This window comes from Serinus canaria, chromosome 5 (genome assembly GCF_022539315.1).
Source record: "Serinus canaria isolate serCan28SL12 chromosome 5, serCan2020, whole genome shotgun sequence".
In the NCBI taxonomy this organism is placed as follows: Eukaryota; Metazoa; Chordata; class Aves; order Passeriformes; family Fringillidae; genus Serinus; species Serinus canaria.
The window spans coordinates 53168157-53240245 of record NC_066319.1 but is presented as its reverse complement, the minus strand read 5'-3'; positions in this window follow the sequence as shown (position 1 = coordinate 53240245).

Sequence of the window (72089 nt, the reverse complement as noted above, 5' to 3'; positions counted from 1 at the left end):
CTCTCTCTCTCTTTTTTTTTTTTTTAAAGACTGCTTCCTAAGTCCTTGAAAATCAGGATTTCATAACCACCTTGAAACAGAAACTTGCTGCTGGTCTAAGGCAGAAATCACCCCTGTTTCCCTTTTAGTGCAATGACTTTTTTGTCATCGTACTAAAATCTTTTACAAAGATTGAAAACTTGAAAAAGATGAGTGTAGCTTTATGTAGATGGGCAAACTTTTATAAATATTCACTCTTCTTTTTTTCCCCCAAGCAACTTTTCACAGATGATTTGAAGCACTTTGCCTTCATATGAATCAGGTTTCCATATTTTGTGTGCTTGTCAGCTCATTTCTCTTTTAGGGGAGGTATTTTCTCTGTGATGCTATCCATTGATCATACTGGATTGCAAAAATGTGTCTCAAAAGTCTTGTCTGATTGCTTGACTTTTGACTGGCTTCTGGTCATGTTTAGCAGAATTATTGGACTGGAGGAGGCTGCTGCCTGACCCTCCAAGGGTATTTGGTTACCTCTTCAATAATCCTTTCTTTCCATGACTTTTCAAATTAAAACACAAAATGGACTTGGATAAAGCGTTAATCTAGATTTTGTTTTTCCTGAGAAGTGCATAAACATAGAGAACACTTAATCAGGCATAACAGACAAAAAAGTTATTTATTTTTCTGAATGATTTATAATTAAGTTTCTTCCATGGTTACAGAGAAGAAGGAGGAATCAAAGAAAAGGTTCATTACTCAAAATGGCAACAGTCCCATTAGGGAGGGACAGCAGAAGGAAAGCACAGCCATAATTTTACTTATTTTATGAGAGATGAGCTCTTCCATTCTTCTCTGAGCAGACAATGGCAACTTAAATATAAAGAAATACACCACTAGTGAAATAAATATGAAAGAGAAGGATTACTGATATCGTCTCAGGAGCATCAGATAGAAATAAATTCACTTTCTGTTACATTCTGGTGTGCTACTCACATATGCCCAAGTAGCACATCTGAGAGGGCACAGGGTGAAGGCAGGGAAGATGGAAAGGAGGTTTCAGCAGCTCTCATTTGTGTAGCAAGATGTTTTTGGGGTTTATCCATGCTGGGAGGCAAAGGCAGGTTTGGGTACACTGAGTCCAAATTTTCCAGCTGTTGGCTTCAGCTCAACACAATGTTCCTGCAATATATAAAATACAAAATATATAATATATAATATATCATATATAATATATAATATATAATATATAATAAATATATATTATATATAATATATAATGTATAATATCCATCCCATAAGTCAAAGAACTGTGCTGTTTCCCATAGCTGCTCTCTGCCTCTCTGTGGTATTTTCACCCCAGCACAAGCTATAGATGGATGAATACTTGCACACATCCACATCTTTGCAAAATGGCTTTTCTAGCCAACAGCTCAAGTCTCACGGAAACTGCATCAGCAATGGGTTTGATATCCCAAAAATAAATATTCAAAGGATGCCGAGACTTTTGCAAATTCTGCTCAGATGGTGCACAAATGACCTATTAACTGCTTTCAGATCCTTCCTGAGCACTTGCAACATCTAGCCTGAGTGCCTTTTGAAAACTGGTCTCAACACAGAGGTGCCTAATACAGAGCCTCAGCTTTTCATGGGCTCCCTTTGTTTGTGGCTACTCCCCACTTCCCTGTGAGCTACAAGAGACAGAGACAGCCAGCTCTTTAACATATTTCCATAATTTCATTAAGCTCAAAGATAATTATGTAAAGTGTAAAAAAATACTTCATTTGGCTTGCCTGAAAGCTGCTGTAATGGAGGAAAGAAAGGCATAAATAATATGCTTTGTTTCCATTTTCAGTCTGTTCACTAATTGAAAAGAAGCAAAAGGGCCTAAACCCCCCTTATTTGATCCAGTCATTGTCTGACAGTAAGGGAAATGTCCTTGGGAGGAACAGTCAATCTGTGCAAAAAGACAAAGCAGAAAAAATCGCAACTCTGAAAAATCGTTGAAAAGAATTATGAAAATTGAAAAATGATCAAAAACCCCAACATGATTACGGTCTAACCAGAGAGCCAAGGTTTTCAGATTTTATCAGCAATGCAGGGAGTGTATAACAGGATATGGTCAGCTCTCAAACCTGCATGAAAGCAACTCTGCCTCACTCCTTGATGTAATTTGGAAGAAGCAGGAAAACCTGTGATTTACAAAACTCTAGTTAGCAAATCTGTTCAGGGGCTCCCAGCATACCAGCATGGTTATACCAGTGTGTGTCAGAGGCAGATTATCCTCTCACCCTGCTCTAAACTGTGAGGATTTGTGTGTGCACAGCTGTGGGTAAAAATTGCCTCTGCCCTCTCAGGTAATGCACGCGTGAAACCAACCCCAAACTGTCTGAACCTAACAGATATATAAATATATGGAGATAAATTACTAGTAGCACTTCTTCATTCCTAGAAACAGGCAGTATTAACAGTGCAGGGAAAACAACACTTCTAGTGCTGGATGCTGAAATACAACCAGGGTTGTTTAACATAAATTAATGGGTGGGTTTTTCCTTTGTATCTCATTCTGTTGATTGATTGATTGATTGATTAATTGATTCAGGAAGAGACCCCACCCAACTCAAACCAAAAAGTATTCAGACAAGCTACAGGGTTGGAATCAGGGAGAAAGAGCCAAGAACCAAACCTGTCTGTTGTTTAAACAAACCTCTACCATACCTGATTGCCTTTCCCTGGAAATGGTGGATTAACTAATAGCGAATGAAAATGAAATAACTGTTTATTTTATTTGTGTGGTTCTTAATCAGTGCTCTTGACACAGCTGATATCTCTTCAGGAATGCAGAGGTAAAGGAATTGTCACTTGTTTTTCAGTCTACAAGAAAGAATTTGTAAGGTCATGTATTCATTTCCATTGTGAAAAACTGATGTTGCTACTAAGAATTATAACTTTGTTATATGATCAAGCAACTAAGGATTCTTAAAGCAGGAACTAATGGACTAAATGGACTTTAGAAGTTTTGAACCATTCTGTGCTTCTAGGAAAAGTCTGACTGTACTTGGCTTTGGTGTCTCTAAGTTCTATAAAATCTGCTTAAGTAGAAATTTGTGCCTCTAAATTAACGACAGTCTGGACCCTTTTTATTGAGGGTTGCCCTGGTTCTTGTGAAACAGGTAACTGATATCTGGTAAGCTTTTATGCATGAATTACCTTGCTGAGCAAATTAATTACCAATCCATCATGTTAGTTGAAGGAGGCCTAATTTTTTGGTGACATGTTATAACAATGGTAAACAGCCACCCCCTCCTCTTAAAATACAGTAATAGGATGCTAGGGAGGGAAGGAAATGTTCCCTTGAGCTGTTCTTAAAGGATAAACTGTTGTGTCTGGCCCAAAGGGTAATAAAATATATTTACCCTTCAAGTGTCAGTGCCTGTTCTCCCAAACTGATTGCTCTAGGATAGTTATGTTAAATGATGGGATATCTTCTGCTTCTCTATTGCTTTCTCCTATTCATTTATATTAAAAGATATTAATGCTTCCCAGAACTTTTGCCATTCGCCCAGAAAAATGATGAGGATGTTACAGCTAGATAAAGTTTCTTTGCTGGAAACACAGAAGGGGAAAAGGAGGGATATGAAACAGCAACAGGGAGAATTAGGAAGCCTTTCTCATAGCCTCCTCCTGCTCTTGGCTGAGGAGCCTGACCACTGGCTTCTGGAGAAGCTTGAAAGCCCCGTGGGCACACACAAATTTTCACAGCACTCTTTCATGGGTTCCATATGAATTCCTGCAAGATAAACCAAGTTTTATTTTGATGGTTTATTGTCAGTGTGCCCTTAAAAACCTGGGAACCAAGTTTTATCTTTAAAAGCAATATCTATGCACATTTCATTTATTTCCCAGTGACTGGTTATTTTCAGTGAAAGTGTCATCTTCAATATTTATCTGAGCTTAAAGCTCCTTCCCTGCAAATACAATAAAAAGGAGCTGAGATGACATGGTGAGTTTGTGATGATTTATCTTCCACAATAGTAGTACTTAATCTGTTCAAATGCTGCCCAATAAAACACATAGGAACACGACTGAGTAATCTCTTTTATGGCATGGGAGCACTTTATTACCCAAGTGTCAAGTGGCCTTTTGACTTCAGTGGAACTTCTTGTTGGGTAAAATGCTGTTATTTAATACGAGCAAATCATTCTCATCACTATTAAATACCTTCTTGCATCCTATAACCACACAGATTCTTATCTGGCCAAGCCAATTTTAAAGGGGCAAAAAGTTCAGTTTTAGGGAGGATAAAAGAAAACAAATGCTGCAAGGATCAAATGCATCCAAACCCTGACCATGAACACCAGTGGGCCTGTAGACCACTATAAGATTCTGAACTTGGACCATTATACTCTTTGACACTTAGACTGAGAAGCAAGATAAATTTTGATACTTATTTAGCATTTATTTACTGCTTCATTTGCTTGTCCAGTGACTGAAAACACTAAATAGTACTTTTTTTCCTTTGGAAAATGCTGGTAATATTTAAGCATTTCACATGAATACAGCAATTTTAAAAAAGCTTAAAGGATCTTGTTGCCATTTTTTAAAAATTCTGGTTTCTGATACTTTAAAATGACTTGATATACAATAACCAAATTGGAGAAATTTTTAAACTTTGACCTCAGTTTGGGATAGTGTTTAATTTCAAAATCTCAGTATATTTTTAAATGATGGACATTTTACCTTTTTGACCATATCTAACACATAAAGCCCATATTTGTATTGAATGGTTTAACTTACTCCTCTAGTCAGTTCTTAAGAATTAACTGGGGTATTTCCATAAGGAAAAATTCCAGTTTGGATGTGGTCTTTAGGTCATGCATTAAGTTTCTTATGAAGGAAAGTGTGGCACACAGGGTGATATATAAACCTGTGGCTGATCTCTCTCACCAGCAAAACATCAAGTCTCCTCAAATATGCAGTGCAATTTACAGACACATAATTCCAAATATTCCTGAGCAATGACTAATGGCAGTTTCTGATACCATGTATGGAACAATTACTGATGTTCGTTTTATACTGGGAGGATTATCAGCTTTTTGGATTTAGAATAACAAAAACTAATTTCATGGAAACTGGGGAGGTGTAGAAATGTTATCTCCTTGTCTGTGTTTATTCAGTGATAGCATTGTTTAAAGCCCATGATCCTGTCTGCATCTGCCACTGCAGCTGGCCCAGCCAGCTCACCACTCTTTATTTAGCTGGATATTACAGCAGTAACATTTCATTACAGTTGTGCTTGGGAGAAGTCATAGTCCATTGGTTTTATTGAAGCTCACTTCTAGTTTACTTCCATTTCAGGGAAAAGGACAGCTGTTTTAATATGTACTTGGAGGAACACCTAAAGGGTTTTAGTGTTAATTAAGTTGGGAGGAACTGTTTTTAACAAGCACCTTTTTGTAAATGTCAAGCAGCTCAATCATGTTTCATTGTTATTATTTGAGTCAGAAATCAGGCAGTGCAAGCATTGGCAGCCTCAGAGCATGGTGCAGTATTTTGGTGTGAGGCTTCTTTGGACTCCAAAGAGCTGGTTAAAAGTGCCAGGCTCCATGGAGAAGAGGGTACATTTGACTCAGAGTACATTTCCATCTCCCTGCTCTCTCTGGTGGGGGGACTGGGAAAGTCCTTATGACCCTTGTGAGAACAGGCTGGATGTGAATAAATTATTTCACATATCAAAAAATTCTAATAGATAGAGCCAATCCAGCTTAATTTCATCATGAAACAGAACACAAGGGACTAATGTTGTTCAAGCATCAGCCATGAGCAGGCACACACCAGAGCACATCCTTGTCTTTTAGCATGCTCATATAAAAACCTTCAGTCTTCACCACTCCACACTAGGCTGAGCCAACTGCTGGTTTAAGCCTCAAATGGGGTCAAAAATGTAAACAGATCCAAAACTGCACAGAATGCCATCAAGCCCCAGCAGTGTGGTTTGTCTCAACAGAGATCTTCCTGCAAGCCTCCAGCTCATGGGTGTGACTGTCCCCATGCCCTCTAGACTCCTCTGCTGAATCCTCATGGGCTTGGGGGTGCAAAAAGGAATAGCCATGGTTTTTAGGCACTCAAATCACTGTCTGAATCTGGGTTTTTTCCTCCCCCTCTTAGCCACCTGATGATGTTATTTTAGGACATAAGGGGACAGGCTAAGAGATGGAAGAAGGCTCACTGCCCACATTCAATAAAAACTGGAGATGTCAACAGGAGTTTTGCTTAGGCAGTAACTGCAGTTTTGACCCTAGGATTTGGTGCATGACCACACATTTTTATTGCTTCTGCATAAATGCATAAGAATGGCCACCTTGTCTACTTAATCACATGAAGCACTTAAATCAGTCATCCCCTCCTTCAGGTTCAGGAGAAAAATATCACATTCACCCATGGCTGCATGAAATTACTCCACAAAGCAGCTGTATTGACTTCCTTTGGTGCTGCTCACGTCAGGATATTTTTATCACTTAAATTCCTGTTTTATGACTAAAACCTTCAAATCTGTTCTCGTTTTACTGGAGGAGATGAAATACACTCTGTGTGCTGCATCAAATCACCTGATCACAATTTTATTTGCCTCTAATTGCTGATTCCCACTGCATTTCCACAGCATTAAGTGGCCAGGCTTTGCTGTTGCAGAGTGATGTAGGCACAGAGCTACAGTTTTTCCAGCTGCTTAGGTTCTGGCTCTAGTGACAGTGTTGAAAGGGACAGCACACTTCTTGTTCCCTGTGCTTGTTACATTGCATCATCTGTTTGATAACTCAGTTATTCAGTGGGTGAAATAATGGTTGCTTTTAGTGTAGTCTCAATTTGGCATTAGCATAACAAGATAACTCAAGACCTCAAAAATTACAAAAAGCAAGTTGCCTTTTGGCAGAATTGGAGATAATTTCCTACTGTAGTTTCATAACTTCATCCCCTGTATATTTATAAGCTACATATTCACACTCAGCTAGGTACTCTGAGGAAACCACACACATCTGCAAACATCTGTTTATGTTCATGGTCCAAAGGCTTCTGCTCACTGGGTTAGGAAGCTCTGCTCTGGTCTCAGGATTGCAAGGTAGAATAAAGCAGATGGGTGACCAAGGTAAATGTAAGTGACTCTTTGTGCTTGGGCACTCCATGGGAAAGCAGGAATGGGGCTGGGGACACATTTAACAATCCTCTTTCATTGCCTTGGAGTTGCAGTTGGACACACTCCTCTTTAAGATCATTCCAGACAAGCTTATGTTACAGCTCTTCATGCACCAATAGCTGCAAGCTGCAAATATTGTGTTAAACACTTTACTGCTCTGAAATAAATAAATAAATACATAAATAATAAAAAAAGAAAACAAAGAAAAAGTGATGTATTCATTTCCAATGAGCAGAACAGCTTCTCAATATGATTACTCTTTCCCACTGATGGAGGATTTTGGAACATAACAAACCATGCCTTCACTTTTGCCTGCAGAATCTACTTTATTTCTGGATCTTCCAAGGCATTTCAAAGCATTGAACAAGACAGGCAAATAAGGATACAAATGATAGCATGTTCAAGTAACTGCATCATCTCTTTAGTTGAACACAGATCCAGGACATTCATGTAGGTGTAGGTCAGGCATTTCTTCAGTAGACTGGAACTAAACATGATCATTTATTCCTAAAATATTGTCTATTTTCAGTAGGAGCTGAACTGCAAATGCATGAGGAGTGGATATGAAGTGGAGGAAGGTTACAGTATGAGCCATAAAGCTGAACCAGCTTCCTCTGTCAGTGCATCATGAGCACTCTGGGCTATTGTTCATGTGTTGTGGTATGACCTTGGTCTTACACCATAATTTTTTATTACCATAAAGAGTGATATAAAGCTTACCCAGCTTTTTGAACACAGGCCATCAAATAACAGCCTCTGTCCTCTCCTCACATTAAAATCTACAGTGATTAATTTCACTTGTAATGAAGTTTTATAAGAAACTTTAAAGCAGGACTGGTTTATCACTTGGGTTATCAAACCTTTGTTAGTGCCACTGGAGGAGTTTGAGAATATAAATCTTTGAGAAGCAGATAAAACAAACAAATCATAATAATCTAAGATCAAGCAGGGATCCACAACCTAGGACAAATAAAGTCATGTTGAAGATAAATATACAAGACCATCATAAATATCACTTAGTTTGTTTGAAAAGCTAATACCAGGGATTGACAACTCCATTTTAGCTTGAAATAAGCAGTGATCTAAAACTTCAAGGACAGCAGTGCTAGTCTTCACTGATGGCCTAATCATCAAACCAAAACCAAGACAGGGGGTGTCCTGTCCTGTCCTGTCCTTCCAGCTTCTAAGAAAATAGATGGAAGATAAGATTCTAATGAAAGAATTAACCAGCATGTGAGGAAGTCTTAGGGATCTCAGTGAGAAATGATCCTTTTTTTTCTTCAGAACCCAATAATTTCACTTCTTGATCTAAAAAATCCTATCAGAATAGTTGAGATTTGGATCAAGTTGTTGCCTGAAGCAAAAAGACTCCATGATTTTGACAGAGACACAGGCCTCAGAATAGCTCAGGCTTAAATCAGAAATATTCAGTCTGATTTCAGAGTAGTTTCCTGTTGAACTGTGAATTTCTCTGTTTTTAGAGAAATTTTGGATAGTTATTATTTTTATATTATTTATATTAATTTATTTTTATGTTAATCGACAGAGAAGTCATTCCTTCTCTTTGAATAAGATTATCTTTTCTCTCATTTCTATCTAGTGAAGTAGCTGCACCATTATTAGTATTTATTTGTATCATTATTAGTCTGTTATTATTAGTCTGAATTCTGCAGGCTAAGATTGTGCATTTCCTCTTTTTGTAAGTTCTTATTTTTTTAGCAGTTTTCTACAACCCCCAGTTTCTAATTTCTATTATTTCTAGCCTATCCTCAACATTTTCATCTGTGGTAAAAATTATTTTCTTAGGAGATATATTTGTTTCACAACCAATAGACTGTTCTGATTTTTCAGTAGAGGGCCTGCACTGTGCTGTGTGTTACATAAACATATTGGAAAACAGTTTCCACTTAAAATAGTAGTTTTCTCAGGCTTTTTTACAGGTCCTCTGCACAAGGTACCTTCACTTGAACTGGGAAGCAGGAGAGTGGGACACCAGGGTCCTGCTGAGCTGACCTGCTAATCCCTCTGAGCCATAAGGCTGCAGTAGTTTCTCCATCACATTGTCCCCCCCAGCCAATTCCTTCTGGTCACATGCCTGCTCACTTCCCTGCAGCAAATGTCCCCCAGATGTCCTCAGACAGAACCACTTTTGATTCAGCATGCTGCACCATGTGAAAGGACAGAGGTTCTCCCAAGGTACTTCCTCTCCACTGGGAATCGTTCAGAGCCAATCACAGAGCTAAACACAGCTTAAATTCATGTGACTTGAGGCTTAAGGAAACATTAACACAAATCTCTGCTAAAGCCAGCCACCATGATTTGTAGGTGAGCTTTCCCAGCTGCTTGCAGGAGAAGAAGTTTTATGGCCAGCTCGGTTTTCCTTTGTGCAGGAGGAGTTTTCTCTCCCCTTCTCTTCCTCCAGATGCCTCAGCAGAGAGAGAGTGTGTGTGTGGGTCTCTGGGGAAGGAGAGACCTGTGGGCACAAGGGCAGCTGGAGTGCAGATATGATGTCAGATGTGTTTTAGCACAGCTGGCAGAATGCTATAAACCAGGATTTTTAGTGTTTGAGGGATTTGCATGAATTCCAGATGTTCAGTGTATGATCAATCTTGCCATGTGCACAAGAAGTGTGTCCCCATGCACGTGTAGAACAAAGCCTGCCTAACCCAGGGAGTGAGCTAGGGCACTCTTGCCTTCCTGGAAGTCTTTTGTTTGCTTTTCTGTTCAGATTTCATGTCAGGTCATCCACGGTTTCTGTCAGCCTCATGAGATTAATACAGGGCTTTATGGCTGCTATGATGATGTCATACCTTGATTTCACTGAAATTGAAGAATCTGTATGAAAGAAAATGGATTTTCAATTACAACTACTTAAAGTAAGTAACCTGTCTGAGCTTATAGAGATGGACACAGTGTTTGAAGGCACAAACCAGCCTGTGAACTGAAGAGCAGGAAGGAGTCTTCTCTACAGGCAGGTCCTGCTGTAATTGTTCCCAAAGCCTTTCTTGTCACATCCTCTAATGAGACTGCTGCTGGCCAGGGTCAGACACAGGGCTGCAAGAGCTCATCCCTGGCTTGAAATGTGCAGCAATGCCTGAGTTCTTGTCATTCACTATGAATTTACTCCATAATAAATTGAATTGGGTTCAGACCCTTCACACTTCACAGAGAGCAATGGTTCCACTCTTTCCAAAAGCACCAGCATTTTACTGTTTAAAAAAGCCTACTTCCCCCATGCAACCCCAAAAAAAGCTGTGCATGAGGACTGTTCTGTGCAGACTAAGCCTTATATTTTCATTCTCCACAAGAGATATTACAGCTTAAAGCCGCTTACAATAGAAAGGTGACTAAAAAATGAAAAAGAAACTGGGAGCTGGAAACTACTGGGATTAAAGTAATGCACAAACCCTAAATCTTAGGTGGAAGGTTTCAGGAAGCCAAAGGTGGCAGATTTGATTTGTTTTGTTTCACTGACTCTGAAGATGAAGCAGAGAAGAGGGAAGAGGGTATAGGGTTTGTTGCTCACCCCCTGGCAGTAATTGCACTTGAAACTGAAAGACTTTCAAGCCAAAATCTCCAATTGTTGAAGACTTAGCACTCCAAAGGATCTCCACTGGCTCCAGCCATGGTCATATATTGAAACCACACCTTTGTCTCAATGGATTACAGTAAATATTATCACCAAAGACTTGAAATGGGTGGGCCCTGTTTGGGACTGTGGTCCACTGAGGAGCCAAAAATGGGAAGCCAAAAGTGGACTGTGGTCCACTTCCCAAAAATGGGAAGTTTTCATCTACTTTTTAACCTTGGTGTGGAAACAGACACAGTGTGGGCAGAAGTTTTGGAAGCTGACAGCTCCTCTGCCACGAAGCCCACGGTGCTCACCAGATGTCTCCCAGGTGGCCAGGGCACTGCCAGCAGCAGTGTTGGCTTGGGAATGCAGTGTCCAGGCTGGAACAAGCCCCACAAGCCTTGCTTGAGTTCCCTGACTGCTCTGCAGCCCCACACCTGCACAGCCCAGCTGCTCCTGGTGCCCTGGGCTCAGAACGGTCTGGACACACCCCAGGTGTGCCATCCCCTACTGATTGCCAGGTGCTGGAGGTGTGACCCCAATTCCACTTCCCTGAGGGGCCAGAAAAAACAAAAAGCAACCAGCTGAACCCAAGAGCCAGGAATTAGGATTCTTGTACTTATTTATGATTTCATCATGGCTTGGGTTAACTCGCTGAACTAGCATGATTCAAATCACTCACCAATAAAATGCAAATAACTGTTCCTCATGGGAGTGTAATGAGATTCCACTCACCCTTTTCTACTGCTCTGCAATCCTCACATTAAGGCATTTATTTCTGTGCAGGTGCTTTCCGGGTGGTTATTGTCTGAACGAGATGGAAGCGAGATTTGTTTTGTTTAACATTCACTGTCACACCATTTGAAAATCTCAGCCTGGTTTTACCAACCAGCTATTTTTTCTCTTCACACAAGAAGAACATCCTGAATACCAAATAATCCGTGAAGTGTGTTTAAGCACAGTATTACTGGAACAAGATTGCTGCATCATTTGTGAACTTTCCCATGGGGAAACAAAAAGGAGAAGCTGCAATAAATCTCCAGGTAAATCTTGCTATAGTGGAGATCACTCAGAGACATCCTTCATTCAGAGGCAACTAATTTATTCCTAAACCAAATAGAAAATATTGCTATCAGAGTCAGGATTTTCCAGAGGTTGTGAAAATTGCTACAGAAAGGATAATTTTAGCACTCTAATGACAAAATTAAATTGCAATTGTGCTTTTCTTGGCTGCAAGGAAAACAGTAAGAAACTAAGAGACCTATGGTGTGTCTACAAGGGGAAAATATTCCTTATTTTAGGAGGATGTGTGTGATTCCATATAGTGACAAGGAGGAGAGTCCTATGGAGAAGAACTCATGGGGTGACACCTTGATGGTCTGTCCCCACTGTCAGTACTTGAATAGAGGGGTTAGGCAATGAGAAAAGGGCTGAGTATTACTGAATTATGCCCTGAAGGTGGAAGGTCTGTATTTAACGAGGTTTTGTGGATTTTTTACCAAAGTGGTCCTGAATGACTCCCTTTTTTGAGACTCATGAACCAAAAATAGAACACAAAATAGAGGACACTTCTGTTCTTTGGACTTCCATGAGGAGCTTGCTCTGCTACACTTTCTACCAGCTGTGGTTGCAAAGAGGGCAAGGTTCAGCTCATCTGTTTGTGGGTGTATTACAGATGGCTGCACCACAGCTGGTTCCCAGCTCAGCCAAGGAGGGCAGCAAGTGACTCAGCTCACCCCAAAAAAGGCATTGCTTTTCACTATAGGAACCATATCTAAACTCTCCTGAATATACCAGGAAAAAGTTCTTCCCTGTGAGGGTGCTGAGGCCCTGGAACAGGTTGTCCAGAGCAGCTGTGGCTGCCTCATCCATGGAAGTGCTCAAGGCCAGGCTGGATGGGGCTCTGAGCACTCGGGTCTGGTGGAAGGTGTCCCTGCCCATGGCAGGGGGTTGGAGCTGGATGAGCTTTAAGGCCCCTTCCCACCCAAACCAGTCTGATCTGGTGATATTGACCAAGATTTATTTGGCTGCAAGGAGAGCTCAGGATGATGCTCTGAGGTCAGACACCTTCATTGCAGTGACACAGATTTCAGCAAGATGGATTGCAGGAAACCCAAGCAAATGCAGAGTGTGCAAGGCCAGGTCTGCAATCCCCACCAGTGCCTCAGGTCAGGTCTCTGTGTGAGTCCCTACCCTGCTGATGCTTTGTGGCTCTGTGAGAACACTTCACCTGCTGTGCTACAACAAATTCCAGCAGCTGCTCAATGTAGGCAGCTCAGTGCCAGGGGAAGAAGCACCATCTACTCTGGGAAAACACCAAATCCAGCATGTTCTGAATATTGCCAGGGTGTGGGGAGAAGATGAAGTGTAAAAAAGTTAGATGGTGTTTTAAAAATTATTTATGATATTTTCATGCAAAGATCCACATTTTCTGTGGGGTTTTGCAGAGAAATCTTCTGGTTTGGATCCCTTTTAGCTGGGGGGAGTGTGGGGTGGGGAGGGCGTTAGGGGTGAGGAGGGAATTAAGATACAGAATTGCACCCGAATCAGAAAATCTCCATTGGCCCTCTTGTCTTCTCCTCCTTTAAGAAACAGGCATAATAAGCCTCAAATTGTCATAATTATGTTCTATCACATTGTCTTAAAATTTAATTATTATTAAAGAACCCATTTGGATATCAGTTACAACAGTCTGTATCCAGTATGGTTTCTCCAATGACATTGCAATGGTATAAGACTGCAGAGAGCTCAAAATGAGCCTTGAAGCTTTCATTATTCTCTGTGAAAAAAAAAAAAAAAAAGAAGTAATTTCTACTCATTTATCTCATTCTGAATTTCAATGAAGCCCTTAGTAATATCTCTCAATTCCAGTGTTAAGTATTGATAGTAACCTGCTGTGTGACACATGTAATATCCAGCATTGCCTATTGCACCACATGAATCTGTTTCCAGTAAATAGGAATGAGCCTGAGGTAATCTCTGGAAGTGTATATTCAGTTGTGCTAGAGGGCTCTTTGTGGTTAATGGCTGTAACTGTCGTAGTCTTGGATTCAAATCCAAATAAATTCTCCTCCATCCCAATTCCTTTGGTAATTTGCCTATATCATAAAGCATCAGTGCAATGCCTTCAGATGCACACCATGAGGAGAGTCCAGATTGCAGGTGATTTATAGAAATGGTGAAGTGGGCAACTGTCCAAACTTAATTCTCCTTCAGGGTTTGCTCTTGCGAAGGCACTGCTGTAACACAGAGGCACTTGGGCTGTTCCCCTGCTCTTCTGATTGTGCTTTCATGAGAGAGGCAGCTGTGTGGGAGGTTTGGATGCAAAGAGCATAGAGATCAAGCCTTGACTTGGTGTGGAGTTGTTAAAAATGCTTGGGGCCATATTCAGATCAGCTGTTGAGAGTTGCAACTCTATTAGTGTAATTTAGGGATGTATTCAAAAGTAGGAAAAAAATCTTTTCTTTGGATCAACTTTTTAACCCAATGTCTCGATTTTAAACAGTGTTTTTGAAGAACTGTGAGTGAATCCACATCCAGAATTACATTGCCAGTAGCAACTCTCAGAAATGTCAATAAAGATAACTTTGAATCTGACATATTGTTAAGTTTGGATCACTCCCTTGTCACTGAGACAACTTCTCTGCAAAGCATCATTAGCTCATGTCTCCTCTAGGCTGAAGCAGTGAGAATTTTATATTTAGAGGTAAAAAAAACCCAAACAGTAGTAATGACTAGGAACATCTGTAGAATGAAAGACCCTTCTGTGTTTATAGTCAGGTACACAAACTCCCATAGTAGCACAATCCTTTAGAGACATTTGCCCTCCTCAGACAAGGCCAGTACTGAAGACATCCAGCAGAAACTTGTGGATTTTCTGTGTTTTGGCATATCAGTTCTGATTCCCTTCTGCTGCATTGATCACATCTCTGCCTATCAAAGACAAGGTGGGAAAAAGTGCTGTGTAACCTCTGCAAAAATGCAAACAGCATCATTAGGCCAGGCTAGCAGATGCACAGAGCTGTCCACCCATCTCAAGGAAGGCAAGGTAAAGGCAAGGGAGAGGGAGGGCGGAGGTAGTGGAGATTCAAAAGTAAGCAACCCACCATCCCTCCCTACAGCCCTCAACTCCCTCCCGCCCTCCCTCCCATCGCTCCCTCACGCATAGCCATCCCTCCCTCCCTCCACTCCCATCCCTCCCGCCCTCCGCCCGCCCGCACGCCCGCCCTCCTCCCTCCCTCCCTCCATCCCGTCCCTCCCGCCCTCCTCCCTCCCTCCGCCCGCCCTCCCGCCCCCGCCCCCCGCCCTCGCGACCTCCCTCCGCCCACCTCCTCCTGCCCTCCCTCCCTCCCTCCGACAGCCTCCCTCGACCTACCGACCTCCTGCCCGACCCTACCTCTCCCTCCGCAGCCTCCCCATCCACGCACTCAAAAAAATAGAGAAATAAATTAAAAAGAAAATATGCCTCTACCTCTCTGCTTTTAATATTTTTAAATTTGAAAAATTCTTCAACTCCAAATCTGTCAGTTTGTATCCTGTAATTACTGCCAGCCATATCTGTTCAAGCAGATATTATTCTAAATGGATAAGCATGAAGACTCTGATGCTCTTGGTGACTGAAAGAGGAATATCATTATCCATTGATTCATATTTACCATTCTTTGTCCAGGTGCTTTCCTCCTCTGTTAAGTACACTGAGGATTATATGCAAAATTGCACAACTTAATGGGCTGAAGAAGTTTGATGGCAACACTTAAATTGTCACTGTTTTTCCAGGGTTCCTCCTGCAGGTGATCTGCTGACATTCACAAAGGTCTGTTCTAACAAACCAATTGCAGAAGTTCTAAACTTTGCACATTCCTTGGTAGCAAGGGCAATTTTACAATTTTTAAAAGTTAAAGAAGGAATAATTTTATTGTTAATATTTTTATATAGAAATGGAAGCCTAGAAGTTTGTATTTCTTTTTGTTTGATTTAACCAAACAACTGGAGTCCTAATGGCCTTGGTTGAGGGCTATTCAAACTCACAGTCAACAGTTCAGAGCAAATCCAGATCCCAATAAAGTCACTACAAAGACTCAATTAAATCAGAATAGCAGGGTGCTGGGACTGTAAATATCCAGACCAATGATATCTGGTCAGAAAATTTAAAAGATTACCACAAATCTCCTGCAATTCTTGACTTTCACCCTTGTAACCTGCCTGGAAAGAAAGGTAAAATACAGCATGAATCTCTTCCAATCATCTGTAAAGGAACTGCAGGAGACTCTGCTCAGAGCATGAGCAGTATCCCACCACACATCTGCAGTTCAGCTGTTTTCACTGGTGTGTTGAAATCCCAGATCCTCTTTAGCTGCTATTTTCAGCCTGTTTATTTTCTTTGGGTTGCCCAGTGGCAGGATGGGGCTTCATTTTCACTCCCATGCCTCAATAGTCAGGACTGGTCGCTGATTTTTGTCCAGTTAAAGCACAAAAGCAAAGCTGCATAGGAGGTCCAAGTAGGCTATGGTTAAATTCAGGGCTGCTTTTAGAGGAAATGGGACAGGTGGACACAATCACTGAGTGCTTCAGCCTCCTGGAATCAATGACAAGTACTCACAGAAAAGAAATTGAAGCTGGGGTCCAAAAGGGATCCAAATATAACCACATTATCTCATGTGTCTCTGTGTTTCTGGTGGTGTGTCAGTGAGCAGTGATGTGTTGCATCAGATTGCCACATCCCAAGTACTGGATGTCAAATCAAACAAGTGAAATACTGCCTAGCAAACACCAGACTTAATATGATTCATCACCCTGAATAATCAGTACGTTGAAACCCTCTGTAATCTGTGCTTAGAAATATGCAGTGGTGGTTTTTTTCCCCCTCTAATCTATAGCTGTGGAATGGAAACCATAAGGTCAGATGTGAAATATGTTGGAGATAAGCCAGTTGGTGAATGGGGGAGAAAAAAAGGTTTTAAAATAAATAAACTCACAGAGTTTCTTTACTCCTTAGGAATAAAATTTAAGTATCTTTCCAGGTGGAAGGATAAAATGACATGTCAGCTGGGTCAGTGAAGTGGGAGGAAATGTTAATTCCCTCTTCTCCACAAACATCTCATGTGTGCCTCAGTTTTCCCCAAATGGTAATATTTCAATGTACCATGAGGAGACAAGGAAAATAAATATGTTAGTGAATGTGAAGCACTTGAATCCTGTATCAAAGAATTCACAGAAAAATGAGCAGAAGTCCAGGTAGAAGACTGGACATGTGTCTTAGAGCCTTTCTTACTGAAATGCAGATTATAAAATAAACAAACAAACAAACAAAAACCCCATAAACTGACACTGAGTTGATGTGTTTTCTGTCGAGCTTGAGAAGTCAGTCACAGTCTTTGTCTCTTCATCCAGGGCAGACTTGTGGGGTTTGAGTGTTTCAAGAGCAGCATCAGTTCCAGCCAAGATGTTTCCCCTTCCATAGGCTGTAGAGCCTCAGAATTCTGTCTTTACCAGAAACCATTCTTTTGCCAAGGAGAAAATCAATTGAGTGTTAAAGGGCCTGCCCTGCTCCCTGTTTGCCAAGAAACCTCTTCAGCAGTGTCAGAATTACAAATGGAAGTTACTAAGTATTTATTTGCATTCAATGTCACTTGAATCTAATACTAGGACAGGTTTTGGGACTCCAAAGGATGCAGAGATGTCTTTATTTCTGGACTCTTGTTTCAAAGAGCTGGTAGAATTTGTCTTTACAATGGTCCCACAGCATGTACTGACACCTAGAATCATTGCTACATTTTCACTATTAGCCTGGATTAATAATTCATTAATGAATGGAATTAATTTCTTAATGATTTGCTATTCTTAAATCCTGCACATTTTAAAATTAGGAAAAAAGGCCAAGATCAATGAAGGGTTTGGAATCAGTTGGTGTAAAGCTGAATTAAATTGTGTGCTACAGAGTGCTGCAACTGTGATTTGAAGTCAGAAGGAAAGAGAAGAAAATCAGAAATCATTTCCTGATTATCACAGCGTGTCAAATAATGAATGATCAAGATTTGCTAGTATATTTTAATTAAGAGTAACTTCAAAGAACACGAGTCTGAAAGGGATCTCAGCCATCTCCTAGTGCTTACAGTGCCTGAGGAAAACACTGCACTCAGCGGCCCTTGCTGTCTCATGCAGCCCACACCAAAGATCTGCCCAGTGTCACATCTGACATTCTTTCCCCATGGAAAGGACACTCTCAGTCCCCTCAGCACAGACTGCTTTGGTACACATCAGGGCACAAGAGAGAAGCAAGGACCCCTCTGCTCAGGGATGGGTGTCACAGATGTCTCAGCTGTGCCTTCTGCTCAGGGATGGGTGTCACAGATGTCTCTGCTGTGACTTTTTGCTGCAGATTTGTGGATGTGAGCTCGTGTGAGGTTTGTGAACCCAGCTGCCCTGCAGCCCTCGGGGATGGCATTGCTGGGAAGGTGACAAGGCATTCCCTGCAGTGGCAGCAGTGCACAGAGGCACAAAAAACCCCACAGGTTTTGGTCTGCTCTCACTGGGTCCACTAGTGAGCTGCAAAATAACAACTTGAGTCCATCTAGAAACCACAGCTGGATTGCAAACAATGACATTAAACAAAGAGCAGCAGCAGCATCAAATCTGCTCTCCAAAAACTCTTTCCTTGTGCTGGGTTAGTGCACCAGGGAGACACAGCACACATATTAATGATTTTGGGCAACATGTTGCTCTTACAGTAATTGCTTTTACTGTTATCTTGGAGACTTTGAAATGACTGCAGCAGATGTATTTTGTGGTGCACCCTGGTACAGTAGTGCTTCCATTTATTATTTATCTCTGTTTGGCACTCTTTCACTTTTTTGTGTGTGTGTTTTAATGTCTGCTTTATCTTGGTTTCAGAGGGCCTGTTCTTGGTTTTGGAAGGCACCAGATTGCTAATTTGACCTCAGGCCAGGTGCTTCCTTGCTATTAGCATTATAAATAAAAATAGGATCAAAAATCATAAAATAATTTAGTTTGGATAGGACCTCTGTTGGTTTTCTAATTTGATCTTCTGCTCAAAATAGGTCCAAGTTTGATAGTAGATTCAGCTGTCATGGTAGTTCAGGATGCTCAGGGCTTTTTTCTGACTATTGTTTTAGGATATTTAATTGTGGACATTTCACATCCTTTCTGGATTACTGTTCCAGTGGTTAATCAAACTCCACATTAAAAAAAATTAGAAACAATCCTAGTATCTAATAATTGTTGCCCTTGTAACAAAACATGAGTGTTGCATGGTGTTCCTCAGCTGTGCTCTCCTGAGAAAGGTCAGCTGCATATTTTCCATAACATCCAAAGGCAGAAATAAGAAACCCCCTTAACCTCCTCTTCCTAAGGCTGAGCAAACCTGGTTCATACCCCCTCTCCTAACATAACTGGTGCCTTGTTATTTTAATGGCCTTGTTCTGGGCTCACCCAGACATCTCAATGCCTGTTCTGTACCTGTAGTCTCAAACTAGGGATGTTTTTGGCCAGCATTACTCTGGCAACCCTGAACTCCCAATGTTTCCCATCCAAGTAAGTCCAGAGAGAAGCTGGAACCCAGAACTGTAGGTACAAAATGAGACCTGAGGAGGTGCAAAAGTATCTGTGCTAGAAACCAGCATGGCTTCTCTGGGTTTTCCTTCCTGAAACCAAAGACCTCAGCACTGTGTGGGCTCAAGAATGCAATTTGGGCTGCAGAAATTTGAGCTACTCTGCATTTAAGCAGAGAAGGAAAGGATCAGGTAAGGACCAACTCACAGGGATTGCTTGTGTCCTTGTCCATTGTTGACTGTTCAGAATTGTTTAGCTTTTGTGAACTTACTGCCAGTTTGCCACATTCTAATGCTTTCCTTGTCCCCACAATCAGGGCAGACAGACACAAGCAGAGCTGTCTCCAAAAGCCAGAGTCACCTTCATGCAAAAACCACATTGAAAATGCAGCATGCCAAGTGCAGTTACACAAGCACAGCTGTGCAGCATCCTGGGGCTCAGAGGGAGAGGGAGGGCATCCAGAGGAGCTGAGAGCCACAAGGACCAATCCTCCATCAAACAGAAGTGGCTGAATAATAAAAGACTCAACAGCAAGGCCAGAAGACCCACAAGCATTGGGCAGGCTCCTGGAGCTCATCTGGTTTAGTTTTGCCTGAAAGGAGTTTGGTTTGCACGCCCCAACACCCCTCTAGTGTGAACCAGAAGACATTGAGTGGGGAAAAGGGGCCTGTTCACTTCAAAAGTGCTCTTCTGGTCTGAGCTGAAGTGCTCATGTAGAAGCACTGAAGTCTATTTCCATTTCACCTCCAGTCCAAGGATATTAAACAAAGTAGATGAACTTCCAGTTCTGTTAGCAATGGACATATTTATTTGATCAAATATCATGGAAAGGAAGAAAGGGAGTTTTGGGGTCTCATCAAATTTTTCTAATCAGATTTTAGTGTGTAATTTAAATAATGTTTTGCAGCAAACCAGATGATGTAAAAGAAGTTCAAATCTATTCTTCCATTGTACAAATCCCTTTGCCTTTGGGATCAAGTGTAACATGGGCCTTACCAATTTCACTTGCAATTGGGGTCAACATCTGGGGTCTGTATATGGGCACAGTACCTATCACACATCACTACTCTTCACAAAGTGGTTTTTTCAAGCATAAAATGTTATTATTCTATGATTCCATGATTTGTCTAAATTGCCCACCATTCATTAAGATGGTGATCTCTAAATACTGCTGGGAGGTTGAATTGTGCTCCTGGTGTTGGAATTTATTGAGTATGACTCTAGTTTCCTCTGTGTGAAACACTGTAATAAACCCATAAAGCAATGCATCAGAGCTGTGATATTAAGGACACACTTTTTATGATCAGATACTGTACCTGTTATATGGAATATCTGTTCAGAATAGATGTGACAGACTCCAGAGACAGTGAATCACTGAGCTCTGCACTCCTCCCAGTCTCTCTGCTGGATGCTCAGTTACACCTGTACACACTTGTAAATATCTCTGACATCAACTCACTTCTCCTCAGCAACAGGGAGAAAAAAAGAGTCAGGACAAATGTCAGGGAACTGCAGTTATCCCTAAGGAAGTACCAAGCCAGGGGAAAATTTTCTCTTATTTCCTTTCCAGAAATGAAGGAATACATTCACCACCAACAATTTGTGATGCTCTCAAATGTTTTCATTCCACCAGACACCAAATAACATCTGTGAATAACCCTCACTGAACATCAGGAGTTCACTGTGTTTCAGCTGCTTCGTGTAGCTCATGGATCAGGTGCCTTTGTGCATCCTCAACTCCAAAAGCTCTCCCTCTGCAAATGCCACCACCAGCAGCGCATATGCTGGATTTCAGGATGCCTTCAGCTGATCTAAGGGGATTACTGAACACACTGTAAATCCTCTCCACAGAGGTCAGTTCTGCCTGCAAGTGAGCAGAAGCCCCTGGGCTCGGGCTGTGAGGTCCCTGGTAGCTGACCTGGGGTTTGTCACAGTCCCTGGCAGCTCTGGGGTACCAGCAGCTGAGCTGCCTGCTTCCCCCCTGGCATTGCCACCTGTCCCACATCACCTGGCAGGGTGACCCAAGTGGTGGCCTTAACACCAATAGGATGTACCACTGGTGATGTTTCTCTGGGTGGATGCTACCTTTGAGAGCCAGACAGAATTAAGTCTTAAATTCATGTAAGAGAGAGAATGATTGTGTTTCATTAAGCTAAAAAAAATAATGATGCAAAGATTCAAGCTAGGAGCAAGGTCCAAGTAAAAAACCTGCCTTGGAGCAAAGATTCTTTGGGCTGACCTGTTGGCCAGTTTCCTCTACTTTAATAGTTTACTATTGCTATTTTGGAAGCTATTGAATATATTGCACTGGTTTCTGTAGCTGTCACAGGAATGGCAGGTGGTTTTGCTCCTTGGGGATGATATTCATCCTTCTCTCTGTCTCTTAGTGTACTAATACAGCTCTTAGTGTACTAATACAATTCATACTGTAGCTTGCAATCTTTACTTTAGTTACCCTTACAACATCCCTGAGATGTAAGGAAGTACTGGGAGGCGAGGAAGTGTTTTCCCCTTTATAGGACAAGCAAGACAGGAAAGAAAACAGCAAAGCTGAGGTTTTACAGCACATCAGCATCTATTGCTCATTTAGAAGAAAAATAAAACCTCTGCAGAATCTGTGATTCATGCAGGGAGGGAGGCAGAGGAGGTGAACCCCAACATCCCACCTTCAGCCTCCAGAGTGGGCTCCTCCTGGGAGCCCCACAGCCCTTCCTCTCCAGACAGGGGAGTTCAGCCCTAAGGTAATGAATGATACAGTGGTTTTCCATTTCACCTTGGCATGTCATCAGCCACAAACCTGTAGCACAAGGAATTCCTCCTACAGGGTTCAGTTACCTATCACTTTCTTCTACAAATAAATCAGCACTGATTTTGCAGACAGGATTGCCTTCTCTAGGTAAAACATGATCATGAAGAAAACAAATACAATGAAGAAAGAGCAAAGGAAAAATGTGCAAAAGCCATACAGAAGTAATCAACAGCAGTCATTTCTCAAAGCAACCTAACTAAGTTCATTCTCTTTTGCAAAAAGGTAAGGGTTTAATGTTCAGACAATCCATAGCTGTCTGACTTAGAAATACTTCCTTAGATTAGCTATTCATGTATATCTTTAGATAAAAATATATACTTGGCTAAAAAAATAAAGGAAAAGACAAGGGTCAGTAAAAGATATTCTACATGCCTACTTCAGCAGCAGAACATGTGAAGCTTTAGAAAATAAAGCTTCCTGTGGAAGAATCAAACAACATTTTTCTCTCAAGTAGGGAAGTCATTTTGATAGACTGAACCATTCCATTTAACAGCACAAAGCTCTTTGTTTCACTTCAAATTGTCTTGTGTAGCACTAAGGATGACATCATGCAAAGAGAAAGCAGGAAGATAATAGAACAGATGAAGTGCAGGAATCCTGCATTCCAGCTTTGCAGACTTTTTGTGTTGGTTTAGGTTTTGTTTTGATCAAGGCATGAACAAGTATTGGAGTGAAAGCATTTTCTACTCCACAGTAAAACCTTGACTTACAACATTAGGAGTGGGGTTTATTCTTCTTTGACAATTGTCTTATCATTTAAGCTTGCCTCTGAGGATGTAATTTTTAAATAAATATAACTGACCCCAGAGCAGGATTATATACTAAATAAAATTTTTCCTGGGGTAGAATTTCAAGTTTACACCTTTCTCAAAGAGCAGTTTTAAACTTCTCTCTTCTCTAGAACTGCTCCTAGATGTGTGGGCTCCAGTCACACAGGTTGTCCCTTCCACCCACCTCTCTAAGTGGGTGCCACCTTTTAACTGTGATGGATCTCCACATCCTGTCTCTGACCCCAAAGGTGCCTTGGGAAGAACCAGCAGGTAAGAAAGGAAGGAAGTCCTCTGCTCTCTCACCCATTGGGATAACTTGGCAGCTTGGTGGAGGTTTTACCAACACTTTCAATTCCATCCCAGCCCACCCAGGAAAGAGAGAGCAGTGTTTCACTCCATGGCATCTCAATAAAGCCTTGCAGAGCTGCACAGCTCCCCTGGGACAGCTCTGGGTGTGTGGGTAGATGGTGCCATTGCTGTGTTCATCTGTCTCATCTAAACCAGCATCAGTGCCCCTGCAGTCCCAAATACATTATTTTTTTTCCAGTCAAATAGAAATAGTGATGCAATGTACCTCACTTTGTTCTGTTACACCAGGGGGGTAATAATGTTTGAAGGTAACACTCAAAATCTATTTCCAATTCAAAGTTAGGACCCTACCTGGGTAAATGCCACTGCTCAGAAAGTTTGTGAACTCTTGATTCTATAACCCAGTTAAGGTGGTTGTATTTGTCTGCCCTCCTTCAACAGCTGGGACTCCCCTGGTCCTTGTTTTATAAGGAAACAGCATGGAGCAATTGTTTTCCCAGAGGCTTTGCACTCCAAACAGGTAACAAGGAATAAAGACATTATTTTCCACAGATTCCTAAGGGAACACTGATCTTTGCATCAAGTGACTTTACCAAATGAATAAAGGGGCAGGGGAAGGTCAGGAGGAAGTTACTTCTGTAAGACAAATTAAACAGATCTAACTTTGTACCTTAATTCCCATATCAATTATTCTTGAACACTTGAACAATTACTTTGCTGTAACACAGAACAGCAAAACAGTGAAACAGTGCATATTAAGTGTGTATTAGATCATAACCAAAGAAAATGAACTTTAGGTGCTCGCTCTGCATTTGGATCACTGCCTGTAGTTAAGGCTGCCTGACAAATTCCATTAAAAGATCTTTTTTTCACCTTTCAGAGGAAACAAGTTCAGGATGCAATTTCTCTTGCCAAAAGTGCCCTTAGGCTGATTTTTCTCCCTTTTATTTTTTTTTTTTTTTTTTTTTTTTGAGACAGCCTTAGCTAAGAATAGTTGTTACATTTCTGTGGACAAAGGGGAAGGGAAAACATACTTTAATTTTGCCTCCAAGTGAAAAAAAAAAAAAAATTACATTTGGCAAACTGCTATACCACAACCAGAGACTTGAAAATTAGGCTGTTTCCTCCACTGTCAAAAGCACAGCTTTTATTTACCTGGTGATTATTGATTTTTTCTTAAATTCAGTCAATATGTGTTCATAAAAGACCTGTTAGAATTTGGAAGCAGAAGTTTTTGAAGAGTCCATCTGCCCTGAGCTTAGCCCACTCTTTAATCTGCCAGATAAATGCACATGCAGTTCCACAGAGTAACTGAGTGCTGTTATCTTGGCTGTGATGGCTGAGCAGAATTTCTCTGCAATTTGTTTCAGCTCACAGCTGGATACTACTGAGGGAGAAAGCTTAGAAATTCTGAGAAAAGAGATCTCTGTTCTTTGCTGCTGGTGATGCCTGGGCTGTACAGAAGAAGAAGGAAAATTCCAGCAACATGGGGAAGTAGGGATGTTGTGCAGGAAATTTATGAGAAAGAAAGAAATGAGAAAAAAGAAAAGCTGATGTGTGGCTAGGACAGGAATTCACTCCTGTGTAAAACTGATATGGCTTTTCCTGATGTGTTTGTGTGTTATGCACAACAGGACAGAGGAGGATCCCAAAGGCATGTTCTATCCAAATACTCAATGGCAATGTTAACACTTGTTCAGTAAATTACTTGGCTTTATCCTTCTTCAACACACAAAAAAAAATTATCTTCAAACAAAAATTCAGATGCTGATAATGTCTAAGAAAATCTTCTTGTATGTTGAGTTCTGGGTACTGAATAGAAATAAAGAGATTCTCAGGAGCAACTATTTACAGAACTATCTGGGGGGTTATTTCCAGCAGAAATGTTAATTCCATAATTTAACTTTCCTCTTAGCCAACTCATTGCTTGTTCTTGCTGGACCAGTTGAATGGATGGCTCTTCTGAGATGCTCAGTACTTCCATGGTAAGAGTCTTTCAGTTATACAACAGGCACTAACCAAAACAGCTGTCTTAAATAACAATAATTCATAAAACCTCAGTGCCTGCGGTGCAGGATCAGCTGCATCCCAAAGTGATAAGAATCAGGGGATAGGATTGCAAATTGTGATTCAGTGGAGATCAATAAACTACAAAGGAATACCCAAAGTTACCTGAACCTCTTCAGCAGTTTTGTTGTTAGTCCATGGTCCTGCCCCCAGAACTTGGCCACTTTCCTTCATTTTTTCTTTGTTTAAAATCCCAGACTTCCAATCTGCCCTTCTCCCAAAGAGTTGATGTACAACTGCATTTTCTCATTCTCAAGCCACATCTGTCCTTGAAAACAATGCTCACTGAAAGCACAGTTTTGTCTTGCAGGAGGATAACTTTTTATTTTTCTATTATTTGACCTGCTCTGCAGATGTGGAGTAAAATTCATTATGGATGCTGACATTTTCCCTTCCAGTTCCATATTCACAAATAAACATCTCATTACACAGTCAGTATGAAATACCTTGTAAAAGGTGATTTTACATGATCAGATGCAGCTCATTCATGTTGGAGGGTGGAGCAGGCTGATGATGGAAATGTGTGTCTGTTGTTTTGAGGTAACACCATATTGGAGCTGAACCACACAGATTGCCATCTGATTAACAGGCCCTCCCACACAGAGCTGCTAAGATAAAATAGATGGCAGATTTTTGTTATTTTGGGCACACATTCCTCCACATGACAAGGGCAGGTCAGCCAGCACAGTGTGTGCTCACACACACTGTTTACATTACTTGATCCATGCTACCTGTCTAGGTTTCCAAAACTAAATTTTTTCCTTTACTGATGGCAACAATGTGGATGACCCTCGGAAGCATTTTATTAACTAGATTTCAGGCCCTTCTTGTTATTTTTCATGAGTTTAAACCAGCAGCTTTTGCTATGCACATCCCTGTTTGTCCCATATTCAAAAGCTCCCTGAGCACACTCCAGAGCACAACACCTAGTGTAATCACAAGATTTTTTTCTCTTGTTGCTTTGCCCAGAGTTTTAAGATTCATGTCTCTACTTCCAAACACCCATTTTAACCCATTTACTGCAGACACACATACACAACTGTGTGAAATCTCCACGAAATTGCCTGGCAAAATCCAGCTAGGCAGTTCCCTGGATTACATGGCTGTGCTGTAGCCAGCTGCTCCAGGCTAGATGTACATCCAAAGGGCACTGCTTTAAATTTCAAAGCCCTCAAACAGCTTTCCCTGAAACTGCTTTATGCAGCCAACCAGCTACAGACCCAGGAAATGCTGTCAGCTGCTACTCATTGTAAATCCTCCCCTCAGCATCCTTTCTGCTTTTTGCAACTTCTAGACAACTCTACACTCATCCATCCTAACCTAAAGGAACCTATCTGAAACACTGGCTTGAGTATACCACCATCTCTTATGCTTCTGTCAGTTTGTATGCATCACAAAGGACAGAAAGCACCAGAGATGTTGAGCAGGAACAACAATGGATCAATCCTTTGACTGATCATTAGTTATTCTCCTAGAATAGGAGAACATTAGGGTTTTAGTTATTATCCTAGAAAGACAGACCAGGATCCTGGTGGTCACCTTTCCACCTTGGCCTTTGTAGGTTAGACATTGGAGGCTGGTCACTTGCTGGGATTCCCAGGCATCAGCAGGGCTGTGTGCCACAAAACACTCTCCTCTTACTTTAACAGGGAAATCAAAATACATGATGGCTAAATGGACGTGTGTTTGTGTGGATGAGGCTTGGGTTTATCTTCCCTTAAGGCCACCACAAGAAACACAGATAATTTTCACTCATGACAGCTTATGACTCATATCAACCATTTTTAAGAGAATGGCTCATTGCTCTAATTTCTGCAGCAGATTTCAAGGTACATCATCTACTGCTGCCTCCTCTGTCCTCCCACATGATGTACACTGTAATTCTGGGAGGATCACAGGGCTGTGGGAGCCAGCCTCTTCAGTGTTTAATGTCTGCAGTTTATATTTTTAGTCTCTTGACTCCAACCCAAGAACTGGAGAGTATTTGTGCAGTTACTTGGATCTTCAGTAACATGAAAACTGTACCTCGAGTACCCTTGGTTTTGGTTGATCTGGTCACTGCTGCTGAGCAGATGTGAAGTACTCCCCAGTACCCTTGATTTTCACCCACTGGTGAAATTTGGGGTTTCTCTGATTGCTCAGATTATCCATTATTGAGAACAAGAAATTTCTGCTTTTTGAGAGCATAATTGTCATTTTGTGGCTGGAGCACCATGGGAACTGAGATGAGTGATCAATAATGACAACACCTCTCCTTTCCCTACCTCCAGTTCCAGTCACATTGTGCCTTGCTTTGCTCGGGGGAGGCAATCCAGGAGTGTGATGGATCATTCTGTCTCTGAAGTGAGCAGGCCTCTGTGGTGCATCACCTCCAAAGAGGGGAAAAAATGCCAACTACTATCAATCCCAGGCCTGGGATCCTTCTTCTCGAGGACAAAAAGCTGTTCCATACATGGATGACAGATTTTTCCACAGCTGCCTTTCAGTTGCTGTCATTCAAGGAGATGAGGGTGGTCTAATACATATTTGACCTCTGGTGCAGGGAATGAATATTTGCAGGTTTCATGGCTCATCCAAACCCTCCAGCCAAAATCTTAGCTCAAAAGTAAGGTCTGGTTTCAAAGTCCCATCTATTGATTCATCCACATGCCTAATTAATTCTCTGGCTCATCTCAGGCATGTTTAGTCTTTTGTGCCTAGTTTTCATCTTTCACAGTTGTTAAATGTGTTACAAACTTCTTGATGAGAAATCCACATCACTCCTTGGCTTGCATTTCCAGACCACAGAGTCTGCAGCCAGACCCTGCAGCCTGAGGCTGTTGCTTGCTGTAACTCAGGATTTACCTAAAAGGTTCAGAGTCTTTAAATGCCAGGGGTGTGATGTTATTCCTGCCACATGAAATGCCCTGTTCAGTCCCCAGCTGAGAAAAGCAGAAGCCACCCTGGCAGTGTCTTTACCCTGATATGCCAAGCAGGCCTTAGCCCATCTGACAGGGAATTACCACGGGATAGGCACAAGGCTCTCTTCCAGTCATGGGTGGCATCTGCTTGCCAGCATCTCTCTCTTCTTCAGGGCCTGTGGGCAGGGAACCTGGGCAGGACAGATTTCCTCAGTGCTCTCTGGAATCCTTCATTTACAAGCTATGGAATTATAGCAGGGCCCTGTTCTCTTGCATAATTTTGATAACTTTCTTGGCCAATATTGTCTCAAATTGGGTCTTTCTTTTAAGTTTATCTCCATGGGTCTTTCTTTTAAGTTTAACTTGGCCAGAAAAAGTATAATAGTGGTTTTTCACCTTCCTAAAAGGGTTTAAAAGACCTTCAGTGTTTAAGGGATTTTGCTTACACACATATACACACAGAATATATATGCATACACACACCTCTTCCATATTTTACAGGATTAATGCTTTTAACTTGTTTCCAAAGTTATTGGTTTCATTGGAATATTCTCCTTACTGCCCATTTCTTCACCCAGTGGCACTCCAAGTTTCACTTTGTTGTGTCCAGCTCCCTGTTCTTGCTGGTGCTGGAGAAGACTTCCCATAGGAAAACTGAGATATCGGAAGTAGGATGGACAACCACGAGTCTTCAGTCTGGCTATGCTGGTGCCCAGTCATAGAGAACATTCATTTTTCTGAAATCTCTAATTTTTGTTTTTCTAGCCCTCTATCTTGCAGTCCTTAGTGTCTTTCTAAAGGGTCGCTTCTATTTTGGCATCTTTAACTATGCAAAAACATGCAAACAAGCTTATACCGAGCAGATGAGTTATGGCTGACATCCAAAAGAGATCAGAACATTTCAAGTCATGGCATAACACTGTAAGCCCTGCACAAACATGAGATTTGAGCATTTTGATGTGCACAAAACAAGATCTGGTCGGATAAACAAAGACAGAGAAAGTGAAAGACAGGCAGAGACCTAGGTGGCAATGTTTCCCTCTATAGAGGGAATTTTAAACAAGAGCATTTGACTAATGTTTCCAGAGATGAGACTGGTTGAATGCCAAAACACAGTTTTCATAACCTTTAAACCTGAACTATGTAATTGTTGCATGAATCAAAAGAAAAAACAGTGACAGGTATGAACAAAGAAAATCTGTCAGTCATGTGGAAAGGGGAAAGATTTATGCTGCAAGTAAGACAGCAAAAAGAATTGGGGAAATTAGAATGAAGGAAAAAAAAAAAAAAAAAAGCCCAGTAACATTTAAATTAAACTATTTCCCCAGGTTGAAAAGAAATTTCAGTTATAATTAAAAAGCCTACACGCATGTGACTTGCTGTCATCTAGAAACAATTATAATCCTGCAGTGGCTGAGAAAACAGATGCAGTCCCTCTGAATAGCTAAATTAAACCCAGTTCTTTCTCCCCCTTTGATAAGGCATCCCAAAGTGAGCCAGAGCACACAGCTATTACACACTAATTAGTGAGACAAGGCACAGCCTCCCTTTACCAAGCAACCAGGTGCCCACTGAGCTGCAGCCCCTTCCTTGCCCCTGCCTGCCCCTTGCAGCTTTGCAGTGCTGCAGCAGAGCCATGCACTAGGGCAACTGCAGCCACGGTGGTCTGAAAGGTCACATTTCATAGGGAGAAGTAGTGTCTTTATGCATCTTCATATAGCTGAAAAAACGGAGCCAACTTCAGGCTCTTTAATCTTTCCCAAAGGCTTGCCTAACATCTTGTCCTTTTTCCCAGCTATGCCTGTTACTTTAATAAAAGATTTGGTCAATCCCCACAGCCTTAACATCAGAGGCAGGACAGCCTGAGACCATTCACTCTTTGCTTAATCCATGGGGTAAAAGCAATTATTCTACAATTTTAGGAACTGATATGACAGGAGGAAAAGAGCCAAACTGACACTCCACATGCACTGCATTTCAAATGTAAATGTCTTGCTGAGTTCTGGCAATATTAAAATAGCCCTTTGGCTGTCAGAGGCTGCCCATAGGACTATCATTCTCTAACACAGAGTGAAAGTGAAACGAGATAACCCTGTGATGGGAACTGGGGCCTGAAGTCATTTCTCTTACACCATAAAGCTGCTGAAAAGATTAGTAATTGGAAACTGCTCTTAGAAGGGTCTAATAGGATTCACCTCTCCAACCAGTGAGGTAGCTGGTAGGGTTACCTCTGAGGTCATTAATTAGTCACTACTTTAAATGAGCCTCTTTCCCTGTAACTTCATCCTCCTAAACTTTGTAACTTCAGTGCAGTCTCCATTCCAGGCATATGGCTTTCCCTCAATGAGGCTGTTAGCATGGTAATTCCCCCCTTGCCAACAGCAATCAAGAAGTCATAAAACAATCTGGAATCTTTATTCATGCATTAGATTTTCCTATCCAATAGATATATTTACATCTTAAATGTAGATTATTAAAAAGCTGATGATTTTAGTACTCTGTCAAATTTAGTGAAGAACACAGTGTGTTTACTTCTAAGGCTCATCTTTGCTTTTCTTTTTTTCCAGAGGCTTAGAAAGACAGAGTCTCTTAATGAACCTTTGTTAATATGCACATTTATATGATCTGATTGGCCCCTGCAGCAGCTTAGGAAAACCTGTGAAAAGGCAGCTGACAGAGTTACCAAAAACCCCTGCTAATTGGAATTATTAATTGTTTATAAATGCATTTACCACAAAGAGAAGAAATAAAAGGCAGTCACAGAAAAACCCCTCAATTTTTCAAGCAAGACAGTTTGCCAGCAAAATGGTAGTGAGAACATGGAACATGTCACTGTTAAATGGCATATCAACTTCTAATTATGTGTCTTTTTTTAAATATCAGTCCTACAGGTAAGATCAAAGTCTGTAACTGAGATCTGCTCTGCTCCAGGAGCCCTTTCTGCCACAGGTTGCTGAGTACCTGCAGAGGCTGCAGCCCAGTCAGACCCAACAGGCACATGGCTGATCCCAGGGGTGTTCCAGCTTTTCCTAGACCATCCTGAAGTGCTCTGCTGACCTGGCTGAGGGTCACTGGGAAGGAGCTGGCACAGACTCAGAGCCAGCAGTGCAGCTGGGAACTGCACCCCAGCCTGAAAACCTCCTGCACTAAATTGCCCTTCACTGTCAGCCCTTGCTACTCAAAGCACAGGAGGATGAGTTTCTAAATAGAAAAAGCAAAGTTGATGAAGAAATACACAGAAGAATGGCAAAAAGCTTGGTACTCTCTCGTGGAGGAGGGGATTTTACTCCAGCTGGGCTGGGTCCAGAGGATAGACAGGAGCTGCTCTGAACTGCCACACTGGGATGAGATTCAGGACTGGGAGGAAGCCTCTGCCCCCTGGAAGGGCTGCCTGAGGGAAGGATTGAGTGTTTTGCATTGCTTTTGAACAGGGAGACCCAAACCTGAGCTTGCTAAGGGCAATTTGCCAAGAGCCCGAGGGCTGCCCCTGATCTCTGTAGGCATTTGCATTAAGTGGTTTTTGTTGAGATTTCTGGGGTTTGGGGTTTGTTTCTAATTCTTGGAAATGCTGTTGGTGTGTTGGCATGGTTTTGTCTGACAAACACTCTCAGCAGAGCTCATACATCTGACCCTGAGAGGAAAAAACAGCGCACAAGCACCAACATTCTCCCCCACTGCCTGCTCTGCTTCAGCTCTCCTCAGGGAGAACAGCCTTTGTGTACCCAAAAGGGGAATCTTCTGGGTCCCTAGCACCCATTCTCATGGGGCATTTGCTAGAAATACAATGGAGCAGAGAGGAACCAGTCTGAAAGATTCCCGAGTGTGTGGAAGAAAACTTCCTTACACAGCTGGGGAGGAGTCCTCTAGGGAAGGTGCCCCTTAGACCTGTTTGTGAACACAGAAGAGATTCTGGGTGATGTGATGGCTGGAAACCACCTCTGACTCACAAAGATCATGAAATTATAATTTTTTGATGATTCTTGGAGAAGTAAGGACAGAGGACAGCAGAAACAGCCTGTCTGATATGAGAGCTTTGGCTTCCACTCAAAAAAATTGAGGGTTTAAGACCTTTGGAGGAAGGGGTGGAAGCAACGTAGGAGAAGCAACATAGAAGCAACATAGGAGAAGCAAAGGACATTGTGAGGCTGTGCTGGAAGAAAGAAGGGTTAATTCCCTTAAATCCAACTTGAACTTAATATAGATACTGTCATAAAAGGCAATAAAAATGTTCCTACAAATACATTCACAGCAAAAGAAAGACTAATGAGAATCTCCATCCTTTACAGATGTAGGGGCAAACACAGTAAAAACATAAAAAAAGCTGAGTAAGAGGCTGAGGTATTTATTAATGCCTTCTTTGCCTCAGTCTTTAATGGCAAGACCAGAGATGTTCCCCAGTGCTTGGTACAGGGGCAGCTCCTCATTGATAACTTCATCAATGACCTTGATGAAGGAATCAAAGACATCCTCAGTCAGCTGGGAGGTGATGCAGCACACCCTGGAATGGTGAACCCTGGCCTCCAAATTTATGGCAAAACTTGTGGGACTCAGGAGATGTTCAGACATCATGGCTAGGGAGGAGGTCACAGCCTGGCAGAGTTCAGGAGGTGTTTGGAAAATCCTCCTGAGCACATGGTGTGAATCTTGGGGATGGTGCTGTGCAGGGCCAGGGGTTGGACTTCATGATCCTTGAGGGTCCCTTCTCATTCAGCTTATTCTGGATTTTTTATTATTTTAGATGTTTTGGCTGCTTCTTTGCCTGTAGTTTTTAAATGTTTCTGTGCCTTAAAGGAAGAAGAATACTTCTCAGTATTTCCACAGTCCTTAGAAATGTCCCAGCATATAAATCAGCTGTTCTGGCTGTTTGCTGGAGATAGGATTTGTCTATTTCCCTTTATTTGTTTTATCTTCCAGAAGAGATGATTAGAAACTGCTTGTTGATTGAATGTTTAGATGAACAGCTTTCTCCTCACTATGTAATACAGGGAGCAGTTCAGGAAAATTGCCTCATGAACTTTAAATACTGGGCAAAATATGATGTTATGTCTGCAGGATTCATTTGAGTGTGATAAGCACACTGTAGGAAATCCCATATCACTGAGATCTACTCAGGCTCTGCTGAAGTCAAAATAAGCCTTCATTTCTAGTTACTTGCAGCAACTGGGCATTGGCAGGCCCTGCAAGTAATGGCAGTGTGACTGAGTGGGGAGAAATAGGGCTGGGGAGAGCCATTACACTTCATTCTCAGTTCTGCTGTGGATTTCTTCTATGTATTTGAAAAGGCTCCTGTAATCCTGGATAATTGTCACCTCCATAAATGCCTGGCAATGAACCACCCATCCTCCCTCAGGCTCCTACAGCTTCTGGTGGGGAGTATAAAGGACTTTCTGCACTGCAAGCACCATTTCTGCAAAGGATGAGTGGGGCAAAAGGACATTTCTGGGTGAGGTGTAGGTACTGGAGAGCTTGGCAGAGATGGGAACGAGGGGAAATGAGACCTGGCAAAATTCAGTGACAAACCACATCCTTGCCTCTCAAGCAGTGCTGGAAATTCTCCCTCCCTCCCTTTTAGCTGCAGCCCAAAGCCACTGTGGTTTTACTTGTGTGTGGCCAGAGGAAGAGGTTTGAACAAGGCAAGGCTTCAGTGCACAAACCATAAAAGCTCAGTAGCCACCCAAATAAAAAGTGGAAATGAGCAAATGAAGGAAAATCCAGCACTGTGCATATTTCAATGTCATGTTTAAGGCCCTTTCATACTTGAAGGAAAGCAGGAGGATGACTAATGGCAACTAAATACTTGAGGCTGGCAACACTAGGACCTTTTGTTTGTTTAGGAAATTAATTTCAAGGTCATCCTCCCTCCACTGCTTTTGCACAGTGGTTTGTCCAGGCTGCAAGCTGGCCCAGCTCTGACACACAGGAGCTCTGTGGATTGCCTGACCTTGCCTGAGGAGAAGCTGGACCTCAGAGGGCAGGGGCAGTGGAGCTGCCTGAGGAAGCTCCTGTGGCCCAGAGCAGCTCCACAGCCCTGCCTGGAAGCTGAGCTGGAGAGACCTCCAGCAGCAGATGATGTCCCTGCTGAGCACAGCACGCTGTGGGTCAAGAGTTTGTGCCTTTCTGATGCTTGTGGAGGCTCTGAATGTGACACACTCAAATCATGACTGAATTCCAGGCTCAAAGATCTGCTGAAGTGACATCACTTCAGTGCCAGCCATAACTGTGGGGTTTGTGCTGCAGGTGGTCATGCTGAAAGTCCTGGTTTCATTTGGAGTTGGATAATCTTACAGATAGTTTCAATGCAGGCTTGGGTTCAGCTCTTCTTATATTAAACCATAATCTTTTCATCTTTCCCAAATGTGATGCTTTAGTTGTTGTGGTTTTTGTTGGCCAAAACAAGTAGAACAAAAATGCATTGCACACAGCCCCAGGGGAAGGCACTGAGACCCTCCTCATTCTGCAGACCCCCCAGAAACTCTTCAGTCTGACAATGCTCCCTGGCTATATTCAAGGCCAGAAATGTTAGAAATTAAATCTCTCTCCTTACATCAGTGATCCCATAGCAATGCACAGCTAAAACTACTTTGGCTGCAGTCTCAGGAAGTCTGGGATTCAGACTGGGTCTAAAAAAGGATTCAACATCTGGCATGAGAACACACAGACAAGGAAATGCATCTTTGACACATGTAGCTCCACTGTGTGTACATCTCCTCTAAAAGGCTGTTTTACGGCTGTCCTGGAATGAAAGTGCTGGGACAGCCCAGAGATGGTCACCAGCAGCTCTAGAGGTCACAAAACTCATGTTCCTATGCACTGGCACATGTGGGCAGTCTAGCTCTCTCCTCTCTGCTGGCACAAAACTGGTGTGCATGAAGCAAGGCATTGCACATAGACAAAAATGACACCATAAGTCTGAAAATCTGGAACTTACATAATTTTGGATTATTTTACCAGTGAATGTTTTTTGTGGGTTTTGCTTGTTTTGGTTTTTTGTTTGTTAGTTTGGTGTTTTTGTTGTTGGTGTTGTTTGGTTTTTTGTTGTTGCTGCTTTTTTTTTTGTTTGCTTTACTAAAGACCAGATTCTGATGGGCCTGAGAGATCTTTGTGAGCTTCCACCATTCTGGGCTTTTTAACCCTTGAGGGTCCTAGAGGTCCCAGTCCCTCTCCCAGCCCAGACTCACACAGCTGTGGTGCAGGTGGGATGGGGCTGTCTGGGGGTGTTAAGGGAAGGTACAGTTATTTCAGGTGAATTCCATGAAATCATTCTGAGCAATGAGCCTCCTGTGCAAGCCAGCCACACATTCAGCTTTAAAACCACGAGCAGGGATCACCTGCCTATAGCTTCTCCAGCCCCAAGGAGATTTAAGAATCCATCTTGGTTAGCTCAGAGGATGATAAGGACAGGAACTCACTTTACTTAGCCTGTTGTTTTCACAGAGTGCAATGATGCCTGTGACTCCTGCAAACTTGCCATTCCTTGTTTAGTTCCTTAAAATAACTCTTACCTCATCAGATTACCTGCCAGATCCCTTCCTTATCTGGCACAGGGTCTCTTATGCTCTTCACCTCCCTCTCTCTGAACTGGGAGCTGCCTGCCAGTCTTTCTCACTGATAAAAACATCCTTATCTTTATTGGCATGCCTTGTTTTCCTAGACAAACTGGGGCCTACATCCCTACAGATAAGTCCATGTCTTGTTTACTGTTTCCCATATATTCCTGTACTCCAAGTGGTCTGGTCATCCTAGCTGGCTCTTCTGTGTCTACCTGGCTTTTGGCAGTGTGGAACAGGGTTTAGCCTTAACAACACACATCCTATTGGGCTCTAAATCCAATAATATTCCATCTACAACCACAATATGCCATTAGGCACACAATTACAGGTTGTCTTCTTTGCAAATTAGCAATGCAACACCACGAGCTGTGTGTAAATCAGCAGCAGATTTATTAGCCACCCACCTTGCCTTAGATTGTAATGACTCTGATCTCATTGTTGGAAGCCCAAAAGGATAAATCACAGATGTCTTGCAGGTTGTGACTTCAGTTTTTCACTGCATTTAGGGGGTGAAACAGATTTATGAATACTTCAGCAAGGCAGATTAAAAGCTGGAATTCATTGGCAGTAAGTGCTGGCCTGTTGTATAAGGCTGTAATGATCATTGGTATTGATTAGGGAGCTGCACAGTATCTGTATGCATTCCCATATGTTTTAGCAAAAATATACAGTATATCTCTATAAATATACTATGATATCTTTCTCATCATATTAATAATACATTAGATTCCGAGAATGAACATTTACTGCACTTTACTAGGTAAGTGCCTGCAGATTTTAAGCTTCTCAGTTTGAGAGCAGGGATGATTGACTCCTGGAAGAAACAACATATGGTTTATTACAGTAAAGCATATCACTGTGGGTTGTTATTGGGAGGAACTTTTCAACCCCTTTAAATTGTATGCTAGAGGAGCTCCTTTGAATCACTCACTCTTTCTAAAGAGAAACTGATGTCTGACTTATTATCTGGCATCTGCACACACAATGTCAATCACAAAGTCCACCAGTGAGAAAAGCTTGTTCCTACCCTTGAACTGCTTTAGTATACCCATTATTTCCTCTAATGTAGTCAAAACATTCTACAGTCCCCACAATCTCAGATTCAAGTAAACACCCCTTCAGAAATAATAGTTCCTCACCAAAAATTTAAGTTGTCACCCAGTCAAAGAATCCAGCAAAATCAATGAAAAGTGACAGTGACTGGCTTCACAATCAGACCTCAATGAGAGAGACAGACTGCCTGGTGGGGAGGGAACATCAGTCCCTCCAAGTGCAACAAGAGATGTTTCAGGGTCTCCTGCAAGAATGAGGCAGTGGAATGGCTCCAGCTTTCCTCTATCTGAGTGATTCGAGTTCAGCATCACTTCAGCAAGCACAAGCAGCAGTGACTACAATTCTGCCACACTGCCCCAACATGGCTTTTAAGGGATGTTTGCATTTACCTTGTGCTTCCAACTCTGCCTGTGTCTTGCTGGCCTCTCAGCCCCACTTTTAGAATGCAGATTTTATGGTGGCTGGTAGACTGGGAATGTTTTCAAATACTTTTGACCAGAAAGAGATCCCTCAGGAAGAAGTTATGTTTGCTTTGAAGTGGATTATTCTTTTCCTTCACCATCTCTGAATGAGAAAAGTGTAGGCACTATGGTGTAATAGGCTGAACACATCTGAAAAATCTTCTCACACTCAGAGAGAAAAAGTTCACCATCACAATCCTAAATGATTAAGTGGTATTCTTCCCAAGTGGGTATGTGAGATTTTAACTACCCCGGAGATGGAAACCCTAATCCCAGTAAAAGTGAAAGGAAGCAGAGTGAGAAGATTCATGACTGTTAATAGTGTGCTTGTGTGGGCAATCATTCAGCTTTCATTGCTAGACCTGAATCAACCTTGTGAAGCCATCTTCTGTTGCTAAATCAGTGTAACCTTTTCATGTTATTGCCACCTTCAATGTGTTTGTGACATTTACATAGTGGCTGTACCCCATACACATTTTCTGTTTAATATTCTCTTGTCACAGTGTCACTCAGGGTGTGGGAGGGTGGTGAGGTGAGCAGTCACACGCTCACCCACGGTGTTGGGGTGATGAGAACAGTCTGGCAGTATTTTGTATGGCATTGAAATCCTGGCTGATGCTACCCTGACAGGGGGAAAAGCAGCTCTGGGCTTGGACTCCAGTTCGGCAAATTCTTGTCACAGATGCAGAGAACAGGGCTGGTAAAACTCACCCAGTGAATCCCCCTGCCTCAAGGCAGGGATAATTTCACCTCAGTCATTTCTGATAGCTGTTTGTCTCATCTACCCTTAAAGACATCCAGTGCTGGAGACTACACAATCTTGTCAGACAATCTGTTGTGTGCCTCACAGTCCTTGCCACTGAAAACACTGTATTATCTACTAGACATTTCCCAGGGGATGGTTTCTTCCAGTCCTTATCTTTTATTCAGGACATGGGTCAGGGTTGAGAAGTTCATCCCAAAACGTTCATTCCCAAATATTCTGTGTGCTCTGCATGCTGTTCTGCTGCACCTTGGTGGAGCTGAGCATATGCTGTTCATTCTGTGAACTCTCACCTACATTACAGGAGGAGCAACAGCACACTCTGCTAGCAGAGCCTTTGGTCTCTTCCAAACATTGCACAAATGAGCCTTAAATGACTAGAAAAACTAGCAGGCTGGGATTACTTCCACAGTGTCCCTTGCTAAGCATGGCAAACCAGGCTCCTCTGCACTCCTCTGGCACCAGATCTCTTTTCCTCAGGATTGCAGCTCCACCTCACCAAGAGGCTGCAGTTGCTCTGCTGTTTTCTTCCTGCTCTGCACAAACCTTTTCTGCCAAGAGCACATCTTTGACCTCACACAGTTGTGCAGTTCTCCCATGTGAAGCTACCTGACAGGTCTGCTGACTGTGTTTTAAGGTTTTGGCTGGAGGAAAGTTATGGTGGTGCATGCTGGCTCTAATTCTCTCTTGAACTAAGGTTCAGGCTCATGCATGAATAGAGGGGTAAACCACACTGGGACATGAGAGCACAAGTGAGGGGAGTTGAGAGGGTGACATGCTAAGAGCAGCTCTCTTGCTCAGTATGCACAATGCTGCAAGCCATGCACAAACATTAAATTGCATCTGCAGTTGAGGATGGTTTAGCCTCTTTATCCTCAGCACGGTGAGAAACACCAGTTTTTCTTGCTGTAAGACATTGTTCCACATTTGTAAGTCAATGACTGTTTGACCCTTCAGTTGTCAGAAGACAGGAAAATAGCCTTGGAAGCTTGACAAGACATAAATACCTTCCTCGTTGTCCAGAATTACTAGGATTATATGCAGGGCTGTGCAGGAAGGATTATCACATGAATGGCTCTGAATTCTGCTGGCTCCATGTGCAATTCTGTCATTTCTCTTCCTGGAATAGAACTGAAATTCTTACAAAAGTGTCAAGAGTTTAGAGGTCATAATAAGCAACTGAAAGGTAAAAATCATTTAAAACCTATTTCAAAATGCCATGGATGTCATATGACTCCAAAAAAATCCTCTTCTATTTTCATTTCCCAGCAGAGGGGAGGGGGGTATTAAATTATGTAAATCAATCACAAATTGCTTAACCTTTCCATGAGTGCACTGTAACTGGGGAGGGTGAAATAAGCCCATTATCAGCAACAGAGCAGCAAGCCCTTTTGGGGAGCTCCAGTTGATTCTGCTTACCCCCTCCAGTGCTGCTGTGGAAATTGCTGTTTGGGAACTGTGCCTTTCTCAGCTCAGCTCTTCTCATCCCAGGGCTAGAGCTGCACAAAACCTCCAAAGTGCTTCAAAGACAGCAGTGTGGAAAGCACCATATTCCCAGCATTCTGTCGCTGCATTAGTAATAACTGATGACAGCCAATAAAATCAAATAAGTACATGTGCAAATGGTAATGGAGGAAAATAAAATAAGAAAATAAAACTAAATAATGCCTTAGCAGGCCCTGATTACCTTGATCTTGGCTTGCTGTCACACTAGTCTGTCCTCATTGGGGAAAAGACATGAAGTTCTACAATCTCTTCAGCAGGAAAGATATGCATGAAGGGGTTTTCACAGGTAATTATTTACAAATTCCCTGCTACCATGCTGCTTCTGTTGTTTTTATTAACCTAATAAAATATATTATCTGGAGAAAAGCTCGGTGCATATAGCAGTTAAATTTATATGTGTTATTCTAGTATGACAAATATTTTGTTATAGTTTGCTAGCAATTATTCAGAATAACACAAACAGCTTGGTATGATTGTAGCCTTGCGAATTGACATTTGAAATATTTATAAGTACAGCCATCCTGCCATATGGGCCCTCGTCGGAGTTATCAGTCACCACATCCTACTGCTTCTGCAGCTTCACATCCCAACTCTGCCTGCTCCTGCAGCTCCAGAAAGCAGAGCCCTGGGCAGCAGGACGTTCCCCACCCCTCAGCTGTCAGCCCTGGCAGAGGGGATGAAGGCTGGCGGAGCGCGGCGCTTGCTGCGTTCTGCCAGCACCTGCACAGCACTCAGGCACCGTGTGACGCCAAGGGTGGGTGCAGCAATGGATCCCTCTGCAAGTGGGTTGGAAATGCAAAAAGACTGTCTTGGTTTAGGGAAAATTTGGGAGAGAATCTTCAAAAAGAGCTTTTTTAAAAAGCAAACTTACACGGCTTTTCCCCCTAATAGGTTCGGGAAGAATTCTTCGGAGAGAGGTGGAAAGAACTTGTTTATTTGACAAGCACAGCACTCCCCGGCACACACAATGAACAATACCGGATGACACCACTCTTTCACTGCTCTGAAAGAGATGACAAATTCAGAAAGTCTCTCCTGGGGAGTGGTTGCTGTTATCAGTCCCTCTGGCGCTGGGGTAGCTGCTCGGTGTTTCTAAATCGGTGGTTCCAATCTCAGTCCGGAGCAGGTTCAGCAGGTCTACACAGGGGAAGCAGTCTAGAAAGGAATTTGGACTGTTTAGCTAAATTAACTAATGAAAAGGGGGGAAAAAAGCAAGAGCAAGCAAAGCAGAAGCAAGAGTAAAGGCAAAAAAGCAGGGCAAAAAGCAAAAAAAGCAACACTAAGTCCTGGTGTTATCTGTATGTCTCGCCAAGTGGCTGATAAGAGACCCAAAACAAAACTTTCACTCTGCCAGTCTTGAAGGCACAGAACATAATATCCAGCATAAATTACACACGCAAATGGGGATAACAGTCACCCTAGGTCAAACACCCATCACTGATTGCTCACTTCTGAATGGTGTCGCTGTAGATTGAGGAAAGGGAGGGCATCTCTCCTTGGCCTACTGGTTTTTAGGGTCTCTCCCCATCATGTAAAACGCATCTGATGGCCTGGCTAGAAAAAGCAGGACAGGTCACAGCTTTTTCCCCTAAAATGAATCTTCCCACTTTCACATCCAATAGCTTATGAACAAGTAGCTGGTATTTACCCTTTCAACAGAGGCTCACATCTGTGCAAAACTCTTACTGCCCTCAGTCAAAGGGATTGCACTCAAAGTGCAAATTGCAGTCAAATTCCACTCAAAGGGATAATGACAGGGAATGTCCCAAGCACAACCAGGCACTAAAACATGTATGCTGCATTCTTTCTTTGACCAGTTAGTTGTATGTACTAAATCTTCTGCATCAAAGAATGAGGTGGAAATTCCTCGTGGTTAATTCATTAAAGTCTTGCTTTCAGTCCTGGGAATTTCAATCAAGTGCAATGATCATTGGAAACTCGGGAGGAGAAAAAAAAGTAAAGAAAAAAATAAAAAATTCTACACACACAAAGACTCTTGCTATTTTAAAATCTTGTTCACTTAGCTGAGAGTGATATTTGGTGACTGGTGCATTTTTTGTGTGTGTAGGAAAAGAAATCCCAGAGGATTCCCAGGCTTGGTGTATCTACAAAAGAGACAAAACGGGTAGGGAAATAATTTTTTTGTTGGCTCTGGGGAATTACTGCAGCCAAACAAGGTGAACAGCTCAGAGAATTAAGCTCCCAAAAGTATATTTTCTCCTCTGAATGAAAAGGACTTTACCAAGTGACTGGCAACTTCATGATCCCTTTGTCTGCATGGTGTCCAAAAAAGCCCAGAAAAAAAAAGGATCAGTGAAAGAGAGACAACTTCCTAAATGAGACAATGAAAGTAGATGAAAAATGCTTCTCTTGATAACAAATTCTCCCCAAAGTGAGAGGCACAATGAAAGTCTGATCAAAATGTCTTCAGCCAGAGGGAGCAGACCTACCAGGAGCCAGCTCTTCTGTTCTTCTCTTTGCTCCTACTTTGCTGATCACCTCACACTCAGCATTCAGAACAGTCTTGGTGAAAAGCCTCCAAAAATTGTCCAAGATGGGTCCTATTGGACCACAAAGGCCAGGAATATTTGCTTTTCAGAGTTCATCCTGAGACAAACAATTCAGAAAGGCTTCTGTTGTTATCTGTGGTTTCGGCCTTTGCCCATGTTTTGTTAGATGCTTTTACAATTTCTCCATCTCTAATTAAATACAGGCCAAACTGAGGGCAGTGAAAGAAAGCAGAGAGGATCTTGTCTTTGGGGAGACTTTCCAGTCTCTCTGGCTAAGCTACAAATCGGAAAGGCCCTGAGCATGTCTCCTGAAATAGAGGAGACAAATGAGAAATATGGGCTTTGTTCAGAATAAAAAGCAGATGAGGCTCAAAGGCACTAAGGCACAAAAGGATTAGGACACAGCACAGCCTTTCATTTGTCATGTGCAGCTCAGCTGGGACCCAAACAACACCTTCGATGCCTCCTGCTCTTTGTCTTAAAGGAAAATCCAGAGGCTCCCTCCAATTCATACATAAAATGATGTTGACAGAGAGTCGTGTTTGGAGACAGAGTGGCTTTTTGTTCCAGATAATTAATCCCCTTGTACAGGCTGACTGCCACCAGAGAAAGGACAAATTGGGCCACGGTGCCTCTTCTGTCCAGGCAAAAGGATCCACAACTTGGATAGGATGCTGGAGGGGTAAGGATAGATGGCATGATGTGGCAGGGAAAAGAGGTAAAAAGATGCTGAGTCTGGCTAAGTTTCTTCTGTAAATGGCTCTGCCGTGGGGCTGTAAGTCAGAGAGGCTTGTCTGAGTGGAGAACTCCTTTTAAAATTCCCCCTTGCTTTCCCAAATGAGTGCACATGTCAGCCAGCCAGCAGCACCAGGGCTCTGCAAGCATCAGGGAAACTCCTAGATGGCTCAGACCTTAAGACTGCTCATTCTGCCCAGCTCCTGGACAATGAAGACTTCTGGTGCTCATTTCACTGGCCAGCCAGAGTGTTCTGTTCTGGTTACACAGCAGACTGCACAAAGCATCTTAGTAAAGGAGCATCCCAGGAGGTAATTTTTATAGAAGTGAATCAATCAACAACCTCTAGAAAGATTTTAACCTGGTATAAACCAGCATTTGCCCTGATGACACAAAAGCAATTTCTTCCATTTTTATCTACTGGATTGATCCCTTAGTCAGTTATATTTTCATATCATACAACATGCACAGGAGTTTACAAAGCCTATATTTATTAATTGCTCCCCAGACCATTTAGACCAAAATGTCTTGATTTTCACCTTGGTTCTCTGCTGCAAGACTGGAGCACTCCCTAAGAAACAGGTGAAATTCCAGTGGTGTAAAAGTGGTGGAAGTCAAGGCAGAATTGAGAATCAAGAAGTCTCATTGATCATTGCTCACAGTGATCTTTCAGCTACCCTTATCAAATATTAACAATAATGACTTATTTATACAACACCAGCTGAGAGCTAGGTGCAAGAGGATAGGCATAAGTCCCAGAGAACTAACAAACTAAATAATAAATACATATCAATCTAGAATAATAAATAATAAATCCTATATTCCAGAGTCACTTCATTTATTTTTCTTCAGAGCTGTTTGCCCTCACTTTCTCTGATCAGCAGGAGGGCTTGGTTAAAAAGATCAGATTAGAAATTAATCTCTTTGATGTTTACAAAGGCAATAGGGCTTTCACAGCTTTCTAAGTGCAATCCAGCTGCAGGTAAAGAATTCTGCAGCTTGTGGAAGTGCTAATTAAAGCCAGTAATAACATGATTCACCTTCAACCCCGCTCTGAAACGCCCAGTGGTTTTCTGCCAGAAGGAGAGCTGTATCTCCAGGACACTACTTTTGAGGAGCTCTCTTGTTTCAGGGATCTGCAATGTAGCAACCATACAGGCTAGAAAGGGAGGAAGCCAAGTTGTTTAAATCAATCCTTGCCATAGGATCCCACTGTTTATTGATATCCTGAAGGTGAAAGGTTAATGCTTTACTCAGGAAACCACTCATCCTCCAAAATACTATTATTGTTTATCTTACTGAAATCTATTTTTATATTTCCCAAGACATTTTTATGCCTTAATTTCTGTTCCAGGTTGTCTTTACTGTGTTTTCATAGTATCACTGCACAGACTTAATCCTTTTCCAATCTGATACTGCAAGTTGTGATGGAAAATGCCAAGTGTCTGGTATTTTTTGAAATAGAAAGATTAGCAGAAAGAAAAATTATTAACTTGAGGCTACTTGTTTTAGCCCAACATGAGTTATGAGGGGGTCCAATCAAGCACTAATGTTGAAAGTAACAGATCAACTAGAATAAACATTTGTCCCCAGGAATAATATGTCTTGTCACTTTAGTAGCTTGGAACATGTTCTCATTTACCCAGCCATTTTCTTGCCAGAGCAATTATAAATGGCCAGTTTGAAACGAGATCTGTTTCCATTGATTTTATTCTCAGCCTTTTTTTTTTTTAAAGTCTTTGTACCTTCTGGTTAATAAAAGAGCAAGGAAGTGAAAGGTACATAAATCTGCAGCGTACACAAATCGCATTTCATGTGAACAGCTTGGCCTGTGAAATTCAACATGAAGGAACTTCAGGTGAAACATTGAACCTAGACTGTAAATAACTACTAACATGCATGATAATACCAGTAACTGGATGTGTTGCCTCACAACAGGATGGTGTCTGTGATCCAGATCCAGAAATAATTGTCATGTTCTCCTTTTCTCAGCATTAGGATCTTCCTCTCCTCAGGGCTGGCTACTGGAAATAGTTAATAAATTCATGGTCTGATGCAGGTTAGCAAATACTACATACCTACACTCATTAACCTGGAATTAAAATAATGTAGTGAAAGGAATCAGAGAACTTGAAGAATATGTTTTCTTTGTTAGGATTGGCATAAATGATATGCTGTTAAGACCATAGAAAATACCAAGGTCCAACTATAACCACTGAGAAGTTATGGAGAGACTTTCTTTGTGTGACCATTTGTATATCACTGTCAAAGCTGGAAGAAATATCTTCATTTTTCAATGCCTGCTAATTTCCCATGTATTAAAGCAGAGTCTGCAAATGTTATTCTATTCAACTAGCAAAGCTCCTTCTCAATAGAACTGTTATTTAACATGACAAAATTCCTTTCACCCCAAGTGGTGTTTCTTCTCCATGGCTTAGACTGAAGCCATGATCTACTGCTTGACCTTGTCTGTCAGCTCTGTCATCCCATCAGGACAGCCAAGAGTGGCTTTACCACAACAAGGTGCATTTCCACATCCAGTCCCAGGGACCTGCCAGACTTCCTGGGAAAGCCTGAGTACTCTGCAATGTGTTTTGCCTGGACAGAACTGTCTGGAAACTCTTCCTCAGAGGTGGCCCTGCTGGCTCCTTCCCTCTAGGAATCAAAGGTCAGCAGTCCTTGGAGACTTTAAATGAATGGAGAGGGATTAAACAGTTTGCTCTGTGACATTCTAGGCAGCAGCATCTGGCTCAGAAATAGAAGCTGCTATTTAGATCTTCCCCTTAGAAAATAAAACCTTTGTATTTTTATAGGATGCTCCGAATTTGATAAATTCTCGTCAATTTCAGTAAAGCAAAAAATTTGTGATTGCTGAAAAATCTCTTAGTCTCCAAAATATGGGGTCAGACCTCTTTTCATTTAGCACTTTCTTCTTCCTTAATCTGCCCACTCATGTTCTTTCCTCCTTCCCTGGCTGGGAAAGCCATCCTCTGCATGCAGGGATGCCAGTGCTCACCTTCCTGACCCAGTAAATCCTCACAAAGCAGCCTACATCATATCCACCTTCCAACAGTCACAGCAGGCAAGGATGTCTTCAGTTTGGCTGCAGAATTGTGGAAAGGAAGGAAAATAAATTTTATTTGCCAAAGGGAAAAATTTTGCCTTCAAGTCACTGGCCCTGAGCTGAAGATTTGTGGAGGGCAGGATGAAGTGATATAGTCCTTGATCCACACCCTGTTTGCCCTAGGGTCCTAAAGGTGAGAGGCATTTTCTGTAATTCCAAGTTTTTCATTGGATGGCTTTGCTGACAGGCTTAAGCATCCCATGGAAGCCATGCAGGCAATGGTTCCTTGGACAGCTACTGGCAAGTGCAGTCTTTTATGGGCTGTTCATTAATTTCCACTGCTGAGAGCTGGCCATTAGCTCTCCTTTCCTGCAATGTTAGCAATTAAACTTTGCCATTCCCATTTGCATCTTCCCAGTGGTTCTCAGACACTTCCCACTGGGGACAATTCTGTTATGTGAGGCAGATCTCTGCTGCTGTGAATGCAATCCCCTGGGAAAAACATCTGTTAAGATGAGAGATACTTTCCATACTGGCAAGCTGCAAATCCTCCTGCTGCTCCTTCTTGTTCCTAGAGGTTGTTCCATGTATTTCTCAGTTCAACCAAAGCTCTTGCACCTCTTTCTCCTGCTCATCCTCACATCTGGATGTGTGCACACATGGCTCCAGGTGCCTTCCCACAGAGCTGAGTTCAGTAAGGCCAAGTTTAGAATATGCTGCTGGACACTCTGCTGGCAGAAATGGCCCTGCCAAAACCCACAGAGATCCTTTAAAGGAGGGTAGAAGTTTTACCTTGTTTGAGGCTCGATTTTAGATAGCTTGCTCCTTTTGATCTCATTGAGTGACGTCTCAAAGGCAGAAAGAAAATGCCTGCATCACTGATCCTTATTAGACACAAGATTTGGTCTCTGTCCTGAGTGAGGCTTTAATCTGCAAACACTCATGGCACAGACAAGGAGGCAGAGACCCTGAGCTACATGCTTTGTCTGTGTTTTGGGAATTCCTCATTTAAGCCTTTCCTTATAAAAAATCCCAATCACTTTCCACTTCCTCCCTCCATCCACACAGCTGATCTTCCTCATTTACTGCTAAACCTCTCAGTTTCATCACATTATACCTCTCAGCATTCTTTCTGAGAAAGCAGAACATTTTCATTTCCAAATGGGAGCTCCAAATGCAGGTTTCCAAAAGTTGGATTATTTCAAGAAGGCAAACATGTGCACACATTTTCTCATTAGAGAACTAAAAATGTAACGATCAACTCCTAAATGCCACACACAGTTGCTATTCCAATTCAAGCACAGCATGTAATACAAGAGGCTGTGGTAGGCTATAACATTATAAATGACACCCCATTGGTGATGGAGACAAATCAGATTATGTGTGAGTAGGTTATTGATTGTGCTTAGATTTCTTAATCTCTTAAATCAATGAAAGAATAGTAAATAACAGAGACAATGTGTGCTTGGATAGCCAAGCCTCTTTTAATACTTGAGTTTTAATGAGCATTTTTTAATGCTCAGTAATATCCTAACTGGAAAGATGCTTAGCCAGCTCAAAGTATAGGTTAGTATTTATTACCAAGATGCCTCAGTCTAGATTTCCTCTCTGTTTATACTAGACATCAATTCTGATTTACCTCTCGTTGAGTTAATGAAAACATGTTATGCAGTTTTATTAAAGAAAATAAAGTCTTCAATTGACTGCCTCTGAAACAGTACAACTGATTCTGAGGAAATTAGCATAAGGATTAAACATACAGATTTTGTTGCAGGAGTTGTTTTCATGAATACACTCTTAATTGATTGTAGCAAAACAAATACACACTTTGGTAATGCACGCTGAGTCTCCAATTCAGCATTATTTTAATTAAGTCTTTTGAATGATGAATTTCAGTACAGCAGATGTTCTTGAGTATTCAGGTATATAAATACAACCAGTGTCAGCATCTCATAAGCCTACAATTTGAGAGTTTAAGCACATATGAAACTCGGCCAATTGTCAAGAGCTGAAAATGGAAGGAATTTGCTAAACCACTGCTTGCACCTGTTTTGAATTATGATGTTGTTTCCTCCACACTAACCTCGGGGGAAAGAAGGAAAGAGTCTTGTGTGCAGTGCCAGAACATGGGGAAGGAGATGTGTTCACTCCCCACTTGTAGTTTCTCATTAACCAACAGTAGCAGCTGATCTTTGGGAAGAGGGAATTCCAGTATATTTCAAGTACACAAAAAAAATGCCAAACCCTGTGACAAAGTGATTTTCAAGTTAAAATTATGTCTCCTCACAATAAATACATCTCCTGTATGCTAGGCAGTCATTTGTCTTTTTATAAAAATCTGCTTCAACAGGGAGTGTCTAATGAATTTAAAAACCTTTGATATCACCTTGAGATTTAAATGAGACTATAAACATTATTGGTCATCAAAGTTTTTGGGTGTGTTCTCATTAAATTTTCACATAGGCTTTTAATCAGTGGATACACTTCTGTGCATGGAGCTCCTGAGCTTTAGCTCCAGGCTGTTCAGAGCCATCACCCTTTTTCTGTGGGAAATATGTTGATAAATGGGCTTGGCTTTCTTTGGTAACTTGACATTTTTATTGCTCTCTGTCTTTAAAGACACATCGGCAGAAAAACTCTCCCTGTTTGGAGCACATCCAGGCTACCATGGAAAATCAGCAGAGTCTCTCAGCTGTATGTAAGAGACTGGGGAAATGATGGCAGAAAAAGGAAACTCAAAAGATGCAAAGGTCTCCTATGGGATAATATCTGCTTCCAGAGAGCACTTTTCTATCCAGAAAACTTTTGGGCTCTGACACTTGCAAATTAAGATGATTTCAAGTCACCAGCCAATGCAGGTATTTGTGAGGCAGAATTATATCTTAGAGCAGAATCAAACAACACTCTGAAAGAGTACGAGGGGGAAAGTCAGGGAAGATGCTGTATTTGAGTCTCTGTAGGAAGGCAGGATTTCTGACTGGAGTTGTGACTGGAGTTTAGGCTGAATTGGATGTAATTTTTCACAGGTGTTTGGTCTGGCACCTAAAGAGTGACACCAGGAACTGCCAACCTAGGGTAATAGTCATAGGGAAGAAAATCACCTCACCAGCACTGCCACATTCAACACCTTGCATTGCCCAGACAAATTCCTGTGAGCCAAACACTGCCCATGAGACATAACAAAGAACCTAGTGTGAATTCTGGATACTGAGCCTATTCCCTGCCCTTCTGCCCCTCTCTTTGTCCCCTCCAATATCAGAGCCCCAGGCTATATTTAGGGAAGCCTGGTGGTGTGTTTGATCAAAAGGAACAGCTCTTCACACTTTTCCAAGATCCAGAATCCACATAGTTAAGGACTGACACAAATGTCCTGGTGCAGCTTGGTGAGTTTCCCAGCCTGGGCTCTCCCCAGGGCTCACATCTGGCTCAGGCCAAGACAGGGAGACCATGGCTGTCTTTTCCAGTGCACCAAAGTCATGAAACCAAACCAACCCTAGAGCCCCCTCAGATTCACAGATTGATAAACACCTTCAATATTTCACTAGAAACACTTCAATTGTTTCATGTTTATGTCCTCCTTCGGGATGAATTTCAGTACAAGTTCTGTGGGTGTCTGAAAATCTTCCTTTTCAATATTCAATATTCACATTCACACCTTTCCTCCTCCTTCTGTCTCCTTCATTCTCCTCCTGAGCTTTGCTGCCTCTGGAAGCCAAAGACACCCATCCATCACAGCTTGTTTGACACAAAGGCCATTTGCAGTCTCTCAGCTCCTGGCATGTGGACAAATGTGTTGCAGTAACACCTAACATTTAAATAATGATTCACCATTGAATAGTATGAGAAATTGGCTGACAATTTCAAGGTAATGCCCTTCCAAAGATATACAGTATTCATTCTTTACTACCACATAACTGTACGTTCACTTGGAGAATCTTAAATAAAGTTTACGCTTAGCAATTAATTTAGTGAAATTCTGAGTTAAATTACTTGCTATAAAAATATTAAACATATTAAAACTGTCTGTACATGGCCTTCTAAATGGAAGGGAAGTTTAATTATTTTAGATGAGAAATATAAACAGTGTCAAGATTTAACCGCTGCTCAATTTAATGTAACTTCTGCCTAATTTTACAAATCATTATTTATATAGTTAACATGCATAAAAAATTAATAAATGACCTCCATAAGATCACTTTTGGTATAGTTAGCAGCGTAGGCAATTATTACAGTAATGTTGCAAAAAACCACAAGGGAAATCTGTAGTTGCTTCCCAAACACAAAAATCATGGAAAGAGGAAGAGAGGAGAAAAGGTGCAAAAAGGAACTTCAATGAGCAAAGCTTAGCCATGAAGTCAATTTTACATCTCTCCTCCAAAGAGTGGGGGTAGAACTTGGAAGGAAGGCTTTGAGACAGTGATTTGCAGGATTTTGAGACAATGATTTGAGACAGGGATTTGCAAACAGAGAGACAGAGGGGAGAAGATTTCTGCCACTTTCCTGCCATCACAAAGAGCAGCTCCAGGATGGAATGAGGGCAGGAGCCTGCTCCCAGCCCGACTGCTGCACTTGTGGTGGTGAAGCCTCCTGGGCACTGAGAGTTCTGGCCAAAATCCAGCCCAAGCATTAGTACTTCAAAATGTCTTATAATGGGTGGTGGCATGGGAGGAAGAACCAGAGACCATCAAATTTTCTTTCTGCCCGTGAAGTTTCCATCAGGATCTATCTGGCATGCCCAGAGAAGTGCAGGCAGTGCACAGGAAGGACTGGGATACAAAAATTCTTGCTCTCTATTACCATATTCACTGGTTTCAATGTGGTCCATGGGCTGTTCCTAAGGGTTTGAGAAAGCTAATTCAGAACAGCAAGGCTGTTGGTAGCAGACTTGCAAATATTCTAAATATTGTAAATATATGACTATCCTTTACTGCAGGAATGCAGAAATTGAGCATGCACAGGTAAAAAATCTTTATTAGATGAAAAAGTCTTGCAAGAAAGTTTCAAAGGCAGCTCGCCTGTGTTCAGGGACTTTATGGGATGGACTGTAAAGGTTTTACCAGGCCACTGATAGGGTCAGATACATCCAAACTGTATGGAGGTAAGCTCAGCCCTCCTGAAGTTAGTGGGAGGTCCAGCAAGAACATTTTCCCCAAGCTTGTTGTGAAAAGCACACTAGATTTTCAAAGAGAGTGAATTTTCAAGTGTTTATTTCACTTAAAACCTTGGCTTCTGCTGTCAGTGTGCTATCTTCTTCCCTTTCTTCCTTCCTGCTGACCTTTCCCCACCCTGCTGATTTACATCTGGAAGTGTGAGCTGCAATACTGGGAGGCACCTATTGCACAGTAATTACTTAATTCTTTTCCAGAAAGAAAGGGAAGCAGGACTGAATGCAAATAACATTTCTAATGTTTCATGGCAGCAGCATGCTCAAGTCATCTGATCCCACCCTTATTCCCAACAAGAAATGGAGAAAAAGAAAGGGATAAACCTGTTGTACCTCCTTCTGAAGCATGATGTGAAATACAACTTCTCAGGAGAGGGTACTGAGCTACCACAGGGCTGTTTAAATATCACAGTGCTTCAAAGAGGCTTGTTTGTCAGAGCCCTAGGTGGTACTTCTCTGTGTTTGCAGGATGAACCTCAGCCAATAAAACAACTGTGCAGCACTCTTTTTCTCTTTTATTAAAAGGCTCCTGGCAGATAATAGAAAATTATCTCTTCAGATACTGCAGAGGGATTTTACTGCACTAGACAATATAATAAAACATATTAATTTTTCTGTAAAATTATTGAGGGTATTTTTTAAGCAGTCTTTTGGAAGGTCAGCAGGCTGAGTCCCCAGAATAACCCTCAGCAATGTTATGTGCAGATTCACCTCCAAGTCATTTTCAAAGAGGAAAAATTCTCCACACTCTTTAATATGGAAAAGATTTAAATTATTTCCTCAGGGAAAAAAAAATCAAGGCTGTTCTTTGGCCTCTGCTCTGCAGGTCTCTGCTATGGTGACTGTTTTGTAGGCTGAATGATCTGGGCAGACTTACTGAGTTGTCTCAGGAGCCAGAGCACTGGAGAGGAGAGGGATGGGGACAGGGAAAAGAAGAAAAGGGCAAAGAGGGAGTTGGGAATCTCATCTGGAATCAATACATGTTTTACCATTGGTCCTCATGGAGGACAAGAGTGTCAGAAAGAAAAATCAAGAAGGTTCAGAGTCCAGGAATTTTGCAGTTCTGTATGGAGAAAAACTAATTATGAAAGTTCCTGATCTCCCTCATTTCTCTCCTTTGCCTGATATTAAGTTCCCAGACCCTCACCTGCTTTGCTCTTCACTTTTTCTTCATTACTGAAGGCAGGGGAGAAAATCAAGTTGCACTTGCAAGTGTGGATTAGTGAGATTCATCAGGGCTTTGCTTTATTTTACCAGGAATTCAGGCACATGCTGGGCTGTGCCAGTTAAGATCCAGCCATTATTCCTAATGGCACCTGGCAATGAAATACCAGGATATGATGCCTTCACTCCTATGTGTCGACATGAGAAAGAACATTTCCTTTTAGAAAACTACTGTGCAAATCCCAAATCAGCAGCAGAAGAAATTTATGCACCAAAAAGCCTGTTAGCCTGGAAAACCACAGCTACATGTGGTTGCTCTCTCCATGCAAGTTTATATTTTAGCTCAGAAAGAAGTACCATGATTTAGTGAATTGCCTGGTCTCTGGGAAGACCAATATCTCTTTATACTCTGAGTTCAGAAGGGTATTTAATCATTGTAGTTTGTCAGTGCTTTGCATCATGCTATACAATAAGCCAGCTTAACATGATACTTTCTCTCCTGCCTCTCACACTTCCCAGCCCTACAAAGTCTGACACAAACCCCTGGATCCAGCATGTTTGTGTGACTTGGAATCCAGCTCAGCTCTGCATTATACAATTAATCCCTCACGTCTCAAATAGCTCAAAGCAGAACCACAGATCCTCTTAACCCCTAAGCCTTGGTGTGTTTCAAACCCAGATCTTGACCAGGGTGCCAAGACTGTGAGCTGGATGAATCACGTATGAGGCACAGCCTGAGAAACCTGGTGGGTGTTGTTAAGGTTATTAGGGGTCCTTCAAATCATTTGAGAGCCAGAGACCATCTGGGTTCATGATATTGAATAAATCCTGCCAAAAAGGTGCCAGCTGGACATACTTGCTTTGGACTATTACTGTAATGATATTTTGTAACTAAGCATCTTATTCTTTTATTAGCTCCAATAGTGATTTTTTTTTGTGCTCTTTACATTGCATTGAGTTTCCATGGCAAGGTTTCAGTTGTGAAGAGGGTACAAGGATGGCTTCTGTGAGAAGCTACTGGAAGCTTCTCCCAGATCCAATTGAGCTAATGTCCAGTATAGTATTTTCAAGGCACCCTCGACAAAGGAAGGAATAATGCATCTGACTCCATGTTCTCAGAAGGCTTTATTATACTACATTATATTAAAGAATGCTATACTGCACTATACTAAAGACTACAGAAGAGATACTTACTGAATGCTAAATAGAAAATAATGAAAACTCATGGAAAAGCAAATAAGTGACTCTTTCCAGAGTCCTGACACAGCTTGGCCCCAGTTGGCCAAAGAGTCAAAACAACTCACACCAGAATCCAGTGAAAAAATCAGCTGTGGGTAAACAATCTCCAAACACATTCCAGATGAGCACAACACAGGAGAAGCAAATGAGATAAGAATTGTTTTCCTTTTCTCTGAGGCTTCTCAGCTTCCCAAGAGAAGAATCCTGGGCGAAGGAATTTTTTCAGAGAACATGAATGCCACAGTCCAGCTGCAAGATAGACCCACTTCTGGCCAAGGCTGAGCCCATCAGTGATGGTGGCAGTGCCACTCAGATAATGTACTTAAGAAGGGGGAAAGCTGCACAAAAGCAACTGAGGTTGGAGACAAGAGTGAGTGAAAAACAGCCCTGCAGAGCCCAAGGTCAGTGCAGAAGGAGGGGGAGAAGGTGCTCCAGGCACAGAGATTGCCCTGCAGCCCCTGGTGCAGACCATGCTGGGGCAGCACACAGAGGTCCAGGCTGGAGCAGATATCCACCTGCAGGCCCTCAAGGACTCAGCTCTGGAGCAGGTGAAGGCCCAGAGGAGTCTGTGACCTTGTGGGAAGCCTGCACTGGAGCAGGCTCCTGACAGAACCTGTGGCCCCAAGAGAGAGAATCCAGCTGTGGAGCAGATTTGCTGTCAGGCCTTGTGACCCTGAGGGTCCCCTCTGGAGCAGCCTGTTCCTGAAGGACAGCACTCTGTGCAAAGCAACCTTTGTCAAGAGTTCCCTTTTCTTGGGAAGATCTCACTTGGGAGAAGTTCATGGAACACTGTGTCCAGTGGGAGGGACTCATGCTGGAGCAGGGGAGGAGTGTGAGAACACCTCCCGTGTCATGGAAGCAGCAACAGAGACAACTTGTGATGAACTGACCACAGCCTCCCTTCCCCATCCCCTGGGAGAGAGGAGGTGGAGAAGTAAGGAGGAGTAAGGTGAAGCCTGGGCAGAAGGGATGGGTGCGGGAAAGAGTTTCAATAATTAGTTTTTATTTCTCACTATCCTACTCTGATTTGATTGGTTATAAATTTATTTTTCCACAAGTTGTGTCTCTTTTGCCCTTGACCTTGTCCTGACCCATAAGCCTTTCACTGTATTTTCTCTCCCCTGTCCAGCTGACGAGGAATGACAAAGCAGCTTTGGTGGTACCTGTTGTCCTGCCAGGGCTAATCCACAACATCTGTAATGAATAAAACTACCAAGTTTTGTCATAGCCTTAGAAACAGCATCCTGAAATCTTCCAAGGTCATTGCTATAGAAGAAGTATCTGATATTTTGTAAAAAAATTTTTACAAAAATTTTTGTAAAAATTTTTTTACAAAATTTTTTGTAAAAATTTTTTTTTGTAAAAAAAATATAGCAATAGCAAATTAACCTTCTCTGGCATGGTCTGTTCCTCAGCATTTGTCTCAAATGTGTTATCAAATGCTAATAGCAATGCAGTCTCTGTGTCTGGAGGGTGTGGGTTACAGTCCCATCTGCTTTGGATGCTCATGCCTTGGCTGTCTTATAGAGAAAGGGATTTAAAGAGTTGACCCCAGCAGTCCCTTACACTTCCATGTTCTTTGTTTCAAAGTTCTCTCTAATCCATGTGTCCTGGAGGAGCCATTTGTTCCAGGAGTGTTCTTCCTAAGGACACAACTATTTTCTGCCCAATATTTTCCATAGCTTGATGCTGCTTTTTTCTTTTTTTTTTCCCCATGAAATCTCCATGTGTGGAAAACCAGATTTTCTGTTTGATCTAGGTGCTTCTACTTGCTCCCTCTGCAGCTGACTTGAAGGCTTCAACTTGTGCAGGCTGCTGATAAATGATGATGTAGGCTGGCATTTCTAAGAAGGCAAAAATGTCTGATGTATAAAAAGCCACAAGAGAGTGCACAGAGCAGGTCTGTGTGTGTATGTGCCTACTGGCATGGGAATTCAGCTTTGTCTGCACATGTAAGTGCAAGGATTTGCAGACAGAAGGAATGCAGGAGCCTTTGGGGTACAACTGTCTTATTCCCATCTTCTGTTGCTACCAGTCTGGCCAAGACTTGAACTCAGGAATAAGCAGAAAGGTAAGAGTAGTGAAGCAACCCCTCTTCCCACATTAAAATTACTTCAGCCTTAACTTGTCAATGTTGTATAATTTGTATTGCCACATCACCAGCCAAGTCACAAACAGACCTTCCAAACTATGAGCTCAGCCCACAAATCACACTCATTAGGGCTTCAAATTTTTTCAGAGTACAAAAAAAAGGAACTTTTTAACCTCGATTATGCCCGTGTGTGAAATCTCTGCAATTCAGTCATTGTTCCAAAAGTTCTCAGGCAGACTACAGATGTTGGCACCTTTGCTATCCTAAATGAATCACTGAGGATAAAATCTTTATTAAGCTTTTATATCTTGGCTCTAAAGTAGCAGCTCTGTGTGTCAAATCAAGGTCTCAGAAAGCAGCAGCAGTGTTTCACTGGGTCCTGCATGATCCAGGTGGAAAGGGTGATCACAATGCAAATAATGCACTTCGACAATGGCAAAATAAAGAGGAGTCAAAGGAGTTTTAATCTTTAGGAGAGCACATGGCACTATCTCCCCCAGTCAAAAACATTACAAATTCAATGTTTTATTAAACAGGTTTCTGCAGGGGAAGAGGCTGCGCTGCTAATTTGGAATGAAATATTAACACAGTGCAAGCAAGCTTAGTATAAGTTTCCAAATTCACACTTGCCTAGTAGGAAAGGTTACTTAAAGGATGATAAGTCTAAAGACTGATTAGGTGTGTAATCATGGTGTTATTATGCTAATGATGGATTTGTTTGTTGTGTTATCAACAAAAGATTAAGCAAATCCCTACATGAAAGCTTGAGGTGAAACAGTCGGCTAGAGAAGGGGTTTGGGCAGCAAATCTGCTCATTATCATCACTTCTTTGTGGGGTAATTATTGCTGTATGGGGTGCTTTTCTCTCAGTTCTCACAGGTGGCAAACCCACAGACTTTGCTGAGCAGTTTTGCTCCCAGTCGTGCTGCTCCTTGGACTGGCTTGGTTTCCCAAGGCTGGGTGTTTTGGTGGGGCTCCAGCAGTTAATCCAGTTAATCCACTGATGGGGCAGCCGGGAGCGTCATCTTTTCACACAGAAAGGCACCTCCGGACACTGAAACAGCCCGTGGCTATGTAAACTTTTCCTTAATACTTCAAGCCTGAAAGGTCTCCCAAGTGTGCTCCTCTTGTGCTGGATTTGATTGAGCTGTATGTCTGGGCACATTGGGAGCTGATCCTGCCTGGGAGGATCTCTGCTGTGCCACGGGCATCCTACCCCTGCCAGCACCCAGGCTGCTGGGCACAGCCTGAGCCTCCCAAAACAGGCCATGGCACTGAGGTGGGTGGCCAGAGGGTCTTTGCAGTGAATTTTCTCTGCCCTATCAGCCTGTGGTCGATAACTCAATCGTGTCTGTGCATCAGTATGCACCGGGCGGGAGGCGGCAGAGGTGCGGTTTCGCATTCTGATGCAAATGCCCTGCTCAGGCCCTGGCTGTGTCTTGCAAACACTGATGGCTTGTGCCTGTTCCATCCTGATATGATCCACTGGGATTCCTCAGGGGCTTTGATTTTTCCTTTTCGTTTGAAACCTCCAGCTTTTATTTCACATATTCCTTGCAGAATACTTCCTGCAGAGTTCTGGCTAAACCCACCTGAGCTGAGGATTTCAGTCTGCAATGACATGACTTGGTATGACAGCCATGAGTTTGGGGTGGGGCTGGTTCAGTCACCCCCATGGCTGCCCTAAAGAGCTGAAGGAAGATGTGGGTTCTTTGGCTGTAAATCTCTCTCAACTTGCTTGAAATCCATACAGTGCCAATTTTTTCAAGATCTGAATCTGATCCTCTGTTTCTACAGTCTAGGCAGCAAAACAACATCCCTCATGACAGGAGTTAGGAGTTGGCCATGGATATTTGAGAGTCATGTCCCTGTAATGGAGTTTTTCTTTAGGAATGCTTCACCATTTCATTCTGGGAAAACAACAACAAAAAACTTGGTTTCATTTTAATTTTTCAATGCAGGCATATTTTAGAACATTTGAGGTCCTCATAATAAAATTTATTTCAATTTCAAAGTGTTTTCTATTTTTCTTTGCAAAAATATCTTGATCTCTATTTTTTTTTTCATAGAAGAGAACCTAAAGCACTTGTGAAACAAATATCAAGTGACACAAATACCATGTAAAGCAAATACCAAAATTACAGCTGGCCCCTGACAGAATTCTAGCTCAATACATACCAAAGACCTCATTTGTTTATCATATGAAAGAGAAACAGATCTATGTAGAGATCACAAACACTGAAATAATCATGAAGCCAATTATGTTACCTCAGTGGGACATAAATTTTTCTAACTTTAAGCATGCTAAGGGCTTTGCTGACTAGGCAAACTGAGTAAGTTGATGGATATCTGCAAGCTGTAAATAAAGTAATACCATATTGTAAAGTGTGAAGGCATCACTGAGACCCACAGAAACCTGTGAGTTATCACTGGAGCAGTTGTGCCAACCACAGTATGTTTTGTTTTTCCTTGTCAATAACAGCAATAACTTGAGGGTCTCACAGATTAATGAACACTGTATTGACCAAAAATGGTGTTTAGCACAGAATTTTCTGTAGTGAGCCTAATTTCCAGCCTTTTTCCTCTTCACATCTGCGTTCCAATTATGAGGTTCTTGTCAGCCCAAGCTGGAAACATTTTGGGCATGGTTTGCGTAGATTTTGCTGGATTTAATGTAAAATCAGCCATCAGTTTTTCCCCCTATAGGGATACCAGATATGCAGGGGTGAATTCTGGCTGCCAAACTTGGAAGGTGGACAGGGAGACTGCAAAGGTTTGCCCACCAAGGCGAGGCAGTCCCAGACCTCTGGGGAAAATTTGAAGAACAGTGCCAAGTGCGATGTGGCTTTTACTCATCATAATTGTATTTATAAAGCTACCAGGCCACCTGCTCAAGTGCTTGAGCTGCTGCTCAGCCGATTAAAGCACAGTAGCCAGGTCATAAAATATGTATTAGGAGAAGCAGACGACGTGTTAACTCGTGGCACGGAGAGGCAGCAAGCCTCACCCTTGAGCAAAAACAAACACAAAACCTAGAGATTGCCCCAAAGGTGGCATCCTTGCTGTTTTAGGCCAGGGGATGCCAAATCAAAGGGTGAGATGGGGCTGTGGGTGAGCAGAGCTCTCAGATGGTGTCTGCCAGGAGCTGCCAGCCCTCGGGCACTGCTCCAGGGCTCTCCTTCAGCAGCAGCTTTGGCCGCTGGTGTTCTGCACTTGCTGTGAAAGGTCTCCTGACACCCCCACCACAACCAGGATTGCAGGATATGTCTGCTGCTCTGCCTCAACATCTGATCGTCCTCCCCAGTCACCATAGTTACCTTTTCATCTGAAGGAAGGAAATTGTGCTGCTCGGGGTTTTTTGTCTGTGGTTGTTTTGTTTTGTTTTGTTTTTTTTCAAAGGTAACTCAAGACGAAGCACTGATTCAGTTCTGAATCAAACACATCTTCCCCGTGCTTCATTAACTGCTTTTCTTTGTATATTTAAGTAACTGGAAACTTGAACAGTTATTCAGGTCCAGTGAAGTCTGGAAGTGTTTTCACTAAGTGCCTTAAGTGCAGGGACAGTTGTTCACCAACCTTTTCCTGAGTAACTAAATGACTGTTTCACAGAAAACAGTATCTCAATATTCCCAGATCCACTGTAAGGTCAGAATCAACAATACCCCTCTGCAGACTGAACACTGGCCTTACACTTTATTTATTCCAAACGTTGGCCAATATAGAAAATCTGAAAATAAAGTTTAAAAACTGTTAGAACATTAAAAAAACACAAGTAAACAAAAATACAAACATTTAAATGATTTGGCGCTTTGGGTTCCTTACTTGCTGGGAGTACTCATTCTGAAAGAAACCAAAATTCTTGCAAGGGTGTGGCTCTGCTCTGCTTCTGATGCAGGTGAAAATATTGAGAAGGGGAAAGGATATAAAGAATTAAATGTAATTAGGAAAGTTCATTATTCATGGTAATAAATGAGAATCTTCCTGTTCAAAGAGAAATACTTAACATTCACATAAAGGAAAGGAACTTATGGGAACGACAGAGCTTATCACAGAAAACATGAAAAATATGCTGTAAAAGTAACTCTTACATGGAAGAGGATAGTTCTTGGAAAGACCATGTGATTCAGTAACCAATATCTGGCACTGCCCTGTGCCCTTTGCTTTGGCAAACCCAGCAAGAGCCACCAGGAAATTTTTCTTACATCGGGACTCCTCTGGAAGCAGAAGGGTGAAACCAGACCCTGTGTCCCCATTCCATACCTGTCCTCCTCTGGGATGAGGGAACAAGGGGGTGTAAAATCATCAGATCTGGGCTGGCAACATAATCCCTGGGATCCAGCTGAGCCTGGCATCATTTACAGTGCCCCTGAGGCTTCTCTCATACATGTGACCAACTCCCTGTAAACCTTGTTTGTCATCTTTGTTTCAAGCATTTCTGCGTTATGCCACTAAACCAGCCCCAGGAAAAGGCATGGGGGTAGGGGGAATGATTAGCATTTTCCACAAGAAAAATAAAAGGAAATAAAAAAAAAAAATAAAAGGAAAAAATAAAAAAAAAATAAAAGGAAAGCATTTTGGCTTTCTACTCAGCAGCATTTTGTTCCGTGGCAGCACCCCAAGCTTGCTCAGGAGGCCACAAGGAAGGGATCACAAAATTCAGTGCAGCAGCAGCAAAGCCTCACTCCAGCTGAGGTGAGTCCTCCTTACAGCCTCCAGCCAGCTGTTCCACCTTTCCAAACCAGAGCATTTGGCCCCACACTGAATACAACACTTAGAAAACAAATGGTGAAGTTCTGGTCTGGTTCAGAGCAGCTCCAGATGAGGCAAGGTCACATCAAGCACCTTGAATCAGAGCAGTTTGTTCCTAAGATACCTGCAGGAGCCAGGGGAAGGGAGGTGTTGGACAAATAATTCACCAGCCCAGAGAAATGTTATATTTGGGCATCTGTAAGAGTTTCCTACATACCAGTGTAGTGACTTTCCTCCTCAGCCTGGTTTGATGGTCCTGGTCCTGACAGACACATATACATACATATATATATATATATATATATATATATATATATATATATATATATATAGGGGTGTGTGTGTGTGTGTGTACATATGGCATCCCATTTGAAACTTATCACAAGTGTCTCGAAATGCAAATATTTACTCTTTAAAGATCTCCATGCCTCTTTTTTCTAAAAGGATTGTCCTGAAGCAGAACAAGACTTCCTAGTAGAGGTGATCTGTTCCTGAACTTGGAGCTTTCATGCAAGCATTTATGGTAAACCTGAAACCATTTGCTATAAATTACTGCCAGCTCTGAGCTGGTTCATTTGTGGCAGGGACATTGACAGTGCACACCCAGATCATGCACATGGTCATTCTGCCAGACATCTGTGATTTATGGTTCCAGGAAGGATCAGCCCCTCTCCCTGTAAGTGAATAATGTGCTCCCAGGTCAGAAGTGAGATACCTAGCCCTTACTCTCAAAATCCTAGGGAATACAAACAAAGGTAGTGCTTCTGCCATATACCATCTTGTTTTTTTGCAACATCATTTTAGGAGGTGGAATTGAAATGCTCAGGCAGTTTGCCTACCTTTCTGTTAATAATAATAGGAAAGCAAAACAAAAGAGAAAAATTAACCTTATTTCACCAGAACAGGATTGGAATAATATGTGGTTTCACACTTCTGGCTTTTTATTTACACGGTTATCTCTTGCACTTCATTCTACAAAGCTGTTTTTGTATTTTGCCATGATGTTGATAACTATCATTTTCATATTAAAGTCCCTTTTTCACTGACAGGTTACTTTTCTCAAGCCAGCTGCAGAACCATCAATGTACTTGTTAATGGATGAGATATCCAGCCCCTCAAAAATGCAGACTGATTTGGATCTTGCCCTGGCAGAACAGAAAATAAATCCCAAACCTGTAGAAATTCTTCTGAGTCTCTTCTTCTATTACAAATAAAGAACCACTTGAGGAACATTCATGTATATGCACATCTGTTCACTCACATGCTTTATTATGCACAATACAAATAACTGGGGAAAAAAAATCTATTACTCAAGTAGATTTTTTTTTCCTGTTAAATTGTAGCTGGAATGTATTGCAGAATTTTGATTTGCAGTATGCTAAGCAGAGTATAAAATCATGTTAAATATAGAGTTGAATTGAAACCAGAGGTTTTTTCCACTGGATATTATATTCAGAATTTCAGGAGTGAAACAGTGGAGCTTTTTGCCCAAAGAGGCTGTGACACCTCAGTCTGTTGAGGCTTTCAAGACCTGTTTGGACCAAACAACCTGGTCTGATCTCAGAGCTGAATCTGATTTAAATGTGATTTAGGATTGGACTCCTTTCCAATCTGGATTATTCTACAATTCCATGACATGGAATATCTAAAAGTGTTTCAAAGGCACAGAAACTGGATAACATAGGAGGCAGAGCTGGAAAACAAGCTGTGTAGAAGACTGTTTAAAAACTATTTTAAATACAAAGGGATTCAATTCATCATGACAACCAGGTGGCACTAATACCCAGTGGTGCCACTTACTGCTTACAGTTGGCTAGGAAGCTGTTTGCAGAAATGTTCTTGTAAATAAGAGGAAAAATTTTGGAAAAAAAAAAAAAGATCAGTATGTGATTATATAAATATTCGAAACTGGAAACACAAATCTTAGCAACAGAGGAACATAAACTTCTAAACTAGAAATGATGATCGCTCCGGGATTATTCTGCTCATTTCCATGGCTATTAAACCTGGTTCTTTATTCTCTGAGATAATTCCATAAAACTATTAGGCTGGTAGACATACATGACGCCACATCTGCCTTTACCCTCAGCAACTCGATTGTTTGTTTTTCAACTATAAAAGTGGTAAAGAAACTCTACAAGTATTCCTTAATGTAATTTACTATCCTACCACCATCTGCTACTTTTGGCACTGAAAGTGTAGCTGCAAACCCTTTTATAAGAGTGCCCTGAACCAGGAAGCCCATTCAGACCAGAACCAATTAACATTCCCAGCCTCTCCCAAGGCACGCGGCGGCAGAAGCGCGCGCTGGCGGTGCCTGCGTTTTACAAGGGTTTCTGTTTTGTGAGCGTGAATGTGTTGGGTGTTACAGATGGATAATGAGATGATTTGCCCTCGCAATTAAAAGATAACTATTGTGTGAGTATTAAGAAAAGCTTTAAGTGATGTACAGTTATGTTATTGTAGTTTAGATGCCCTCTGTTCTCCCCATGGTTCCCTTTCCCTCCCTGTATTGCTGCCATCAGACAGCTGGGTTGTCTAGGCCAGGTACAAAGAAGGCTGCACACGTGTCCCTTGCATGGGGCAGTTGGGAATGGAAAAGCTTGGTGCTTAGTGGGTGCAGCATGGCAACACCTGACCTCCAGTCAAGCTACAGGAGAGCAGTTTGCACTGATAAATGGCAAAGAAGAGCTGACTGACAGACTTTGGGAGGGGCCAGGACTGGCTGATGCAACCCCAGGGGTATAAAAGATGAGCATCCAGCTTGAAGAGGAACTGGCCATGTGGAATGCATGAGGGGCAGTTCCCAGCACTGCAGCTTTTTCCTCATGTAGTCCTTTGCTGTACTTTTGTTAAGGTTTAATAAAACTTTTTAAAAATCTCAAAGCGGGCAGCTGTTTCTCACATTGAGGAACCTGTTTCAGGTACAGCAGCTCTGTCCATTCTGCCCACCCCTGGCACCAGCAATGAGAGGGCAGAGGAGAAGTCCTGCAGGGCACACACAGCTGCTCGGTCGTGGCCGGTCGGAGCCGATGGAGCGACAGCTCCATGGCAGAGTGTGTCCCTGTGCCTTGCACATCTGCTGCCCACTGCTGCACCTGAGTGTGAGCCAGACCTTGGGTGAGCACTAAAGGGTTGGTTTAGGATTCAAGGCTGGATCTCCAGCTGCTGCAAATCAATGTGGCTCTCCTGTTTCTCACAGCTCTGCACCCTCCACCTCAGCAGTCCCCCCTCTGGGTGATGGAGTCTTGCCAAGTTCTGCTCCGCTCTGTGGAGCACTTGGCAGCCATGCCCAGCTGATGGCACCTGGGATTTCACAAAACCCATGAATCATCCTTTTGGCAAGTACTTCTAATAAAACTGTAAGTGAAAGCATGTGAATGGGCAGCCACAAAATCACTCCAGCTCCAGTTGTCTTCTGAGTGGTGTGTGAAAGGAGCTCAGGCTCTGGTGTGGCCCTTTGACAGAGAAAATCAGAAAGTCTCCTGCTTTCTTGGAGATTTGTTAGAAATTTCTCCTGAGCCTGTGACATAAAAGTTGGGAACCTCCCCTGAGGCTGTGGGATGAAAGTAGAAATATACAGAGTTTGTGATGTGAATCCAAAAAATCTTCTGCTGTAAGTCATGCTCCAAACTCCTCTGGATGAGACCAAGGGCTGACTGAACACATACAGGAGGTCAGTGATAACATGGTGATTAAGGAAATCAGTGACACCATTATTTTGCTTTTAATCTTCTTGACAGATGTTTTGGGTTAGGTCTTTTTTTCAGTTCTGCCATACAGTGGCTTATCACCAGTGAATAGGCTTTAGAGTTTTGTCAATTAAATAATCACACCTGGGAACTACACCACTTTATGAGAGGTGAATATCTAATATTGGGAAAAGAAGAAAGAAACCAAAGAGAATATTATTATTGAAAAAAAAGATAATAATGTGTGGCTCTCCTATTCAACAATCAGCATCAGGGCAGAAAGCCAAGATCTTTTCCATCTGCTGATCTTAAAGGAGAAGAAATATTAAGAACAACAGCAATCAAGCCTAAAAACACCAGAGGCCAAAATAAAGTGTTGACAAAGAAAAGCTGTATTCACATGCTTAGGAGGAGGCATTGACAACAGAGGGCAGCCTCAATAGCCCAAGTGATTAAATACAGAATTATCACTGTGGATACTGTACAGTGGGGTTTTGGGAAGGGAGGAGAGCTGTCAGGTGTATGAGATATTGGGATCTAGACAAAAATCACTACAAAGTTCATACAAAAATGCTAGAAAAGCTACCTATAGTCTGCTGTCAAACTGGGAGGTCACACCATAGAAGCTGTCCTCTGTCCATTGTTATTCAATATTTTTATTAAGTATTTGGATGATGGATGGAGAGTACACATAAAAAAATTTGGGACGACACCTTACTGTAAATCTCATGAGAACACAGGATTAGACTTCAAAGCAACCACAATAAATTGGATTAATGACCTGAAATCAATAAGATTAAATTCAATACACATGCTGTATTCAGGAGGGAAAATTAGGAGACTGTCTCTTAGAGGATATTATAGCAGAAAGGCATCTGAAGGTTTTAAGTAATCAAAAAATTGAAAATTACTGGCAAACTGGAGATCCTGGAAGCATTGTAATGTTCATTTTTACTGAGCACTAGTGGTATCTCAACAGGTCAGTCTGGGTTCTGCATGTAAACAACACCAGAGACCAAGAACAAAAATGACAAGCAGATAAAAAAGCATCATCCCTATGGAAAACAATCAGATCTTGGGTGGTTTCTTTAGCCAAGAAAAGAGAAATATGAGGCCTATGGGGGGATAGTGGAAATAAAAGATATGTAACAGCTTATCATAACAGAAAGCATTATTCTGGAAGGGGAAGAAATCAGTTGCTTTCTATATTGGCAAGGGACTGGACAAAGAAAAAGGTGCTACATTTGCAAGAATGGAGACTTATGTGAGATATCAGGCAAGCAGTTTCTAAAAGGTAGCAAGATAAGGGTAGAACAGTCAGTAGAAGATATCCTCAAAAGTGGTAATTGCTAAAGGAAAGGAAAAGTTATTTGCACTGGGAAGGAAGGCAGTTACCTGTAGCTATTTTGTAGCTATTTTTGCTTCTGTCTATTCCATCCTAATATAAATGCTGTTATTAGGATTCGACTGTTGGTTTTTGCCCTGCCAATTTAAGAGCAGCAGCTCCATGCATTTCAAGGGTTTGTGTTGTCTCACATTGGTGGAGCATGGAGTGAGAGGTTGGCCCGAGTTTGAGCAGCAAACTGACCACCTCTGACTGCAGGGGGGCTACCAAGTGCCCCTGTGCTTTGCTCAGCTGCTCACAAAGGTGAGACACAGATTTCTGCAGGGTCTGGTTACCAGGAAACTCTCTGTGTGGATTTGCTGTTCATGGCACTTCACCATCTCTGCTGAACTGACACTGAAAACTCTCTCAGTTCCTTGGGATTAATCAGAGCCAGACATTTTATCTGACCTCATTATCCACCTATTCTCCACCCAGCAGCCTCCTTTGCTCATTCCTTTATTTGCCTGCATCACGTCTACTGTAACAAATGAGATGCCTTGAATAGGCTCCACCAATTTAAGCACAACTGGCTTTTCCAATATGCAGAGTTTTGTATGTTTATGGGGTGTGGATAAACATTGATAGCCATCCCATTGTTCAGTTGTTTGGAGGGGGCATTGATCACTGAGATTTATTATCTCATGAATTAAAGAAGTGAATACAGTTTGTCAAATATTTTATCTGGTAAGGGCATCAGAGTTTTACCTGTAGTCCTTTGTGTTGAAAAGCTTCCTGCTCCCATTTCTCCTGATGCAGTCAGAAATCAAATCCTAAGATTTATTCCTGAAGTCAGTCACCTGAACATTAAAGAGGTTTGGAAGACAACCTAAATTTGTATAATGTGTTCTGTACCTTTACATTGTTTTATCAATATTTTCATCTTACCCTTAATATTTTGTAGGCCACTCTTTAAATTTAGGCTTAGTACTCAAGAGCAGTGGGAACTGAGACATCACTGTCTATTTTAATTTAGGCTGTAGCTCTGAAAGTAATGAAGGCATTTACAGCAGAGATCAAGAGTAATGAGAAGGGTCAGAAGGTGGGGAACATACCATGATTACTTTTAGCATATATGCTCAAACCTGAAAAGTCCTGAATTCCTCCTTATACACTATATAAACTTGGCTCCCACCTCAGATCAGAAAGAGCACAGGGCACCACCCTTTCACTTGGACTTTGCCCTAAATTATCTTATCATCCCCATCAGCCTAATGACAACAGCTCTCCCTCTAAATTTCAAAAGCCCTCTCCCAAAAGAGTAAAGTTACTTTCCTGTAACAGTAATACAATGGGAAAAATGTTAGCCCTGTTTGTAATATTTTCAATCTATCCACTCCTTTTCTCCCTAGTGCAAGCATCATAAAGAAATAATATAAATGTTCACATGCAGAGAACAGAATTGTCATTTCAATATCCAGCCTAGTTCTATATTTTCAGTTTTTAAGAAAAGAGAAAAAAGGCAATGCTTTAGAGGCCAGTACAAAGAAAAAGATTGTAAAGACTTATTGCTTCAAATAACTTATGACAGCAAACTTTATTATAAATACCCTGTTATTCCTTCAAAGGGGAGAGAGAAAAAGAAACTTGTTCTCCCCTAAAAAAAAGTAAGAATACTTGCAAAGATATTGTACAAATGATGAGTTTCAGGGGCTGTCATTTTAAAAAAGGGTGGTTTGTGGCTTTTATCTCAGTGACATTGTTGGCAAGACTTCTTTGATTTTGACAATACTCGAATTGGGCCAGAGGCAAGGGCTTTGCAAAATGTCACCTGAAGGATTGTTCTGTTTGCTGATTTTCAGTAGTATGGAAATGTTTCTGAAGGCAGCTCACCTCAAGGCAGATGAAACCCTCATTTGCCAGGGATGCTGAGCAATCCCAACAAAGCTGGGCAGTTTGCAGTGGAGGTGCCTGCACACAAGATACAGGAGCTGATCAGGTCACCGTGGGCTCAGTAGATGGGCTTTGAGGGCTACAGATACTGAGCAGTGTGTGAACCAAGTACACTTTAATTCCCTCTTCAAAGAGCAAGAAGAGTTGCTTCTCATCTGAATAAACCCTGTCTCTCAGAAGTGAGATGCATTCAGTCCAAATTCAGAATCCAAGCTCTATAAAAGTCTGATCTGTAAGCAGAAGCCAAGCTTGAAGTATGGGAGGAATCTCACACAAGACCTGGAATTAAAATTCTTGCTTAAAATTAGGTCTTTTCCAAACCACCTGGGGAAGGAAAGCTTTAATATTCAAGTCCAAGAGGCTGAGCAGCATCCTGAGACCTCCACTCTCCTTGGCCTCTCCAGAGCTGCCAAGCAACTTCTTCAAGGTCTCAGCAGCACTTTGGTGCTGAATTCCTGGTTCCTGTGAATATTCTGTTGATGTCTCCAGACACTCAGGCTGAGATTGGTCCAAACCTGGTTACCTGCCTAGATTTGTGCCTAATATGATTCATACACCAGGCACCGTTCCTTTCCATTCTGTAAGGCATATTACATTGCTCACACTTTATTATGAAATGTGATTCTGAAACTGCAGGGTTTTTGGTTAGAGGATTGCTTACTATATTCCAATTACCATAAAATACACAGTCCCCTTACTAGATTTCCACAGTTGCAACTTAATAGTTTCAGTTAATGTGCTTCATTTGCTTCAGAATTATTTTATGATCCAGTTGAAAGTTTTAATGATATTATGAAGTCTTTGTGACAATCCAAATAGCTGGTCACAGAGAGGATTAAACAAGACCACGCTCAGTGTGTAAAAAAAAATAATTGTTTAAGGAATGAGTTCACACGCAGTGATGAGCACTGAAAATTGAAGTGAGTGGATGGAGTCACCATGTTATTTTCAGTAGGATTATTCTGGTTTATATCTGCTGAGGAATTTCACTGAAACAACTTAATAAATGTAATCAATGGCACTGCATGAGAGTGGAGGTAGTGACAACTTATTGCTTTCACTACTGCTCAGTCCTTTCACAGTCCCTTGTGATAAGGATTGCCTTAGAAGATTCCAAACTCTGGAGAGAAGAGGAATGTCAGATCCTCATCAGGTGTAAATCAGCACAGCTCTGCTAAAGTCAACAGAGGCTGCACCAGCTGAAAATCTGACCAGTTATCTTGAGTATGTCTAATGGTTTTAATATTCCTCATCTTGAAGTGAGGTTTATGGCCACTTTGTGATATAAAGTAGAAATGGAAGTTTTCTCAGCTGCATGCTATGAATCTCAGGCAATGACAGCACTGCTGAGCTGCACTATTGTCTTTTACTGCATACATAAGGCAGGGGATTGCTGTAAGTAATTTGTTTTGGAAGGCTGGCAGCCCTAATGGGGCACGCCTGATAGTCTTCAAAGGTTCTGATTAGGCACAGTACACAGAGATGTTCTTTCAACTTGAATCTCCAAAGAAAAAGACTTAATTTTTAACAAATCACTTTCCTCACAGCTTCATCAATTTGGTTTCTTTGAAACTCAGTAGTAAGATGTATCAAAGGAACAGATTGTTTGCCCAAAGCCTATCAAAAAATGCTTTTGGCCTGAACTCAATATACCTAATCTATTTTCACAACTCATTTAGAAATGGTCCTGTAAGGACTATTATGGCTATAATGGTTTGTGAAGCCCTAAGAAATCAGCAAGGTGCCTCTGTGCAGCTGAGATGATATGAGTATCTCCTGGACAGCTCTTCCACAAGGACTAAGGGGGAGGAAGGCTCTGGAGGGGTGAGCCCTGGCTGCTCCCTGCTGGCTGGGACAAAGTGGTGGAGAGCCTGCTGGAGCTGATCTGCTTTTCTGTGATGCCATTGACTTTCTGTCACTACAATGTCACCTCTCCCCCACCCCCCACAGTAATCCAGAAATTCACAGTTACCCAGCACTTCACCTGAGCAAATAAAAGCACTGAGGTGGCTTCTTGTCTGGTTTCACAGCATGGACAAAGCATTAGAGGACATTATCTGTCCCAGATCGAAATAAGGGGGACCTTTCTGCTGTTAAATCTGTCATTAATCTCCCCAATACTTCCTACTCCCAGTGAGCCAAATCAGGAGAGACAGCAGTTGGAAATAGCTTTAAAAGGATATTATCACATTGATTTACAAAAGAGAGAGCTTTTAGCAAGAATATTGTCCTTTCTGTGTGCTCAGGCTCCATCTTTAATGTTTATTCATTTGGCTGCTTCACAGGGGAATGCAAATCAGAGAAATGCAGGAGCTCTACAGGAGTGTGCAAAATGAACAGCACACAGCATTCCAGGCTCCATCCCCTCCTAGCCCAGCTTCTGAGGCACAGAGCTTTGTGTGCTCAGGATCTTGGGAAGGAAAAGCAGCATAGCAGGATTATTACATCCCCTTTTCAGGGAAAAGATGAAATTCATGTGATTTCCTGGGATTTGTGTTTGACCCACTGCTGTCCATATGTTTTTTTTGTGGCAAAATAATTTATTTATAGTCACTTTGAGGGGTTTCTGCAAGGCAATGCCCCTGACCTTTCTTTTTGAGGCATTGATACTTGTAGGGGAAATCTGTGAACCTTCAAAGCTCTAGTCTATTGTTAGAGGTGTCTTAAACTTACTTTGATAAATAAAGTGGAGTAGCAGCTTTAGGAAAGAGCCAAGATTAAGCATTTACAAGCTGGGAAATTAGTTATCTAGAACTTCCTTGTGCAATTGCTCATCTAGAAAGAGCTGGAAACTGCAGCACAACAGGGAAATTCTTCTCTCTCAGCATCAGCTGGCTCAAAATGAGACTTTGGTCAGTGGAAGGAGATCAGCAGCACAGGAGGTTTGCTCCCATCTCAGTTGGTTTATGAGGCAGGTTGGATTTATCACCCTCTCAAGGCAGATCAGCCTAGGTGAGGCAAGTCCTTCCCAAAATGAAGGCTCCTAGGGCAGTCCCTTGGCACTGCCTTTCACAGGTGTGTGCACTTACCAGAGTGTAAAGAAGATTCATTGCTCTGTCAGCCTCCACTGCTATTAACTTCCATCTGCCAGTTCAGGTTACAGAATAACTGAACAAATTCCAAAACCAGACATTACCTGCAAAATGATGAAGTCTTTGGCTACTAAACCAAGCATGGCTGGCTAGCAGTAGTTGTATGGTCAAGTAAATAGGCAATTGTTGTGCATTAGACTATTTGGCTACTTATTGTATTTTTAACACTCTAGCACAAAAGCTTTAAACCAATGTATCAGAGCAAAGAGGGAAATTATATTTTCAAGAGGAATTTTAAAGAATGAGCAAAAGTCTCTCTTTTGTCCAAACAGAGCTACATGCAGCCTGTGGTTGATTAATTTGTCCTTACTTTGTGCCAGTTGAGGACACAGAGCAGAAATCCACTAAGTGCCATATGTTCCTCTCCACTCTCCCTCCTTGGACCACAGGCAGGGGGGAGACTGAGGTGGTGTCTGCCCCTGCCAGCTTTGTGTTTGTTGGGCATTTCCTCTTACCCAAGGGCTCCTCTGCTCTGTGTTTGTGGAAGCAGATTGTTCCAGTCCATCTACTTGAGTGGCAGATCTGGGCTAAAAACCAAGGTCAAAGCCTATGGTGGTTTTACCTGGGGGTAAAAAAAATAACATAAATACATTTTTTGTTACAAGGTCAAAAGACTGTTTAAGGTATTGAAAGAAAACACCACAGGCACAAATAGTCTATGAAGTCAAACCTGGTCAGTGGGAGGCCCTAGGGTACCAAAATACTGATGCTGGTTCTGGGTTAATTCAGTATTTTCATCACTCAAGTGAAATAAGAAAGTAGAGGATGTGTTAATTAAACTTGCAATTGGACACTTCACTAGGAGGTGTCAGAAATACCAAAGAGGACCAAAATAAAAGGGCTTGAAGAAGGATGAAACAGGATTTAGCTAAGAAAAAACAAGTGCTAATGGCTGGAAGAAAAAGTAATAAAATCTAAAAGGAATGATGCCAAAATAGGTGTATTATTATGGTGCTAGAGAGCTCTGCAGCTCTAATCTCAGAGTGTAGCTTAGATCAAGTGGAAAATTGCCATTTGAGAGAGCTAATTGAGTTGGGCTCTACATACAAAGGGTTTTACCTTAATTTCATAAATTAGAGAAGAATCTATTTCAAAATGAGCAAAAGCGTTTCTTAGATGCCAGCTTCCTTTTTAAAGGAAAGCTGGTTTAAAATGAGATTTATATTAGTAGAATTACTTTAAACTATGAGCATATGAGGGCTTTTTTCAAATTTCCTGTTGGCTGAAATGCTGCCTTACATGGCTGGAGAGTTTATCTTTATTCCCTTACCTGACACTGAACATTTAAGGAGGGGACACATTGCAGCACAGTGGAGTTTTTCAGCCTTTTATTTTTTAAATACCACTAAAACTCATTCATGGTATTTTAAAAATACCCATTTCTTAAAAAATACTGACAGTGGGGTTGATAATCCCACCATATTATTAAACCTGCTTTTGCTGGTGTCTTTGCTGGAGATTCTTTGAGTGACCTAAGCCATTCATTTTTACAAATTCTAAACTGTATGGAAACTAATATGTGAATTGCAAAATTCCATCAACAAGGAATTGTTGCATTACAACACTGTAAAATTTCTGAAACAGCTCATAGCAACTTAAAAATTTTACCATATGCAGAGAAGATTGTGGTTTTGGAGCATACAAATGTATGGGAAACTCTTTAGGAAGCATACAAACTGTGAATGGTGTTATTCTTATTTTTAAAAGAAACAAGCAAGCAAAATGAACAAAAAAACCCCAAAAACAAAAATAAAAAACCCATCAAGGCTACTATCCATCTTATGAATTAAGATTTGCTGATATTTATGTATGAAAG